The sequence below is a fragment of the Erinaceus europaeus genome, chromosome 17, assembly GCF_950295315.1.
Source record: "Erinaceus europaeus chromosome 17, mEriEur2.1, whole genome shotgun sequence".
NCBI classification, from domain to species: Eukaryota; Metazoa; Chordata; class Mammalia; order Eulipotyphla; family Erinaceidae; genus Erinaceus; species Erinaceus europaeus.
Window position 1 is genome coordinate 82,208,883 of NC_080178.1, and position 72,089 is coordinate 82,280,971.

At 45.3% G+C, this 72,089-nt stretch overlaps 1 protein-coding gene across 8 annotated transcripts; it reads left to right on the forward strand.

Annotated features, from left to right (window-relative positions):
- Positions 1 to 11,074: 11,074 nt before the first annotated feature.
- On the forward strand, positions 11,075 to 53,840 carry RIC3 (RIC3 acetylcholine receptor chaperone). Of its 8 annotated transcripts, XR_009545694.1 has the most exons (7): positions 11,075 to 11,217; positions 37,841 to 38,067; positions 39,758 to 39,833; positions 43,894 to 43,987; positions 46,133 to 46,281; positions 50,778 to 51,288; positions 51,420 to 53,840. XR_009545694.1 is itself a non-coding variant. In XM_007531212.3 (6 exons), exons 1-6 carry the CDS (start codon positions 11,094 to 11,096, stop codon positions 51,203 to 51,205), a joined length of 1,098 nt encoding a protein of 365 aa, XP_007531274.1. In that variant the 5' UTR covers positions 11,075 to 11,093; the 3' UTR covers positions 51,206 to 53,840. The 8 variants fall into 8 exon arrangements, 7 of the variants coding, with proteins under 7 accessions (XP_007531274.1, XP_007531275.1, XP_060033215.1 ...); XM_007531212.3 differs by having other exon boundaries at positions 50,778 to 53,840; XM_007531213.3 differs by having other exon boundaries at positions 46,136 to 46,281; positions 50,778 to 53,840.
- The last annotated feature ends 18,249 nt before the right edge of the window (positions 53,841 to 72,089 follow it).

The following is a 72,089-nucleotide window of genomic DNA, read 5'->3' on the forward strand; positions in this document are numbered from 1 at the left end:
GAGCACAGCTGCAGCCACATATTAGACATTTGACAAGGATCAATTAGAACAAATGACTGAAGCATCCAACCAAAGAAGTTAGGAAAAAAATAACAAAATCATTCTAAGAGAATACACAAGAACTTAACAGTGAAATAAGTATTAGTTCATTAAGAATGATTTATTACTTACTACCTGCCCTACTGATGAAAAGACTAAAATAGATTACTAGGATCACATCAAAAAAGAAGCACAAATACTCCATTAGGGAAATAACCACAAATATGCAAAAGAATAATTTTTTTTTGTAAATTACCATTTAAATTTTTTTTACAAAACCCTTTTTTTTTTTTTTTACAAAAAATGTGCAGAGTGCACATTTTACCATGCACAAGGACCTGGGTTCAAGCCCCCTACTCCCCACCTGCAGGTGAGGGGGTCTTACAAGCAGTTGTGAAGTGCTGCAGTTCTCTCTTCCATCTACCTCTCTCACTAAAAACGGTGGAGTGGTTTTGCTGGCACTGAGCTCCAGAAATAATCTCAACTATATATATGACCTTTTATCAGTGCATTTATAAGAAATTCTTATGTACTTGTAAACATACATACCGATTTAGCAGAGGAATCTGTATTCTCAGTCTTTACTATTTTTGAAACCAGGTAAGCTGACAGTAAGTTACTATATCAAGACTGATTAATATATTCAAAACTTAGTATGCACTACATTTAAGTATGTGCTTTATTTTCAAAATACCTAAGCATATTAAGGTATATATGAATATAAAATTCAGAGCAAGCACTGTGGCTCCTTCTTTTCTATGGAGCACCTTCTTACAGCCACCCGGCAGAGGCACAAGAAGCACCACCTAAGCCCACCCTGAGGGTGTAGATAATCAGTCACTCCTCATAAACCCTCTCCCACTCCGTTTACCCAGCTGCAGGCTCCAGCTGCTATACGGTACATCTGCAAACATTTCAGGTCAGTCTGGGAGCTTTTTTCAAACCTCTTGATTTGTAGAGCCTAGACATTGTCATGTATTTTCATCTATCCAAAGAATGTGCCAAAACCTGTGTCAGGCACTGTTCTAGGTACCAGGGTTGCAGTAGTGAGTGAAGTGGGCCAAACGCCTGCCTGCATTATGCAATTTGTCCTCCGTAAGAGCAGAGGTGGGAGAGAAGCAGCATGCGCTGTAGGAGGTGGTGGCTGCTGCTGCACAGGGAGTGTCGTGTGCTCACCACAAAGTGTGTGCTGAGAGCTGGTCCCCAGTCTGATGGCATTTGGGGAGTGATTTGGTCACGAAGATAATGAGTCTCAGAAGAGGACTGAGAATCCTTACAAAAGACCTCAGGGAGCTCCCTTGCCTCTTTACCTTGAGAGGATCCAGAGACAAATTCTGTGAACCACTCTCCCCATGAAGGGGCCAGCGCCTTGATTTGGGGCTCCCCGCACTCCAGAACTATGAAAAATACATTTATGCTGTTTATAAGCCGGGCTGATTTGGTATCACAGCCTGAGCTGGCTAGTGACTGGGCTGGAGAGGAAGAGTAAGCAGGGCGGCAGGAGGACAAGGAGTATTTGATTGGAAGTAGGTTATCAGGGAAGATCTCAGTGAGAAAGGTGATATTTGAGCAAAGACTTGAAGGAGCTGAAGGGTTGAGCTATGCAGGTGTTTGGGGCTAAGGCATTCTGGGCAGAGCATTCCAAGGGCTCAGCTGGTGCTTCCCACACATAAGCAGTGAGGGCAAGGAGACCAGTGCAGGACACGTGCTGAGAGAAGTGAAATCAAGGAACATCGGTTGCTTGGGGACCTACATTGTAACAGGATCCAATCCCTCTTTCTCTAAGACAGGAGAAAGATTACCATCTTTCAGTTGGGAGGAGGAGTCCTTAAAATTATTTTATTTTATATTATCTTTATTTATTTGTTGGATAGAGGCAGACAGAAATTTAGAGGGAAGAGGGAAACAGAGAGGAAGAGAGACAGAGACCTGCAGCACTGCTTCACCACTTGCAAAGCTTTCCCCCTGCATGTAGGGACCGGGGGCTCAAACCTGGGTCCTTGAACATTGTAATGTGTGCTCAATCAGGTGCACCAGACCCCAGCCCCAGGAAGAGGAGACTTTATGTCAAGTGCTTGTCTCAAGTTATTGATAGGACACACTGGGTCTACCTTTCTGTTTTCACTCACCTTCTTTTTGCTTCCCTCACTGCATTTCTTGTCACCTGAGTATTCTCCCCTGACTTTATGCTGCCACCTTCAGTCCTGGCTTTATGAGGCCAGTGTCCCTTGATCCCAGTGGGCTACAGTCTCGTGAGTCACGGAATTTTCTGAGACGTGTGGAAGCCTAAAGTGGTGGACATCCCCTTACTAATATCACAGCCCCCAGGCATCTCCCAGCACCCAGGGTCTTATTCTAGCTCACTCTGTTAGGCTCTGGCTCCCGAAAATGAGAGTCCTTCAAGCCCCGCCCTCTTATTTCCACTTCTTAGGCTGTCCTAAACAACTTCTGGTTAAAGGAAAACACCACTTTAATGTATCCTGAAAAAACTTCCAGTTCTCATTGTTATGGTGTCTCCTCAGTCTAGATGACCCTTGGGACCGACCCTTTCCTCTATCAGAAGGCTCTTGGGGGTGGGCTACACCTGCCAAGAGGAAGCCAGCTGCTATTCTTAGATTGCAGAAACAGCTGCTGTAACTTTCTGAAAGTGGCAACACGTTCCCTCTGTGGAACCTGACATAATCAAGAATTACAATGTATTATAGGAAACAAGCTAGGAGTCATGTTGCTAAAATGCTTTAATTTATTCTAAAGGGAAAAGAAATTTTTAGGTAGAAAATGCCTACTATGTGATCTTAGCATGTTTATCTCTATAACAGTACAGTCATAGATAAGATCTTTAGATTTGTTTTATGGAAGGTGGAGCCCATTGAGGCAAAAGCACGTGGGGGCCCTGACAGTCCTGTGACCCTGTAGCCAGAAAGAGCCTCTGTGAACTTGAACCTGACTGGGATATTCTCACTGAGCAGTTTGTCTGTGCCACTCAGATATGGTAATACAGTTATAGCAAAGAGGACCCTAAGCAAATATTATAAATATAAATATAAATAATATAAATATAAATAATATAAATATTTATAAAGGTAATATTTCACTGCCCACTGATAGTGATTTTTAAAAATATAGGAAAGCTGTAGTTAGTCATTGCAGAAAAATCCCCATGTGATAAAAGTGTCAGGTTTCGGGGGGTGGGGAAGGCTTAAGATGAGATTAAGTAAAATTTAACTTGAAATGGGAAAGCCAGCAGACGAATAATAGGGAATGGGGAACGGGCCTCCAGACCCAGATTCCTAGAGGCTAAGAGGGGACCGTCCCCATTTGTGGGGCTTCCACCATCACATTCCCAGGCCCTTGATGGTTCCCGCCCACGTCCCAGTTTAAAGTTCCCGCCGCTTTCACTTGCGTCCAATCCGCTTGCACTATGCCTCCTGCACGCCACGCCCCCTTGCAGAGCCAATCAGTCCCCTGAGCGACCCAGCTTTGGTTCAGTCTCCTTACAGCCTGCAAAGCCGCGGCCCGCCAATGAAGCGTGCTCCTTGCTCTCCACATGGTTCCCGGTCTCATTTTTGGCTCAGTGGGAGCTGTAACAAACTGATTTCTCTTTTTCTGAGATCTTTCTTGTGGATTTTATTGTTGTTAGGGTTTTTCCGGTTTTGATTGGGGTGACAGTGTCTTCCAAAACTGTATACTCCTCTTCAAGTTATTGTTAGAGTCTTCAGCCATACCACCCTGAATGTGCCCCCGTCTCCTCTGCTGTTGCCTCATCACGTCCACCACAGCACTGCTGCCACTCAGCCTCCTTCCCACTGTCCCTTTTGTAACGTTAGTTCTACAGAAGCCAACAGTTTTGGTTTTCTCTAATGTGGTGCTGGTGATCCATCCAGGGCCCTAGGGCAGAGACGTACTGCTGGGGTATCCCCAAGCCCTGCCCGATTTCCTTAGTTACCTTTTCATGCCTTTAATATCTTCATCCATAAGTCTTTCCTGGAAGCAGCTCTGATATTGAATAATGACAATTACACTTAATAGTAATAGCAGTAGTGAAAGTAGCATTTATTAATTTATTGATTTCATTATCGTTCTTGTCATTACTGGGCTTTACCACTTCAGGTTGACCTAAAAAACGTATTAGTAATTTAATAGTGATTTACAAAATTATAAAAGGAGTATAATTCCACACTACTCTACCACCAAAGTTATGTAGTTCCCTAGCCCCCTCCAGTGGTAGTTACTATAGTTCTCCCAATGTCAGAGATATGAGTTGACCGTGTGTGTGTGTGTGTGTGTGTGTGTGTGTGTGTGTGTGTGTGTGTAAAACTCAATTCTAAGGCCCTGCCTTTACTTCCTTTCTTTTTCTTCCCCCTTTCTTTAATTGCCACCATGATTAGCACTGGAGATCGGTGGTGGCACTATGAATTTGCTGCTCCTGGTATTATTTTTTCCTCCTCCTCCTCTCTCTCTCTCTCTCTCTCTCTTTTATTGAATAGAATAGAAAGAAGTTGAGGGGAGAGGAAGAGAGAGAGAAAGATAGACACATGCAGACTTGCTTTACCCATGGTGAAGCATTCCTCCTGCTGACGGGGAGCAGGGGCTAAAACACAGATCCTTGTGCATGGTAATGTGTGTGCTTAGCCACTTGTGCCCCTACCTGCCTCCCTTCATTTCATTTCTAAGTCACACCTACACATATTACAAGTTCTGGGTGTCCTGCCTTTTCCCTCTTCCCTCTGCAGATTCTCTTCCTTCTCAGTGATGGTATAAAAACAAAGGTTTGGGGGCTGGCCAGTGGCACAGCGTGCTAAGTGCACATGGCAGGAAGTGCAAGGACCTGCTTAAGGATCCCTGTTTAAGCCCCGGGGCTCCCTACAAGCAGTGAAGCAGTTCTGCAATATCTACCTTTCTTTTCCCCTCTCGGTCTTCCCTCCTCTCTCAATTTCTCTCTGTCTTATTATTGTCCAACAATAATAGCAGTAACAACAACAAAAATAAACAACAAAAAGGGGAAAAGTAGCCTTCAGGAGCAGTGGATTCATAGTGCAGGCACCAAGTCCCAGCAATTACCTTGGAGGCAACAAATAAAATAAAACAAAATGAAAGTTCCTGGTCACAAGTATTCCAGATCCTACTGGAACTGGGGTTCCGGGCTCTCTGATAATCATTCCCTAATATGTCCCTACTCTGGGAGTATTGACCAAAATTCTTTTGAGTCTGCAGAAGGAAGGAGGTCTGGCTTCTGTTATTGCTTCTCCACTGGACATGAGCATTGGCTGGTCAATCCATACCCCCCACCTGTTTCCTAGTGTGGTAGGGCTCTGGAGAGGTGAGGTTCTGGGACACATTGGTGAGGTCATCTGCATAGGAAAGCCAGGATGGAATCATAGTTGCACCTGCAACTTTGTGGCTGAAAGGAAGTGAGATATAAAACAGGATAAAACACTTAATAAACACGAACCAAAGAGTAGGAATACAGCCAATGGGAAAGAGGCCAGGATGTCTATTTTAGGTATGTTCCTAGGAGCCCAGGTCTTTAGTAATCATTGCTTGGCATGTAGGTGTTTTGCAACATCAACACTTGGGCTCCATTTAGGGTTAAACAAATGAGAGGTTTATTCATAAAAATCACCATGAACAGAAGTGAGGGAGAAAGTCAAGTTAAGAGAAATGGTGGAAGTCAAAAGCCCGTAAACTAAGCTGCCCAAGACAACAATGTGAAGGTCAGGTATGTAGTTCACTAGCAGAACACATGATGCAAGTGTGAAGGTCTAGGCTTGTCCCTAGCACCACCCTGCTTTGGGAGTGGCCAGGGAAACTCAGGGAATCCAAGGGTGGATAGAGGGGATAGGGGGTGGGGGTCAGCTGCACCACCCTCTACAACTGCAGTTGGCCGCCATGGTCCAAAACCCCCCTCAGAGCAGCTTCTCCTCTAGTTTCAGTTCCCGCCAAGCGGTAGGGGCTCTGACTGGCCAGATGTGGGCCATGTGCCTTCTGCCAGCCAATCACAGGTCCAGGGGAGCAGAAAGCAAGCTCACAGCAAGAGTGCAGGCAGCTCTTTCTGCCCCAGTCCTTTGCTCATGATGATTAAAACACAGGCTCCATATTTAAGGACTGAGGAACACGGAGAAAGGCTGCCTTGCCTTTGCCTAGCAACCAGGTCACCCGGCAGACACAAACTGCTTGGTTCTCCATTTTTTTTTTTTTTTTACCAACAGAAAGAAAACAGTCATTATCAAAAAGCCAATTGTCATTCTGCCTCTTTAGAAAAATTCCCATTAAAGATAAAGCAAATTTTAATTAGATTAAGTATCCAATTACTGTAATTACATTTTTAAAAAATTCACATCATGCAGATGACCCTTTTAAAAAGGGTTACAGGAATAATTAGTGTATTCATATTAACCAAAATGTATTGGATAATATTTATACCCAGAAGACAAAGTACATTACACACATTTCACCTTTGGGGAAAGCTTGCAAATGTTTTGGCAGTGGCATGAATATTTATAGGCAAGAGTGTGCTTTAGCAAGATTATGTGAGGAAGCATTTAAATACTCACCAATTTGTACCCAGGGGTAAAGTATACAGAAAATGTAGTGCAGAGATTATGGATATGCAAAATGTGACTTAAACAGGGACTTTCTATCAGTTTGCTTAATTAATTGGAGCCAAAGACTATTTCTTCTCATTTAAGGCAGAGAGGCCCAAGGTACCCAACTGTGACTTGGCTCTGCTGTGCTGTCGTCAGGGGCAGGGCTTCGTGGAAAGCTGGCAGGGAAGCAGTAATGCCATTCTCATATGAATTCTCACCTCCAGGAAGCCGGGTTCCCATCAGTTTGCCTTTAGTCTTTTTCACCCACTCACTCTGAGTTGGGAAAAAAGAATGACAGAGAAACAGGGGCCTTTCTAAAGCCTCCCTCGTCGGCACTTCCCTTTTCTGGTGAAGCTTTTGTCTCCCTTTTGATTATCACTGTTTAAGCATCATATTCAATTGCCTTCCATCACATTTGCTAGAGCAGAGAAGGAGGCAAAGTGGCCCCCATTTCACAGATGAGATAACTGGGGGTCCAGAGCTTAGAACCACCCCTCGAACCGCAACATGGGACCGGCCTCATAAGGGAAGGCTGCTGCTGACCCAGAGCAGCACAGCTTCTGCTCTGCCTGCCTGGAAGCTGCTCAGAGCACCATATGGGCTCTGCTGCCCCTGCACTTGCCCACACAGGCAGCCTGGATGGTGCTGTCCCAGGGACAACTCCCAAGCCCTAGGCAGGCATGACACATGTGGCAGGAGTGGGTCTATGTATCTGCACCCCAGTGGCAAGGGGAAAGCATATTTTGTGGAACTGTATATTAAGAATGTGAGGTTCTCTGTGTAGATTACATCAGAAAGAGCTGTGGGTACCCACACATGGCAGGTGTTTATTATACCCCCACCCCAGTCCTGGGTGGGAATCTTAGCTGTGTTCCAAACTCCATGCCAAATGCTTCCTATCCCGTTTCCTGCCTCCCCTTCCCACCTCTTTACTCTAGGCTTTGAAGCTAGAGACCTTGCTCCTTCTACTGAATTTCCTGGGTATTTGGGTCTCACTTTCCTGAACACCACCTAATTTCCTGCCAATAGTAAGGACTGACCAATCTTTCTCTCCCCCCCCCCCCTTTCTCACCTCCTCGCCTTCAGGGTTACTAATCCACTGCTCCTGGCAGCCAATTTTTTTTTCTCTTTTTACTACGCAGCACAAAGAGAAATTGAGAGAGGAAGGAGAAATACAGAGGGAGAGAGAAAGATAGACATCTGCAGACCTGCTTTGCTGCCTGTGAAGCAGCCCCCCTGTAGGTGGGGACCGGGCAGGGAATGGGGGCTGGTGCTCCAACCCTGATCCATGCACAGGTCTGTGTGCTTTTAGTACTATGGGTGCTTAACTTCCCAGCCCCCAGCGTCTGTCTGTCACTGTAGTTTGAGGCTGCATGGTTTCTTCCAGCCTCTTCTTTAAAATCACTTTAGTTGCCTCAGAGGAGGCTCTATGGCAGAGTGCAGGACTTAGAAGTGTGTGTGAGGTGCTCGGTGTGATCCCAGGCACCATGTCAGGGTAATAATAATCTGCTTCACCTGTGAGAAGACTGGAATGTGGATAAATACCCACTTGACAGCCCTACAACGTTCCTTTTTGTGTGGGCCTGACCTCATTCCTATTTATTTATTTATTATTGCTGTTGATCTTCATGTTTGTGTAATTCTGCCACTCCCAGTGGACTCTTTTTTCAAATAGAGAATCAGGTCAGAGAACGTAGAGTTGACACACAGCATCACTCCTCTACTCCCAAAACTTCCCCTTTACATGGTGCTCCCATGTGGTGGACATGGGTTCAGACGGGCTGTTCACTTTGGATACCAGCCAAATCTGAACCTCCCAGACTGGCCATCTTTATGTCACCATGCATCACCATTCCACTCTGTACTTTATCTTTCTTTCTTTCTTTTTAGAATTTATTTATTCATAAGAAAGATAGGAGGAGAGAGAAAGAACCAGATATCACTCTGGTACATGTGCTGCCGGGGATTGAACTCAGGACCTCATGCTTGAGAGCCCAATGCTTTAGCCACTATGCCACTCCTAGACCACACTCTGTACTTTTTCTATTGCCACCACTCCACTGGGAGTTTGGTGCTTGCACTAGTAATCCACCACTTCCAGTGGCTTTTCCTTTTTTCTTTTTTTTTTTCTTTCTTTTTTTTTTTTTTTAAGAGACAGGGAGAGGGAAGGGGGATATAGAGAGGGAGAGACCCACAGCACTGCTTCATCTCTTGCAGGTAGGGACTGTTATGCTTTCTCCTACTCACTTTTTAAAAGTGTCTGTGGAAAGCCAAGATAGTGTGTTCCATATGCCACGTTTAACTGGAAGTCATAGCTTAGCTTTTCACAATCTGGTTCCTGCTTGCATTGGATTTACCACTTTATTTACTGTCACCTGTTCTATCACCTAGCCATAATGAATTTCTAATAGTTTTTGGAACATGGCAAGATGCTCCAAGTTTTAATGTTGTTACCTTTTTGTGTCTTCCCAGAATACCTTTCTGACTACTCCCATTTGCCTAGTCGCTTATTCTTTTAAAAATACATTTTTTTGTTTTAATGAAAGAGATAGAGTAAAAGATACACACACACACACACACACACACACACCATAGCACTGCTCAGCTCTAACTTGTGGCCATGGTGGTGGGGATTGAACCTTGGATATGAGAGCCTCAGGCATAAAAGTGTTTTACCAATTATGCTGTATCTCCAGCCCCCCTAAGTAGCTTATTTTTAAAAATGTTTTATTTACTTGAGTTCACACACACACACACAGCCCCAGAACACTGCTTATCTTGGCTTATGGCTGCGATTGAATTTGGGATCAGAGCCTCAGGCATGAAAGTCATCTGGATACACATTATACTTCATAAATTCACTTCAGTTTCACTTGTCAGGAAATTTTTTTTCTTTTTTATTTATAAAATGGAAATATAGACAAGACTATAGTATAAAAGGGGTACAACTCTACACATTTCCCACCACCAGAACTCCATGTCCCATCCCCTCCCCTGACAGGTTTCCTATTCTCTATTCCTCTGGGAGTATGGACCCAGGGTCATTGTGGGATGCAGAAGGTGGGAGGTCTGGCTTCTGTCATTGCTTCCCCGCTGAACATGGGTGTTGACAGGTAGATCCATACTCCCAGCCTGTCTCTCTCTTTCCCTAGTGGGGAAGCGGAGCTCCAGGACACATTGGTGGGGTCGTCTGTCCAGGGAGGTCTGGTTGGCATCATGGTAGCATCTGGAACCTGGTGGCTGAGAAGAGTTAACATATAAAGCCAAGCAAATTGTTGACTAATCATGGACCTAAAGGCATCTCAGGAAGTTTTGACTCCTTCCAGCTGAGCAGACAGCACCACGACTATTAGCATAACATCCTAGCTTACATACTTAACTCCGCAAGGGAGTCCGTGGTATTCATTGTGCCCTGCAGTGAGTGCCATCTCAGGCTTTGGTACGGAGTAAGATCTGAAAGGTTAACCAAATGGGTGTATAAGGAAAACAAGGAAGAACTGTGGGCAAAAACTGGTGGAGGAGATGTCAGCAATTTTCGAGGCTGAGGGAGCAGGGCAGCGTTTCCCCTGAAGCAGGAATAAGCCAGCAGAGCAACAGGTGGCAGAACACTGTTGGTTCATTGCTTTGGGGACAAGAGCAGTTCTTGCAAGTTAAAAAAAAGCTTTATTGTAAAGGCAGAGAGCTGAGCGGGGAAGAGCGGCATAGGGGCAGCACAGACACCCGCTGCACTGAGGCTGCGAGCCCGGACCCAGGACCTGGAGCGACGTAGCGCGTGGGTGCGGGGTGCGGGATGCGGAGTGCGGGATGCCGGGTGCGGGATGCCGGGTGCGGGTTGCGGGATGCCGGGTGCGGGGTGCCGGGTTGCGGGATGCCGGGTGCGGGATGCCGGGTGCGGGGTGCCGGGTGGGGGGTACCGGGTGCGGGGTGCGGAGTGCGGGATGCCGGGTGCGGGGTGCCTAGTGCGGGATGCCGGGTGCGGGGTACCGGGTGCGGGATGCGGAGTGCGGGGTACCGGGTGCGGGATGCGGAGTGCGGGATGCCGGGTGCGGGGTACCGGGTGCGGGATGCCGGGTGCGGAGTGCGGGATGCCGAGTGCGGGATGCCGAGTGCGGGATGCCGGGTGCGGGGTACCGGGTGCGGGATGCGGAGTGCGGGATGCCGGGTGCGGGGTGCCGGGTGCGGCCGCTTCCGCTGCTGCCCCACGGGATGTGCGCGCGCCCGGCTGCCCGCAGAGGCGGGAACCGGGGGAGGGAGGCCGGGCGCGCGGGTCGCGGGCAGGAGCAGCGCCGCTGGGCTCCGGGACGCAGACCGCACTCGACCTCCTCACCTTGCGTCCACGCAGCCTGCGGTCCTCTCGCAGGCCGCCATTGGCTCGGAGGTCCGGGTTCCGCTTCCGGTTCCGGTTCCGCTTCCGCTTCCGCTTCCGCTCCGGCTGGGAGCCGAGACCCGCAGCGACCGCGCGCGACCATGGCCTACTCGGCGGTGCAGCGGGTGGCCCTGGGCTCGGGGCTCGTCCTGGCCGTGTCGCTGCTGCTGCCCAAGGCCTTTCTGTCCCGCGGGAGGCGGCAGGAGCCCCCGTCGGCGCCGGACGGTGAGCAGGTGCCCCGGCGCGGAGTCCGCGGGGAGGTCGCCCGTGCGGGGCTGGGCTGCGGGGACGGGTGGCGGGTGGGGCCGCGGGTGGGGCCGCCCTCCATCCAGACTGCCACCGCCCACGGAGCGCGCCCTGCCACACCTGTCCACCTGCCACCCTGCCTCACCGCCTCACCTGCCTCACCTGCCTCACCGCCTCACCTGCCTCACCTGCCTCACCTCCTCACCTCCCTCACAGCCTCACCGCCTCACCTGCCTCACCGCCTCACCTGCCTCACCGCCTCACCTGCCTCACCTCCTCACCTCCTCACCTCCTCACCTCCTCACCTGCCTCACCTGCCTCACCTGCCTCACCGCCTCACCGCCTCACCTCCTCACCTCCTCACCTGCCTCACCTCCTCACCTCCTCACCTGCCTCACCTGCCTCACCGCCTCACCTGCCTCACCGCCTCACCTCCTCACCTGCCTCACCTGCCTCACCTGCCTCACCTGCCTCACCGCCTCACCTGCCTCACCGCCTCACCTGCCTCACCGCCTCACCGCCTCACCTCCTCACCTCCTCACCTCCTCACCTGCCTCACCGCCTCACCTCCCTCACAGCCTCACCTGCCTCACCTCCTCACCTCCTCACCTGCCTCACCGCCTCACCTGCCTCACCTGCCTCACCTGCCTCACCGCCTCACCTGCCTCACCGCCTCACCTGCCTCACCTCATCACCTCCTCACCTGCCTCACCGCCTCACCGCCTCACCGCCTCACCGCCTCACCTGCCTCACCGCCTCACCGCCTCACCTGCCTCACCTGCCTCACCGCCTCACCGCCTCACCGCCTCACCGCCTCACCTCCTCACCTGCCTCACCGCCTCACCTGCCTCACAGCCTCACCTGCCTCACCTGCCTCACCTCCTCACCTCCTCACCTCCTCACCTGCCTCACCGCCTCACCTGCCTCACCGCCTCACCTGCCTCACCGCCTCACCTGCCTCACCTGCCTCACCGCCTCACCTGCCTCACCGCCTCACCTGCCTCACCTCCTCACCGCCTCACCTCCCTCACCGCCTCACCTGCCTCACCGCCTCACCTGCCTCACCGCCTCACCTGCCTCACCTCCTCACCTCCTCACCTCCTCACCTGCCTCACCTGCCTCACCGCCTCACCTGCCTCACCGCCTCACCTCCTCACCTGCCTCACCTGCCTCACCTGCCTCACCTGCCTCACCGCCTCACCTGCCTCACCGCCTCACCTGCCTCACCGCCTCACCGCCTCACCTCCTCACCTCCTCACCTCCTCACCTGCCTCACCGCCTCACCTCCCTCACAGCCTCACCTGCCTCACCTCCTCACCTCCTCACCTGCCTCACCGCCTCACCTGCCTCACCTGCCTCACCGCCTCACCTGCCTCACCGCCTCACCTGCCTCACCTCATCACCTCCTCACCTGCCTCACCGCCTCACCGCCTCACCGCCTCACCGCCTCACCTGCCTCACCGCCTCACCGCCTCACCTGCCTCACCTGCCTCACCGCCTCACCTGCCTCACCGCCTCACCTGCCTCACCGCCTCACCGCCTCACCGCCTCACCTCCTCACCTGCCTCACCGCCTCACCTGCCTCACAGCCTCACCTGCCTCACCTGCCTCACCTCCTCACCTCCTCACCTCCTCACCTGCCTCACCGCCTCACCTGCCTCACCGCCTCACCTGCCTCACCGCCTCACCTGCCTCACCTGCCTCACCGCCTCACCTGCCTCACCGCCTCACCTGCCTCACCTCCTCACCGCCTCACCTCCCTCACCGCCTCACCTGCCTCACCGCCTCACCTGCCTCACCGCCTCACCTGCCTCACCTCCTCACCTCCTCACCTGCCTCACCGCCTCACCGCCTCACCGCCTCACCGCCTCACCTGCCTCACCGCCTCACCGCCTCACCTGCCTCACCTGCCTCACCGCCTCACCTGCCTCACCGCCTCACCGCCTCACCTCCTCACCTGCCTCACCGCCTCACCTGCCTCACCGCCTCACCTGCCTCACCGCCTCACCTGCCTCACCTGCCTCACCTCCTCACCTGCCTCACCGCCTCACCGCCTCACCTGCCTCACCGCCTCACCTGCCTCACCGCCTCACCGCCTCACCTGCCTCACCTCCTCACCTGCCTCACCTCCTCACCGCCTCACCTGCCTCACCTGCCTCACCGCCTCACCGCCTCATCTCCTCACCTCCTCACCTGCCTCACCGCCTCACCTGCCTCACCTGCCTCACCGCCTCACCTCCTCACCTGCCTCACCTGCCTCACCTGCCTCACCTGCCTCACCGCCTCACCGCCTACCTGCCTCACCTGCCACACCGCCTCACCTGCCCACCGCCTCACCTGCCTCACCTGCCTCACCGCCTCACCGCCTCACCTGCCTCACCTGCCTCACCGCCTCACCGCCTCACCTGCCTCACCGCCTCACCTACTCACCTGCCTCACCTCCTCACCTGCCTCACCTGCCTCACCTGCCTCACCGCCTCACCTGCCTCACCGCCTCACCTCCTCACCTGCCTCACCGCCTCACCGCCTCACCTCCTCACCTCCTCACCTGCCTCACCTGCCTCACCTGCCTCACCTGCCTCACCGCCTCACCGCCTCACCTGCCTCACCGCCTCACCGCCTCACCTGCCTCACCGCCTCACCTCCTCACCTGCCTCACCGCCTCACCGCCTCACCTGCCTCACCGCCTCACCGCCTCACCTGCCTCACCGCCTCACCTGCCTCACCGCCTCACCTGCCTCACCGCCTCACCGCCTCACCTCCTCACCTCCTCACCTGCCTCACCGCCTCACCTCCCTCACCGCCTCACCTGCCTCACCTGCCTCACCTGCCTCACCTCCTCACCTGCCTCACCGCCTCACCGCCTCACCTGCCTCACCGCCTCACCTGCCTCACCGCCTCACCTGCCTCACCTGCCTCACCGCCTCACCTGCCTCACCGCCTCACCTGCCTCACCGCCTCACCGCCTCACCTCCCTCACCGCCTCACCTGCCTCACCGCCTCACCTGCCTCACCTGCCTCACCGCCTCACCTGCCTCATCTGCCTCACCGCCTCACCTCCCTCACCGCCTCACCTGCCTCACCGCCTCACCTGCCTCACCGCCTCACCGCCTCACCGCCTCACCTGCCTCACCGCCTCACCGCCTCACCTGCCTCACCTGCCTCACCGCCTCACCTGCCTCACCGCCTCACCTGCCTCACCGTCTCACCGCCTCACCTCCTCACCTGCCTCACCGCCTCACCTCCCTCACCGCCTCACCTGCCTCACCGCCTCACCTGCCTCATCTCCTCACCTCCTCACCTGCCTCACCGCCTCACCGCCTCACCTGCCTCACCGCCTCACCTGCCTCACCGCCTCACCGCCTCACCTGCCTCACCTCCTCACCTGCCTCACCGCCTCACCTCCTCATCTGCCTCACCTGCCTCACCTCCCTCACCTCCCTCACCTCCTCTGCCTCACCTGCCTCACCTGCCTCACCTCACCTTCACCTCCCTCACCTCCTCACCTCCCTCACCTCCTCACCTGCCTCACCACCGCCTCATCTGCCTCATCTGCCTCACCTCCCTCACCTGCCTCATCTGCTGAATTCCCCTCCCTCATTGCCTCACCTGCCTCACCACCCTACCGCCTCACCTGGCTCACCACCTCTCCACCTCACCTCCTCGCTAGTCTCACCTCCCTCACCTGCCTCACCTCCTCACCTGCCTCACCTCCTCACTGCCTCACCTGCCTCACCTCTTTACCTCCTTCACCTCCTCACTTCCTCACCTCCTTTACCTCCTCACCTCCTTCACCTCCTCACCGCCTCACCTCCCTCACCGCCTCACCTCCCTCACCTCCTTCACCTCCCTCACCTGCCTCACCTCCTTCACCTCCTCACCTGTCTCAGCTGCCTCATCTGCCTCACCTCCTCACCTGCCTCACCTCCTTCACCTGCCTCACCTCCTCACCTGCCTCACCTCCCTCACCTCACCTACCTCACCTCCTCACCTGCCTCACCTCCTCACCTGCCTCATCTCCTCACCTGCCTCACCTCCTCACCTGCCTCATTTCCTCACCTGCCTCACCTCCTTCACCTGCCTCATCTCCTCATCTGCCTCACCTCCCTTACCTCACCTGCCTCACCTGCCTCACCTGCCCACCTGCCTCACCTCCTCACCTGTAGGGTGGGGCGGGGCTCCAGGCAGCTGCTTACCAGCTCCCACCGTGGGTTAAAGTGCCGGCTGCTCCAGGTTCTCCATGGCGAGGTCGCAGGGCTTCCCTTACTCCCTCCGCTCGTCCTCGCTTGCGCTCTGTGCGCAGTGGAGCCGCCGCCCCAGCTTTGAGCTTTGTTGACCTGGACTGCTGACCTGTACTCAGCTCCGTGTTGCGTTTTGTGTCCACCCGCCCTCCCTTCCTTTTCTTTCTTTTCTTTTTTTCTTTCTCTCTCCCTTTCTTCCTTCTTTCCTTTCCTTTCCTTTCCTTGCCTCCAGGGTTATCACTGCTCCTGGAGGCCATTTTTCCCCTTTTGTTGCCCTAGTTGTTATTGATGTCATTGTTGGATAGGACAGAGAGAAATGGAGAGAGGAGGGGAAGACGGGGAGAGAAAGACAGACACCTGCAGACCTGCTTCACCACCTGTGAAGTGACTCCCCTGCAGGTGGGGAGCCGGGGGCTCGAACCAGGATCCTTATGCCGGTCCTTGTGCTTTGTGCCACCTGCGCTTAACCTGCTACACTAGTATCTGGCCGCATTTTGTGCTTTTTGTCAACTGTCTAACGTACACGTTTTAATAATCCATATTTCAGTAGTTGAGGTGAACAAATCGTTGTGTTCTCCTAACTCGAAACAAGTATGCGTTTGCTAACCCTCTGTTACTGAGAGAATAGATGTGGTGTTTAACAGTTTGTTTAGTTGCGTTTGGATCTTTGATTAATTAGTGTGAAGGCTTGGGTACCAAAGACTGGGAGAAGGAACTGGAATGTTTGTCTGTGTGTCACGAAGTTCTGCAGGTGACTTTGTCCTGTATGTCTGTAACATCCTTGAGGTGTGGTTTTATGGTCTTAAAACACTTGCCCTGATGTTTAATTGGTTACTGTGCAGCTCCTTCTGAACTGAAGGAAATCTCTCTAACTTGTGTACAGTCTGTAGCTTCAACTTCTTACAAAGTCTAGATGGTAGGTACAAATGCAGTGCACCAGGCTCTAGGTGTGGCGAGAAGATTGAACCAGATTTGTTTACTAAATTTGCTTTTAAACTTTGTTCGTAAAAACTGTCTAGGTGGAATAGACCTGTCTGGTTTTATCTTTAATACAAAACCCCAAAGGTTCTGTGTGCTTTGTTTACTTGGTTTTGTTCTGAAAGACAAGTTCTCCATGGTCTTAAGCAGTGAAAAATGTTTTCCGAGACAATATTTTAGTGAATTGAGTCAGACATGATGACCAAACTCTGTTGGGTGTGAGTGGGGAAGACTCTTCTGGATGTTAGAGTGGAGATTGGAAGTGGCTTCCACCCCCCTTTAACTCAGGTTCACATCTTTTCCGACCCTTCCCCTTTTTCTAGAGCTTCTCTGATCTTCTCATCCTTTTAAGTTCCGGCTCAAATGTAACATCCTCAGATAGACTTTCCTGACGACCTTAGCTAAATCTCTTCATTCCCACCACTCCCTATTTTATTATTCTGTTTTATATATTCTGTAGTTAGAGACTACCAAGTGATGGTTGACTCATTCCAGTTTGGTCTCTGCTTGCTAAATGTGAGCTCTATGAGGGCAGAGACTTTGCCTTTACCACTTTTTCTTTTTTTTTTTTTTAATTTTTTTAAATTAATTTATTCCCTTTTGTTGCCCTTGTTGTTTATTGTTGTTCTTATTGATGTCATCGTTGTTGGATAGGACAGAGAGAAATGGAGAGAGGAGGGGGAGACAGAGAGGGGGAGAGAAAGACAGACACCTGCAGACCTGCTTCACTGCCTGTGAAGCGACTCCCCTGCAGGTGGGGAGCCGGGGGCTCGAACTGGGATCCTTACGCCGGTCCTTGTGCTTTGCGCCACCTGCGCTTAACCCGCTGCGCTACCACCCGACTCCCGCCTTTACCACTTTTTCTTTAGAAATGTTTATAGTTGGCATTCAACAAAATGTGTGTGTGTTTGTGTGTGTGTGTGTGTTGTGCCTTGCACATGTACAATTTTACTACAATCAAAACTTTTTTATTGGCACCAGGAGCTGAAGCTCAGTGCCTACACAAATTGATCGCTCTTGGTGGCCATTTTTAGTTTTTTTTATTTGTTTTGTTTTAAATTATATAGAATGGATAGAAATTAGAGTGCAGGATGAGATTGGGAGAGAGACACCTAGAGCACTGCTTCAGCCCTCATGAAACCTACCCTCTGTAGGTGGGGACCAGGGGGCTTGAACCCAGGTTCTTGCACACAGTAATGAGTGTGCACAATGGTATGTGCCGCCACTCAGCCCCTTATCACAAATGATTTTAAATGAGTGACTTAACAAGACTGTCAAGCTGTCAGTATTGTGGATTCTCTTTTGCATTTGGTTACTGAGTAATGTAGTCAAAAGACCTGTCTAGGTTTCAGTAATAGAATTTTGTTTACCCAGATACCTTCCCTGCACACTGACATTTTAAAAACATGTAACCGCTGAGTTATCACAGTGAATTTTAACCATTTTCAGGCTTTGCTTGTTTGAGAATGTAATGAAAATTAGGGGTATTTTTCTCCCTAGAAAAATTTACATACTGCTTTTAGATACATTGAGAATTTGAGTAACAGTTCATAGAATTTATAGAACCCAGAAATTCCTGCTTTGAAGAAACAGCCATTTGTTGTTTGAAAAGTTTTAGGGGAAAAAAAGTGTCATCTTTTATATGAAACAAATAAACAAATGTGGTCCCTTTTTACATGGTAGCAAGATGGTCCTTTAGCAAATGTTTATCATACACCCTTCCCATAGTATACAAACTGGATTACCAAAAATAAATAAATAAATAAATAAAATTAAAAAAAAGGAAAAGAAAGAAAAAGAGAAAAGCCAACTCCCTGTCTTGAGGAAGCCATGGTTTTGTAGAGGAAAACCCCCAAACTCTATAAATAAGTGCAAAAAGAGTATCACTTGCAGATACTTAAGTCCTTGAAGGAGATGGAAGAATGATCAGTTTTATTGGGGCTCAAGAATATTTTCATGGTGGGGGGATGGCAGTAGCTCACATGGTAGAGGGCACATATTACTGTGTGTGAGGACCTGGGTTCAAGACCCCAGTCCCCACCTAGGGTGGGTGGGGGGGGCTTCAGGTTCAATGGAGCAGTGTTACAGGTGTCTCTCCTCTTTCCCCTCTCTTCCTCTCCCTGTCTCACCCTCTAGCAAAAGAAAAGACAATGACTGCCAGGTGTGGTAGAGTTGTCTTGCAGGCACTGAGCTCCAATGATCCTGGTGGTAAAACAAAACAACCGAATAGCATCATAGAGGAGACATTCTTTCATTCCTTTTTTTTTAAATATTTATTTTATTTATTCCCTTTTGTTGCCCTTGTTGTTTTATTGTTGTAGTTATTGTTGTTGTCGTTGTTGGATAGGACAGAGAGAAATGGAGAGAGGAGGGAAGACAGAGAGGAGGAGAGAAAGATAGACACCTGCAGACCTGCTTCACCGCCTGTGAAGTGACTCCCCTGCAGGTGGGGAGCCGGGGTTCGAACCGGGATCCTTATGCCGGTCCTTGTGCTTTGCGCCACCTGTGCTTAACCCGTTGCACTACAGCCCGACTCCCTCTTTCATTCCTTTTTATAATAGTTTTCTTCTGATATACCATACAATTAACCCATTTAAATTATGTAGTTCAGTGGTCTTTAGTATTTCACAGTTGTACAAATACCACTACAGTCAGTTTTATAGCATTTTGTTAAATGCCCCCCCCCACCCCCCTGCCAAAAAACTCTTTAGCTAATACCCCTCCAAACCCACCTTCAAGGCCTCCCTTTAACCCCAGGGAATCAGTAATCCAGTCTCTGTCTCTACAAATTTGCCTATTCTGGACACTTTATGGAAAAAGAAGCATACAGTTTATGATATTTTGTGATTGGTACCTTTGTCTTAGTATAATATTTTCAGATTTCATCTATATTGTAGCTAACGTGTAGATATAACAGTTTATCATATCATCAGCTGATAGAAGTTAGGTCGTTTGCATACTGCTCCTGTTATCAGTTGTATAACTGTGTTATGTGGTGGCTTTAGTTCTCTTGGGCATGTAGACATTTTAGTGTGGTTGGAACAAAGTATGATTTCTGGGTCCTGTCTGCTCTGTGTGGTTAGTGTTTTGAGAAATATTGCTAGACTGTTTCCAAAGTGAATGAACCATCTTGCATTCCCACCACCAGTGCATGAGTTTTCTGATTTCTCCACATACCCCTAGTGTCAATTCTGCCTTTGGTTTTAGCCATCCACATGGGTGTGAAGTGGGGTATGGTTGTGGCTTTGTTGGGCCTGATGAATAATGATACTGAACATGTTCGTGTATTTACTGGGTATTTGTATGTCTTTGAAAAATGTCTATTCAGATTCTTAGCCCATTTAAAATTGTTACTGGAATTTTTGTTTTGCTTTGTTTTTAAATATATATTTTTTAAATATTTAGGAGAGAGATAAGTAGAGAGGAGGGAACACCAGAGAATCACTCTGTCACAGGTGATGCTGAGGATTCAGATTGGGACCTCATGCTTCATAATCTTAACAGTTTATCTGATGCATCACCTCACAGGCACTACTGTTTTTTGTTTTTTTTTTTTTTTTTTTCCCTTCAGGGTTATTGCTGGGGCTCGGGGAATCCACTGCTCCTGGAGGCGGCTGTTTTTTTTTTTTTTTTTTCCTGTTGTTGCTGTTATTGTTATTGCTGCTGCTGTTGTTGTTATTGCTGTACAGGACAGAGAGAAATTGGGGGAGGAGGGGAAGACAGAAAGGGAGAGAAAGATAGACAGCTGCAGACCTGCTTCACCGCCTGTGAAACAACCTCCCTGCAGGTGGGGAGCCAGGGGCTGGAACCAGGATCCTACATCAATCCATTCACTCTGCACTATGTAAGCTTAACCTGCTGTTCTACCACCTGCCTCCCCCCCACTGTCTTTTTAAGCTGTAAGACTTATTTATATATTTTACATTTAAGCCCATTATTAAATAAATGATTTGCAAATATTTCTCCCATTTAGCGAGTTGTCTTTTCCTTCTTGATAGCATCCTTGTAAGAAGAAACTTTATAATACTGTTTTTAAAAAATATTTTTATTTATTACTAAACAGAGAAGTTGAGAGGGGAAGAAGAAAGAGAGAGAAAGAGACAGACACCTGCAGGTGGGGACCAATGGCTTGAACCTAGGTCTTCACACAACCATGTGCATCACTGTCCAACCTAGAATCAATTTGTAAGTTGTATGTGGCCTAACATTTATATACAAATTTTAGGGTCAGCTTGTCAGTTTCTTCAAAAGAAGAGCCAGGCAGAATTATCTTGTATCTGAGAGTCTTTCCCCTCTCTCTCTCTCTCTCTCTCTCTCTCTCTCTCTCACACACACACACACACACACACAGCCCTTCCTCATTCCCACATCTCTTCTTCATTTTCTCTACATCAATTCTTCTTTTCCTCCCTCCACAACTATCACTGCAGGCACTATAAATCCACTGCTCCCAGGGGCTATTTTTCCCATTTTCCTTACTTTCTTTCTCTTTTTCTTATTTGGACTGGGCATAGAAATTGAAATGTGAGGAGATAGGGAGAGAGAGAGAGAGAGAGAGAGAGAGAGACCTGCAGACCTGCTTCACTGCTCACGAAGCTACCGCCTACAGGTGGGGACTGGGGGCTAGTACCTGGGTCCTTGCACATAGTGGTATGTGCCCTTAACTGGTTGTGACACATACAGGCCCCTTCTTTTCTTCACCTCTAGGCTTATCACTGGGATTTGGTGCCAGCATTATGAATCCACTGCTCCTGACAACCTTTTTTTTTTTTTTTCCCCCTTTTCTCTATTTTTTTATTAGATAGGACAGAGAGAAATTGGGAGAAGACAGGGGAGGTAGAGAGGGAGAATAAAAGATACAACACTTGGCCCAAATAGAAATGGAAGAAAAGTAAATTACAAATACACAAATGGTGAGTTTAGGATTGTGAAAACTAGCATCTTATCTTTCCTTCAGTCTTGTTGCTATGTTGGTATCCCTCACTTCACGTCTGTTCCCCATCTGACAGAGTTGCAGGTGTATGAACACAGCTCCCTGAGATGATGAATAGCAATAGCACAAGCCAAGTAGCTCACGAAGGAATATCCCCTTGAAGTCCCCACCATCTTTTTAAATTAAATTTGCTTATAAAATAAAGAAAAATAGAAAATAATGACAAAACCATAGGATGAGAGGGGTAACATTCCACACATTTCCCACCACCAGGGTTCCATATCCCATCCCCTCCCTTGAAAACTTTCTTATTTTTATCCCTCTGGGAGCATGGACTCAGGATCATTATGGGGTGCAGAAGGTGGAAGGACTGGCTTCTCCACTGGACATGGGTGTTGGCAGGTTGATCCATACCCCCAGCATGTTTCTGTCTTTCCCTAGTGGGGCAGGCAGGGCTCAGGAAAGGTGGAGTATGAACAGAATATTCACTACAGTAGAGATCCAAAAGGCCAACACACATGAAGAAGTGCTCCAGGTCACTGACTGTCAGAGAAATACAAATAAAGACAACATTGAAATACCACCTAACCCCTGTGAGAATGTCGTACATCGAAAATGACAGTAGCAACAAAAACTGGAGAGGTTGTGGGGACAATGGAACCTCCTGCACTGCTGGTGGGAATGTAAATTGGTCCAACCTCTGTGGAGAGCAGTCTGGAGAACCTTCACAGGGTTAGACATGGACCTTCCATATGACCCAGTAATTCCTCTCCTGGGGATATATCTTAAGGACTCCATCACACCCATCCAAAAAGATCAATGTTTACCTGTTTTTAAAAAATATTTTTATTTATTACTAAACAGAGAAGTTGAGAGGGGAAGAAGAAAGAGAGAGAAAGAGACAGACACCTGCAGGTGGGGACCAAGGGCTTGAACCTAGGTCTTCACACAACCCACGTAGCACAATTCGTGACAACCCACCCTCCTTTTTAACCCTATAATTCTTTTAACTCCAACGCTCTAGCCACTGAGCTACCTCCCTAGTTACTAACCCTATAGTTCTCTACTACATCCTTGGTATTGCTTCAATTTTTTTTAAAACAGAAGCTGTTCACTAAATTTTACCCATTTAAAAAAAATTTTTTTAACCACATACAGGATATCACAGTCTTTCCTATTGCATTTTATCTGCTTAAAAGTTTGGTCCAGAATTCTAGGCCCTTGGGGAAAAAAATCCAGATCATTCTTTGTTTTATTTGCTGTATTTACCACCTCTCTTAGTTATATCCCATTGATGTAGCTTGATTTTTAAAAAATCTTTAAAGGGAGTCGGACGGTAGCGCAGTGGGTTTAAGCGCAGGTGGCACAAAGCTCAAGGACCGTCATTAAGATCCTGGTTCGAGCCCCTGGCTCCCCACCTGCAGGGGAGTCTCTTCACAAGCGGTGAAGCAGGTCTGCAGGTATCTGTCTTTCTCTCCCCCTCTGTCTCCCCTCAAGAACAACAATAATGACAACAATAAAAAACAAACAAAAAAACAAGGGCAACAACAAAAAAATCTTTTAAAGACATTTTCAAGAATAAACACGTAGAGAGTAGTACAAGAGTCTATATCACATTGTGTCAACAATGATCATCTTGTGTTAAGAATATTCTCTCCTGGGAGTCGGGTGGTAACGCAGCGGGTTAAGTGCAGGTGGCGCAAAGCTTAAGGACCGGCGTAAGGATCCCAGTTCGAGCCCCCAGCAAAGGCAACAAAAGGGAATAAATAAATGAAAGAATATTCTCCTATTTTTCTTCTATACAAACTGTCCCAGACGTTGGATCTTTTCATACTTAAATACTTGAGTGCATAGTTCTAAAAAAAATAGCAGTTCTTAAAACAGCGACAATACCATCATTACAGCTGGTGTTAATTTAAATTTTAATGTTTAAATTAATAATTTCTCATTTATTCTTTTATTTGATAAAGCAGAGAAAATTGGGGGGGGGAGAAATAGAGGAAGATGCCTGCATCTCTGCTTCACCATTCTTGAAGCTTCTCCCCTGCAAGTGGGGAGAACCCAGGTCCTTGCACATGGTAACATGTGAGCTCTACCAGGTGTGTCATTGCCTTTTCTCACTCTATTTTTTTTTAAATTGCCACCAGGGTTGTTGCAAGGACTTGGTGCTGGTGCTATGAATCCACTGCTCCCAGTGGTCATCCCCCGACCCTTTTTTGGTTTTCTTTTTGTTTTATTTGATAGGACAGAGAGAAATTGAGAGTGGGCAGGGCAAGGGAGATAGGCAGAGAAAAAGACACCTACAGACCTTCTTCACTGTTTACAGAACTCTCTTCTTACAGGTAGGGACCAAGGGATTGAACCAGGATCCTTGCAGATGGCAGCCTGTGAACTCAGCCGAATGTGCCCCTAGCCCCCCTGTATGTTTTTAGTGTAGAACAGAATAACACGATATAGAGAAGCCAGTTTGTTTAATCATTTACTCACATATGGATAGCTCTGCAGTTTCCTGTCTGCATATTAGGAATAAAGTTGTAGGTTTTATGTGAACGTAAGATTTTGCTGTCTTTTTCCCTTGATATTGTAGTGATTCTTTTTTTTCTTCAACTCAGTATCACTTTATTTTTTTAATTATATATATATGGAGAGAGAGAGAGAGCCAGAAATCAAGAAGGAAGGGGGAGATAGGGAAAGAGGCACCTGAAGACCTGTTTTACCACTCATAAAGCTTTTCCCCCTGCAGGTGGGGACCAGGGGCTTGAACTCGGGTCCTTGCACTTTATAACACGTGCACTCAACCAGGCGTGCCACCACCCAGCCCCCTCAGTATCACTTTATGGAGAAAATATGAATTGTTGTGGCAAGGGTAGGCTTCCACATTTCCCCAAGATAGGTGTCAGAATATCTCACCTCGTCTTCCCAGCCACCCTTCGCACTCCTCCCTTCTCTGAGTCCCCAGGTCTGCTGGAATAGACCAGAGTCCACTGAGACTCTACCCCTAATGTCACTTTGTCCCATCTATCAGTCAAGTCACCTGGTATTCTTTCTTCTCCTTCTGGCCTATTTTGCTCAACATGGTCATCTCCAGTTGCATCCTGTTGTAGAAAATATATATACCATAGCTGCTGATGCTGCTGCTTGTTTTTTTTTTTTTTTTTTTTTTTTCCAGAGCACTGTTCAGCTCTGTTTTATAGTGGTGTGGGGTATTGAACCGGGGACCTGGGAGCTCCAAGCATGAGAATTGGTTTGCATTAACCATTATGCTATCTCCTCCACTCTACCATGGCATCTTTAAACACTCATCTGTTTGCTGGACACTTGGGTTGCTTCAGTATTACAAAACAGCACTACTTTGAACATAGGTTCATACATCTCTCCAGTTAAGCGCTTTTATTTTCTTTAGATATATGCCTATGAGAGGAATTGCTGAATTATATGGTAGGTTTTTTTTTAATGTTATGAGGAACCACCAAATTATTTTCCACAGGGGCTGAAATCAATTTACATTCTCACCAGCAGTGAAGTTTCTTTCTCCACATCCTCACTAGCCCTTGTTTCTGTCACTTTGGATGTAGGCCGTTCTCACCAGGTGAGGTGTATCTCTTTGTTGTTTTGATTTTCATTTTTATAATAATCAGTGACTTTGAGCACTTTTTCTTTTATTAATTTCTAACTTTTCTCTTTTTTTCTTTCTGTTTCTTTTCTTTCTTTTTTTTGCCTCCAGGGTTATCACTGGGGCTCGGTGCCTGCACTATGAATCCACTACTCCTGGAGGCCATTTTCTCCATTTTGTTACCTTGTTGCTGCTGCTGTTGTTATTGCTGCTGTTGTTGGATAGGAAATCTAGAGGAGAGGGGTTAGACAGGGGAGAGAGGGGGTCGGGCGGTGGGTTAAGCGCATGTGGCTCAAAGCGCAGGGACCGGCGTAAGGATCCTGGTTCGAGCCCCGGCTCCCCACCTGCAGGGGAGTCGCTTCACAGGTGGTGAAGCAGGTCTGCAGGTGTCTATCTTTCTCTCCCCTTCTCTGTCTTCCCCTCCTCTCTCCATTTCTCTCTGTCCTATCCAACAACTAATTGCGTCAACAAGGGCAATAATAATAACCACAACGAAGCTACAACAAGGGCAACAAAAGGGGGAAAAATGGCCTCCAGGAGCGGTGGATTCATGGTGCAGGCACTGAGCCCAGCAATAACCCTGGAGGAGGAAAAGGGAAAAAAAAAAAAAAAAGAGAGAGACGGGAGAGAAAGACACCTGAAGACCTGCTTCACCACTTGCAAAGCGTCCTCCTGCAGGTGGGGATCCTGGGGCTCCAACTGGGATCCTTAGGCCAGTCCTTGCACTTTGTGCCATGTATGCTTAACCCACTGCACTAATGTCCCGCCCCTGTTCAGTTCTATTTTTTAACTTACTGTTTTTGTGAGTTCTTTATTTTGGCTTTAGCCCTGTGTCTGATGTAAAAAGAAAAAAGAACTCTGGGGATATATCCTATGGAACCCAGCACCCATACAAAAAGATTTGTGTATATTCCTATGTTCATAGCAGCACAGTTGTAACAGCCAAAACCTGGAAGCGACCCAGGTGTCCAACAACAGATGAGTGTCTGAGCAAGTTGTGGTCTGTGTGCACAATGGAATACTACTCAGCTATTAAAAATAGTGATTTCACCTTTTCCAGCCCATCTTGAATGGAGCTTGAAGAAATCATGTTAACTGAAATAAGTCAGAAACAGAAGGATGAAGATGGGATGATCTCACTCTCAGGCAGAAGTTGAAAAACAAGATCAGAAGAGAAAACACTAAGCAGAACCTGGACTGGAATTGGTGTGTTGCACCAAAGTAAAAAGCCTCTGGGGTTTGTCGGGGTGGGGGAGAGTACAGGTCCTGGAAAAGGATGACAGAGGACCTAGTGGGGGTTGTATTGTTATGTGGAAAACTGAGATATGTTCTGCATGTACAAACTATTGTATTTACTGTCGACTGTAAAACATTAAGTCCCCAATTAAGGGAATAAAATTCAAATAATAATGATAAATAAAAAAAGAAAAGAAAAAGGAAAGCACTGCAAACGGGCTGGAGAGAGAGCTCAGCCTATTAGAGCACCAACCTGCATGACTGAGCTCACTCCCTGGCACCACTATGCTAGAGCTGAACTGTGCTTGTCCTCTCTCCCTCTTCCTCTGTCTGTTGATGAGCTTTCTTTTGCATTCTCTCATTCTCTAGTACATATTCAGAATGTCTTACTGATTTATGCGAGAGAGAGAAGCAGAGCATCACCCTGGCACATGTAATGTCAAAGAATGAACTCACGGCTTCAGACTTGAGAGTCCAGCACCATGTCTCTGGCACCACCTCCTCGGCTGCCCCCATAAGTCCCCAAAAACCTGGAATTGAAAATATCCAAGATGGTTAAGCCAAACAATGAGAGCGACACAGTTCTCAACCCTGCAAGTGACTGGGCTGAATCTGGAGGGTCATGTCTGGGTGAGCAGACCCAGTGAGTCCTCAGGCACTGCCAAGTATACAGCATGCAGGACCCAGGGCTTGTCCTGTAGGGAAGCCAGCCACAAAGCAGACACTGTTTCTTGTTTTGCTTTAAGGCAGTAAGTCCTTAGGTTGTCCTTCAGCTGCAGACCACCAGGAACACAGTTGACAGGTTAGTAAGTTGGGTTTGTTCCAGCACAAGAGCATGTGGCCTCTCAGTAAGAGTATTAGAAAAGCCTTGTGGGAGTGGGGCCAGGTGGTGGCACACCAGGGGCAAGCACACATTACCACGAGGACTCTGGTTCAAACCCTCTGTGCCCACCTGCAGTGGGAAAGAAGTACTGTGGGTGTCTGTCTCTCTCCTCTTCTCTACCCTCTCAACTTCTCTCTGTCTCTATCCAATAAATGAATAAATTTTATATATGTGCCTTGCAGCATTTGGGCTTCTATTAGGTGATTTTTTTTTTTTTTTTGCCTCCAGGGTTCTTGCTGGGGCTCAGTGCCTGCACCATGAATCCACTGCTCCTGGAGGCCATTTTCCCCCCTTTTGTTGCCCTTGTTGTTGTAGCCTTGTTGTGGTTATTGTTGTTGATGACATTCATTGTTGGATAGGACAGAGAGAAGAGGGGGAGAGAAAGACAGACACCTGCAGACCTGCTTCACCACCTGTGGAGCGACTCCCCTGCAGGTGGGGAGCCGGGGGCTCAAACTGGGATCCTTACACAGGTCCTTGAGCTTTGCACCATGTGCGCTTAACCCGCTGCTCTACTGCCCGGCCTCCTATTAGTTGACTTTGAAGAAGTTTAATCACATGGGGCTTTGTTCTGGGTTGGATGTTGTCAGGAGGCAAAGCAGATTCCACGACAGGGTGTTTTAATGCAGTTTATCTAGAGGGAGAGCAAACCAGAGCTACCAAGTCTAGTTTGTCTAGATCAGAGTAGTCTAATGGAAAGGAAGTGTTAACTGGGATAGAGTTTTCCTTGCTTAGGAACTCAGTTTGTTGAGAGGGAATTTCAGAATTTAATAACCAGTCTAGATGCATGTGCTGTTTATGCTCTAGTCCTAACAAGACCTAGTAGATTTTAGCTGTTACATTCATCTTACAGATGATGAAGTGAGCTCCTTTTTATAAATAAATTAACCTGCATTGAAATAGTTGTGGTCACACAGCAAGGGCTGAATTGCTAAGTGTCTTGGAATCCCAAGGTAGTACTCTCACTCTGAAGGCTTCTGAGTGACACAGCCTCTTGTTACTAATAGGACCATTCAAAGTCTTTGATCAGAGAAATGGGAAGATTGCTTAGAATTCTGTTTTAGAAAGATGACTGATAACAAAAGTGATAACATGTATTGAGTACATGAGGTAGGCCCAGTGCTAAGCTATTTGGACACACACACACACGTTTTAAGTGGGATGACTTGTAAAAGGTATAGAAAAGACTAGTTAGACTAGCAGAGGACATCATAGTGTAGTGGGTTAGCAAAATAGGTGGGAGAAAATTTTCACTTGGTGGAGAAGACTGGTGATGAAAAGAGCATAGCTCTCGTCCTAGCTTCCACTGTAAATACTGTTGATTTAAACATGGCCTCTCAAGCATCTATAAATACTTAGCGTTCATACTCCCAGAGGGATAAAGAGTGGGAAAGCTATCAGGGGAGGGGATAGGATACAGAGTTCTGGTGGTGGGAATCGTCTGGAGTTGTGCCCCTCTTTTGTCAGTGTTTCCTTTTTATAAATAAAAATTAAAAAATAAATTACTAATGAGCAGTTAAAAATATTTAGGGAGAAACTAACACCAATCTTGAACTGTGGTAGTTAGAAATATACATAGATCCACTTTTTAAATGATCTATTTGCCCTAAAAATGAATAGTGCAGATGGCTTAATGTTGCTTCCAGAAAGCTCTTTTGTTAATGGTGTTAGTTTTTATTTTTGTTTTTAGCTATAGGAATGGTTATTAAGTTCAAGTAGAGCTTCACTCTGTAAAATGCATTAAGTTTTTAGTCAAGCTTAAACAGTATGCTAAGTGAAATTTTAATAATTAAATAAACCTAAGCACGGGGGAAGCTTTCAATAAACAATTAGGGTTTAGACATATTTTACATTACAGAATACCCAAGTACACATAGCAGGAGAATATAGCCATTTGCTATTTTGGAAAGCCTGCAATTTTAATGTTCAAATACCTTTAATGTTCCAATCTCTTTAGCTGTTTCTTTTTTAAGCAAAAATTTAAAACCACGAATCCTCTGTGTAATGTGGCTGTAAAGTTCAAAGTCTGGAATAGTGAGAAGTAGAAAATGACCTTAAATGCTCATCAGTCTGAGGATGGCAAAATAAATTGTGCTGATGGATATTGACAAAGAGCAATTTGAGTCAGTGAACTAAAGCTAAGAATGTCAACACGGATACATGTCAAGGCCAAAATATGAATCTCCATCCTGGAAAAAGGCGAGAGAGAGGGCACGAGTGAGCAAGTTGCAGAAACATGTATATATCATGAAACCATGATGTAGAGGGATCTTGTGAAGATCAGAGCATACAGTCGATCTCCTCCTCCTCCCCTGATGAGTGACTGGGTGGCACACCTTATACACATTCACATTGTTAAACAGATTCCACCACCATTCCCCCATAAAAGGGCATTTCAGAATAACTGTGTGTATTGTTTATGAATACATTCTAAATAGTCAAAATCTAAAAGTACTAACTTCACAGAATCAAGAGGGCAAGTTTAAGAGTGCATAAGGGCTTCCTGTGGCAGAAGTGCTACAGGTCTGCATACACCTGTTCATGTCCGTCTCTCTCTACGTTTACACTTGGTGTACTTAAAGATGTTCAGTGATTTCAACTCCACATCATGTAATGTTTTACAATAATTTATTTTTTTTACCAGAGCACTGCTTAGCTCTGGCTTATGGTGGTGCGGGGGACTGAACCAGGGACTTTGGAACCTCAGGCATGAAAGTCTTTTTTCATAGCCATTATGCTATCTCCCTGTCCCAGTCATTGACTTTTTTTTTTTTTTTATATTCTAGACTGTTCAATTCTAAGACATATAGTGGTGCCAATATCCAAAAAATAACAATCTCATCCTAATTTAGCATTGTCCTTGTAGTCTGCTGTCACATATGGACCTTTGATTCCAGGTGGTAGAGATCAAAGTACTTAACCCTAAATGTCTGGGTGAATACCTCTCTAAGGAAAAACAGGAGATCATGTTCTGGAAGGAGAATTTGAGTTTTAGATTTGAGATGATTGATGTACGGAAGGATGTGTATACTAGGGGGATTGAGAGTTAAGAAGCTGAGGGAAAGGTCAGAGCTAGACTGTTAAACTTTGGAAGGAAGCCTGGGAAATGGCTGTTTGCTAGAGGAAGAAGTGTGATGAATAGAGTGAGATCCCATCTTGGGAGGGCATCAGTGAAGAGCCATCCGATGGAGACTGAGAAGGGTCAGTCTGGGAAGAGTTGAGGAGAGTGGGGCGCCATAGACATTAAGGCAGGAGAGTCAGACAACACATTCAGATGAATTCAGTATTTACTGAATGCCTAGTGTGTGCTGCAGACAAGTTTTAAAGAGAACTGGGCAAAAAAGCTGTTGGAATTGATGGTCAGACTAGTCATCTGTTGCTGTAACCACACTTCTTGCCTATAACCTCTGAGGACAGGAGCTCTTTCCTTTTTCCTTTCTTTTCTTCTTCGTAAACAATATTTGTCATTTTAATCTCAGTCTGGCACATTGTGTTCAGTAGGAAGCTTGAGAACTACTGTACTGAATATAAAAATGCTCAACTCTCTCCTAGGCTACAGAGCATTTTTAACATCTAGCCCTCGTTTATTGCTCTCGAGTTGTCTCTCACTACCTTTGAAAATAGAACTCTGTTTTCTAGCACCTGAGTCTAGTCTCCTTTTCAATCAGTTTTAATGTCTTATCTCTTACACACCTAGATTCACTTACTGTTATGTTTTGAAACCCTGGTGCACTTTCCTTTTCACTTCTGTTACTCACTCATTGAGTCAATAGAAAGACAATAGACTGAACAGTCAGAGCTGTATCAAGGCAGAATGAACTTCCTGAGGTAAGCCCTCAGCTTTCTGTTTGATGACATGCAGCACGGTCAGGACCAGGTAGTGGCTTTTAATACAGTCACAGAGCTATGCAGTTATCGCCACAATCAATTTTAGAATATTTCTGCCACTCCCCTCCCGTCCAAGAGATTCCTATTCCTGTTAGAGCAGTCATTCTCCCTCCCTAGTTCTAAACAACCATTAATCTACTTTCTGGGGGGTTGTATTGCTATATGGAATACTGGTAAATGTTACGCATGTACAAACTATTGTATTTACTGTCGAATGTAAAGCATTAATTTCTCAATAAAGAAATTTAAAATAAAAAAAAAGAAAAAAATCTACTTTCTGACTCTGGACTTGCCTATTCTGGACTCATATAAATGAAATTAGATAATACTGGCTCTTTTTATATACCAGAATGTTTTTAAAAAATGCATTTTGAGTCATGTTTATCCCTTTTTAATTTTTTTAAAAATATTTATTCATTCCCTTTTGTTGCCCTTGTTGTTTTATTGTTGTAGTTATTATATGTCATCGTTGTTAGATAGGACAGAGAGAAAAGGAGAAAGGAGGGGGGAAGACAGAGAGGGGAAGAGAAAGACACCTGCAGACCTGCTTCACGGCTTGTGAAGAGACTCCCCTGCAGGTGGGGAGCCAGGGGCTCAAACCAGAATCTTAATGCTGGTCCTTGCGCTTTGCGCCACCTGCGCTTAACCCACTGCACTACCGCCCGACTCCCTATGTTTATCCCTCTTTATGGCCAAAGAAAACCTAAACATTATTCATTTGTGGGCTGATGGACATTGGGCCATTATGAACATCTGTGTGGCATATTGTTCTTGGCCATATAATTAAGAGTAGAATTTCCATGTTTCACAAAGACATTGTTGACCATTTTGAAGTACTGCCAGGAGGTTTTTCAAAGTTGTGCTATTTTTCATTCTCACCAGCAGAGTGTGTGGGCTCCGTTTTCTTCATACACCTGCTATTGCCTTTTATCAGCTCTGCTCATAGCATGCTCGTGTATGTGAAACAGAGCCTCAATGTGGGTTTATTTGCATCTTCTTGCTGGTTCATGGTGTTGAACCTATTTTCATATGCTTTGAGCTATTTATGTATCTTTGGAGAAGTGCCTGCTAGTATCCTGTGTCTGTTTTTAATTGTGTTACTTAATTTTATTGAGTGGTGAGAGGTTCTTTATATATATTGGATATTATGACACATATCTGATAGATAAGTTGCAAAGATCATTTTATCCTATCCAGTGGGGTGTCTTCATTTGGGGAGAGTATGAGGAATGAATGGTGTACAGAAAATACAGTTGTTGATACACAGATAAAATTTCTCAGTTTTTTGTAAAACACTCTCACTGCCAACCTAGGTCTCTTCCACCATCATGCATCGGAATCTGGACACCCCCCCCCCTCCGCCATAGGTCCTTTACTTTGGTGCAGTACACCAAACCCACCCCAAGTTGTACTTCTCTGTTTTCCCTTCTGTTCTTATTTCTCAACTTCTTTTTATGAGTGAGACCATCCCATATTCATCCCTTTCTTTCTGGCTTATCTCATTTTATATGATTCCTTCAAGCTCATCCAAGATGAAGTGAAAAAGATGACTTCATCATCCTTTAATATTATTTTTTATTTATAAAATCAAAATAACAAGAAGACCATAGTATAAGAGGGGTACAATTCTGCAAGTTACCACCACCAGAACTCCGTATCCTACCCCCTCCCCTGAAAGCTTTCCTGTTCTTTATCCCTCTGGGAGCATGGACCCAGGGTCACTGTGGGGAACAGAAGATGGAAAGTTTGGCTTCTGTCATTGCTTCTCTGCTGGACATGGGTGTTGACAAGTTGATCCACACCCCCAGCCTGTCCTTATCTTTCCCTAGTGGGGCAGGGCTCTGGGGAGGTGAGGTTCCAGGACTCATGGGTGAGGTCGCCTGCCCAGGGAAGTCAGGTTGGCATCATGGTAGCATCTGCAGCTTGGCGGCTGAAAAAACATAAAGATATAAAGCAGTACAAATTGTTAAATAATCAGGAACCAGGGAGTCGGGCTGTAGCGCAGCGGGTTAAGCGCAGGTGGCGCAAAGCACGAGGACCGTCATAAGGATCCCGGTTCGAACCCCGGCTCCCCACCTGCAGGGGAGTCACTTCACAGGCGGTGAAGCAGGTCTGCAGGTGTCTGTCTTTCTCTCCTCCTCTCTGTCTTCCCCTCCCCTCTCCATTTCTCTCTGTCCTATTTAACAATGACAACAACAATGATAACTACAACAATAAAACGGGCAACAAAAGGGAATAAATAAATAAAATAAATATTTAAAAAAAATCAGGAACCTAAAAGCAAGAATATAGCAGATAAGATTTGGGGTCTCTGTTTTGGAAAAAGCTAGTAGGTCTATTTTAGGTATATTCCAAGGGGCTCATGACTTTATTAATTTTTGCCTGAGCCCAACAGCTAACATGCAGGTGGACCCAAGTTATTGTCTGGGGAGATGGTGTCAGAGTTGGAAATAGCAGTAGAAAGCTGGATCAGGGAAGAGAGTAGCTCCCAAATAATGGGAAAAGTATATAAATATTGTTAACTGTAAGCCCCGTCGATTTGATCTAGGGCCCATATTCAGCACAGGAGCCGGTGTAACCTCTGCATAGCTATGGCCACAAAATTTGAGCTCAGACCTACAGGGACTTCATCATTATTAACAGCTGAGTAGTATTCCTTTGTGTATATGAACCACAACTTTCTTAGCCACTCATCTGGTGTTAGACACATAGGTTGCTTCCAGGTTTTAGCTATTACAAATTGTGCTGCTGTGAACATAGCTGTACACAGATCTTTTTGGATGGGTGTGTTTGATTCCTTAGGATATATCCCCAGTGGAGGAATTGCCAGGTCATGGGGCAGGTCCATTAATGGGTGTCCTCGTAGCACAAGAGTTTTTTTTTTTAATATTTATTTATTGCCTCCAGGGTTATTGCTGGGGCTCAGTGCCTGCACTATGACTCAGTTCTTGCATCCACTGCTCCTGGAGGCTATTTTTTCCCTTTTGTTGGCCTTGTTGTTTATCTTTGTTGTTGTTATTATTGTTGTTATTGCTGTTGTTGTTGGATAGGACAGAGAAATTGAGAGATGGGAAAGACAGGGCAGACCTGCTTCACTGCTTGTGAAGCGACCCCCCTACAGGTGGGGAGCTGGGGGCTCGAACCAAGATCCTTGCGCCTGTCCTTGCACTTTACACCATGTACACTTAACCCACTGAGCTACTGCCTAGCCCCCTAGCACAAAAGTTTTAACATTTATATTTTTCTTTTGTTGCTAGTGCTTGGGTGTCCCGTGTAAAATCTTTGTGTAGGGCAGGGGAGACAGCATAATGGTTATGTGAAAGACTTTCATGCCTGAGGCTCCCAGGTCCCTGGTTCAATTCTCAACGCCAACATAAGCCAGAGCTGATAAGTGCTCTGATCTTTCTCTGTATCTCTCTTTCATTAAAATAAAATAAAACTACTTTTAAAAAGAAAGATACCATTGTGTAAGGTAACTGCCAGGACAACTCTCCTGGGAGAGTGCCTGCTTTATGCTGCAGCTGATGAGGTCCCTCCTGGCCCCCATACTCTGGGGGAGCTTTGTTTCTCTTCACTCTGCTCTCTGTCTGGGAGAAAAAAGATGGTCTGGAGCAGTGGGCCCTGGTGAGGTGACACAGAGAGAAACCGCTGTATAGTTCAGTGCCATAAGGACTTAGGCTCCTTTATAGTTCAGTGCCATAAGGACTTAGGTTCCTTTCTTCTCCAGGGCTTGTTAACCAGAGCTCTGCTCAGCTCTGGCTCATGATACCTCCTTGACTGAACCTGGCAACTCCCCGCCTTAGATGTGAAACTCTCTGGCTCATGATACCTTCTTGACTGAACCTGGGAACTCCCCGCCTCAGAAGTGAAAGTCTGTCGTGTAACTGTGTTAGCTCCCCAGCTCCTCCTAAGAGTTTTACAGTTATACTTTCACATTTTGGTCTTTAATCCATTTTGAGTCTTTATTTTCCCCCAAATCTAATATGATGTAAGGTAGAGCACCAATACCAGAATCTTTGGTTTGGAATATCTAGTGGTCCCCATGTCAACAGTTGTAAGACAAGATGCACCTGTTTGATCAGAGCATTGTTCAGCTCATGATGATGCTAGGGATTGGGCCTAGGATAGTGGAGCCTCAAGCACTAGTGTATTTTGTGTGACCACCATGCTATCTCCCTAGCAGTTTGTTTTTATTTTTATTTTTATTCACATTATTGTGAAAAGGATGATCTACAGGACTACTGTTACTCCATGTGTATAGTTTCTTCTCTCCCCATGATGGATGTAGGCACCCCAGACCCTCCACCAAATTGTCGTCTTCCTCTGTCTTTTCCCCCTACTGGGGGTATGGACCAAAATTCTTTATGGGGTGTAGAAGGTGGGAGTTCTGGCTTCTGTAATTGTTTCTCCACTGGACATGGGTGTTGGCAGGTGGATGCACACACCCAGCCTGTTTGTGTCTTTCCCTAGTGAGAAAGACACCCTAGGCTCTGGGGAGGTGGGGCTCCAGGACACATTGGTGTCTGCCCAGGAACGTCAGGATGGAATCATGGTAGCACTGCAACTTGGTGGATGAAATGCAGTAAGATAGAAAGCAGGATGAATGTTTACTAAATAAGAACCAAAGAGTAAGAATAGAGTAGATGAGAATAAAAGACCCTAGGGTGGAAAAAAGCTCAGAAATCTATTTTAGGTGTGTTCTTAGGGGCCCATGACTTTTGTAATTTTTGCTTGAGCTTGATAGCTAACATGGAGGTGGGCTAGAAATACTGTCTGGGAGGATGGCGTCGGAGTTTAGAACAGATCTTGAAAGATGGATTAGGGCAGAGAGTAGCTCCCAAGCTTGAAAAAATATATAAATACAAATTCAATGAACTGTTAACCGCAAGGATCTGTTCTGGAGCCCATGTCTGCTCATATTTAGCACAGGGGCCTGTGTGACCCCTGAGTCCCTGTCAGTCTGAGCTCTCAGTCCATGGTCACAGCTGGCAGTGTTCTAGGCTGTGCTCATTCCAGGGTGAGTCTTCGAGTGGCAGAGCAAGATGAGCCTCCCTTCAGAGAGTGGGGAGTCCCTGCCATTGCTGGTTTATAGTGAGGGCACAGACCTGGAGAAGCCCACAGAAGGGCTGATGATGCCATTTCCGATGGAAATGATCAGTGATATAAGAGGAATCTATTAGAGGTCTAGACCCATAGTCTCTACAGGGAATCCAAAGATCCTCTGATTAGGCCCCCAGGTGAAGTGTTGGCTTGACATTATAACCTTAAAGCTAGTACTCTCCATTTAATACATTAAGATCTTAACAATCTAATGTCAACACAGTCACCTTCAATAAGGGGTGACCAGGGGCAAAGTGTAGCTAACATGGTTATGCAAAGAGACTCTCCTGCCTGAGGCTCGGGCTTCAATCCCCTGCACCTTGAGAGTTCTGGCTTCAGTCCCCTGCACTACCACTAGCCAGAGCTGAGCAGTTCTCTGGTTAAAAAAAAAAAAAAAAAGTGGTAACCAGGTTTCCTGCACCATGTAAAGCTGTGCTTCTTTTACCATCCTACTCTTAAAAAGAAGCATTTCTTACCATAATTCACATGTTACCCAAAGCCAGTCTAAGCATGAGAACAGAAAGTTGACTTTGAGCTAGTCCTCAGTTCATAGTACATTATGAACTCCTTTAACAAGTTTCCTTTGTGGTAGTCTCATATTTTTAAACATGTATTTTCAGTGTCCACCTGTATCTCCTCCATTTATTTATACTACTCTAATGCGTATGTTCTGTGTCTTTCTACCTTATGTATTTGCTTGAAAGATGTGTAGAAAAATTATGGTATATTTTCAGCTTACATAATGGTATTCACTTTTTTTTTTTTTTTTTACTGTGTTGTACTTTTTTTCAAAAGATATTTATGTAGCTTCAGGTATATCTAATGTGTAATTTCATGTATAGAAGGGAAGGTGGGTTTGGTAAACAGCTTGAGATTACCACATCATGTTCATTAAATAGTTTTTTTGTTTATCGGTGGAGCTTAGTGCCTGCACAGCTCCACTGCTCCTGGAGGCCTTTCCCCCCCCCCCTTTCCTCTAGATCAGGTGTGGAGCATGTCAAGCCTGTGGGCCATATACATAGCCCAGGGAATCATTTGGACTGGCTCTGCCAAGGCAACCAGAGTTTTCTTCATAGCAACATTAAGTGCTGACTTTTAAGTTGACACTTCCTCATGGCCCACAAATGAGGGTCTAAATATCCAAATGGCTCTTGGCAGAAAAAATTCCCTACACCTGCTCTAGATAGAGGGAGACAGAGATACCATGAGATCACTCCACCACTCACGAACATGCCACCCTAACAGGTACCCTGGTGATGACCTGGGGCTTGAATACATAGGAACTTGGGTGCTCTACTGGGTGAACCACTTGTTGGTCACCCATATTATTTAGATTTTTTTTTCCATTTTTTGGATAGGGCAGAGAGAAATTGAGAGGGGAGGGGGAGATAGAGATGGAGAGAGACACCTGCAGACCTGCTTTACCTTTTGTGAAGCTGCCACCTGTGTGTGGGGAAGTGGGGCTCAAACCAGGATCCTTGCACAGTCCTTGAGCTTAGTACTATGTGCACCTAGCTGGGTGTGCCACCTCCCAGCCCCCTTATTTAGATCTTTGTAATGCCCCTCTATTCTAACAGCAGTGTCCTGGTGTGTGTGTGTGTGTGTGTGTGTGTGTGTGTTATGTTTCCCTTGTTTGAATTGGCTTCTGTTATTTATACCTCAATGCATGAGATACTTTCATAATAGTCATTTAAAACAGCAGAAGGAATAAATATGATTTTTTCCCCCAGGAAAGTTGGGTCGATTTCCACCTATGATGCATCATCACCAAGCACCCTCAGATGGCCAGACCCCTGGGGCCCGTTTCCAGAGGTCTCACATTGCAGAAGCCTTTACAAAGGCCAAGGGATCCGCTGGCAGCACTGGAGGAGGAGGTAGTGGAAGAGGCCTGATGGGACAGATTATTCCAATCTATGGCTTTGGGATTTTTTTATATATACTTTACATCCTATTTAAGGTAAGTGACTTAGCTTAGTAATTATCAGTGACATTCTAATAAAAAGTCATTGTTAGCATTAAAACCTTTCAATTCATAAATAACCCTTTTCATAACTATTATCTCTCTAAGCCTTGCTTCCTCTTTATACGGTACTTAAGATAACTGTTGTCTCAAGTTTTTTTTTTTTATGTTTTAATTCGGTAGACCCAGGGCTCCCACATGTGCTTTTTTCATTCTGATAGTGATGTTGAGGTCAGGAAAAGAACAGGAAGAGACTGGGAGCACAGACACTTTGCTGCACTGTGTTTGCACACATCGGACTGCGAATTGGAAAACAAGGCACAAGCACATGCAAAACAGGAACTTGGGGACTTGAACACAAAAGCAGCACACTGTGGGAGGAGTTTGGGGAAGGTCACTTCCAGCGTGCCAACAGGAGGCTGGCCCAGCTGTTGCTGGTATGAGACTTAGGAGCCGGTTGTCACAGGGAGAGGCCTTTCATTTTGAGAATCTACTCAGGCCCTCAGGTCCTATTCCTGAGCTGAACTAATTCCCTAACTTCACTTTGGGATAATTTCTACCCCCTAACTTAATAAAGGAAGACTAGGAATTTTATCCCTATCACAGGTGTCCCTTGTAATTCTTCCAAGAGATGCCACGACAAACTTACAGGAAGAGTGAGCTGGGAAGAGCCTGGTGAGCCTTTCAGCTCCCTCAGCAGTGGATAGTCAGCAAGGGAGACGACACCGTGACACGACTCTTCCGCTGTTGCTGCAACACCTCTCAGAACTAGGTCCTACACACGGCAGTTGCAGACACCCTACTTGGGGTGAGCTCTTGTTCCAGCCCTGTTACGTCAGGGTTCACAGATGGCAAACATGTTTTCAATAAGTTTAAATGATTTGTCCCAGAATTCACAACAGAAATGCAGAACCAGAACTTGAACCTGGAGCATCTAGTTAATTATATAATTGAACAACATTCAAAGCCCACCCTCTGTACCTGATTCATATATTCATGTCCATATATTTATGTGTACACACACAGGTATACGTTTGACTGGATATTTTTGCAAACTAAAAAGGCATAAGGATGTTCTCAGAAGAGGTTTATTAGGATTGGCACAGAGACTTCCACCTAGCTACTGTGAATCCAAACGGTGAAGATACCAAAACTACTTGATCCTTCAGTTGCCTCTAGAAGTATGAGGTGCTGTTTCTAACATCTTCACCAGTAATTCTCCTGGAAAAACAATGTACTGAATTTATTCAGCCTGGATTTTCTGTTCTAGGGAGACATGGTGTGAGTCCCCTGTTAAGTTCCCCCGAAGGCAGACTGTGGAGCCCTGAGCATAGGCCACTGTGAGGGTCAGGCTGAAGCTCCTCTTTACCCTCCTCGCAAGGATTCTGCAGACCACCAGCAGAGTCTGAGGATGCTCTTTGGACTACATGCTGCCTCTTGGATGAGCATGGGCAAAGCAGATGACCAATAGAGAAGTGTTTTTTTATTGTGTCTTGGTAGTTTTTCCACTTAGAAACCTTCCATTGGCTTTTCTCCCCCTTAATTGAGATGTTTCTTTAATGTTGGTATTTGATATCCTCTTGAGTTTTGTTTCCCAAACTTCTTTCTTTTCCACTTAATGTGAGGGGTTCCATGACTTTGAGGTTCTGAGCTGCTGTTGACGTGCTGTACCTCCTTAACTTCTCAGCTTTCAAAGGGGAAAAGTGCTACGGAGGACCGGAAGTGCTCGACTGCCACTCCTGGAAACAGCCGCAGGAAAATCAGTGAGTGCCCTGCTGCAGCACAGCCTGCAGCTCTTCACCAGGCAGCCCAGAGCCGTAGCTCAGCGTCAGAGCACAGGGCTTCCATGCCGAGGCCCCAGGTTTAGTCACTGACACTACCGTGTACCGAGTTCTGCATGCTCTCTCAAAAGCAAATCTTTAAAAAAAAAAAAAAAAAGATATGATGCAGGCAGAGGGACTATCTCTGGGTATGTTGTAAAAGCATTTCTCAAAAGTTGCCCTAGATGAAACTAATGGTATATTTACTTCAGTGCTGGGAACTCTAAAAAAAAAGGTCCATGTTGATGCTGGCCTTTTAATACAAAAAATAATTTGAAAAAAGTGTAAAATCATGAGTTGATGTTTTTCTCTATTACCAAAATAATATTTCACATTTGAAATTGGTTCTCATGTCTACACCTCAGGATATTGAACAACAAAGTTTTTTTTTTTTTTTTTGCCTCCAGGGTTATCACTGGGGCTCAGTGCCAGCACTATGAATCCACTGCTCCTGGAGGCTATTTTTTCCCATTTTTGTTGCCCTTGTTGTTGTTATAACTGTTGTTATTGTTGTTATAGCTGTTGTTATTGTTGGATAGGACAGAGAGAAATAGAGAGAGGAGGGGAAGACAGAGAGGAGAGAAAGATAGACACCTGCAGACCTGCTTCACTGCTTGTGAACCAACCCCCCTGCAGGTGGTGAGCTGGTGGGATCCTTACCCTGGTCCTTGCACTTTGCACTATGTTCACTTAACCCGCTGTGCTACCACCCAGCCCCCTTGAACAATAAAGATATATATATATATATATATATATATATATATATATATATATATATATAGTCTTAAGGGTTATTCTGGGGCTCAGTGCTTACACTACAGATCCACTCCTGGAGGCTATTTTCTCCCTTCTGTCACCCATGCTTGTTGTTATTGGATAGGACAGAGAGAAGTTGAGAGAGGACAGGAAGACGGAGAGAGGAGAGAAAGACACCTGCAGACCTGCTTCACCGTTTGTGAAGCGACCCCCCTGCAGGTGGGGAGCCAGGGGCTCGAACCAGGATCTTTGCATCGGTCCTTGAGTTTTGCGCCATGTGTGCTTAACATGCTGTGCTACCGCCTGGTCCCCAAACAACAAAGATTAAAAAATATATATATATATATATATTAGGAGGTCGGGCAGTAGTGCAGCAGGTTAAGCACACATGATTGAAGCAGCAGAGACTGGTAGGGATCCTGGTTTGAGCCCCCGGCTCCCCACCTGTAAGGGCGTCGCTTCAGAAGTGGTGAAGCCAGTCTTCAGGTGTCTGTCTTGCTCTCCCCCCTCTGCCTTCCCCTTCTCTCTCAATTTCTCTCTGTCCTATCCAACAACAATAGCAGTGACAACAAGAACAAGAACAACAATAATCACAAGGGCAACAAAGTGAAAAAAATGGCCTCCAGGAGTAGTGGATTGGTAATGCAGGCACCAAGCCCCAGCAATAACCCTGGAGGTAGAAGAAATTTTTTTTTTAATTTTGGATAGAGACAGAAATTGAGAGGGAGGTAGAGGTGCTGTTGTGCTGCTTCCCTGCTTGGGAAGTTTGCCCTGCCAGTGGGCACATTGTAATGTGTGGCTTCTGCCAGCTGTGCCACAGCCCACCCCCAGGAGCAAAGGTTTTTATTTCACAAGTGAAAGAGGCAGAAAGATAAATTATTGCCACTGACATAGTTTAGCACTTCTAACACTGAAGCAAAATTATCCGGTGCCAACACATGGTTCACATAGTACAGCTCACGAAGTACCATGTGCTGGGACCTGGGTTTGAGCCTTGGACCACCACAGGGGAATGCCTGCAGAGTGCATGGTTCATGGGCAGTAGAATGGTGCTTTGGTGTCTCCCCATCTCTCTCTTTCTATCTCTAACTTTACCTAGAGGAAAGAAAATATGGCCATCAGGGACTGTGGAATTGTCGGGCTGAGCTTCATTGACGGGAGACAGACGACCCGGGACTCATGGCTGAGCAGTAGGCAGTATCTCTTTATTCATGCTGGACGCAGCACAATCTCAGCTGAGCTAGACTAAACTAACACTAAAACGAACAATGTTGTCTTTATATATACTTCCCAAGTAGGGTGTGAACAGGATGTGACATAGAGAGGGTGGAGAGAAAAGTGACTGGTGAAAATCAGGGTGTGACAAGGAGAGGGGGCGGAGCAGGCGAGAATTCGACCACTGAATCACCAATGCCCTGGAGGGAGGGTGGTGCTTTATGTAAATATAAAAGTGATTTATGTAAATAGACCGCAGCAGCTTTGAATGGGATCAAACCAATCCCTATACAGGCATACTGGTTAAGCAGAAGCCAGGGGGAGCTGGCATACTACCCAACATGGAATCATGAAGGCACTGAGCCTCAGCAATAAGCATGGAGACAGAGGGAAAAAAAAGACAAAAGTAATCAAATACATATTGACCAGAATATATTGTGCTTTCTTTGTGGGGAAATTAAATTAAATATGTTAATTAATTTAATTGTTATGACCTGTCCTTGTAAGAGTTTGTAATCTAGGACAGATCTTAGTAAAAACAAGTTGTGAAAAGTACTTCCTAAAAAAAAAAAGGAGTTGTCAAACTTTATGGGAAATCATCTGGTAGCTGTGTAAGAGCGTCTGGCAGATAGACAAGATGGTTTAAGTGTGACCCAGTTAGAGACAGGTAAGCTACAGGACAGAAGGCCAGCAGAGTAGGTCGGTTATAAGGACCTTGGAAGCCAAACTACTTGTCCTGTGAATATTGAGGCCTTATCAGGGTTTTTGTTTTTGTTTAATTTTTTAAGACTGACACCAGCAAAATGAAGTGAGACTGGTTACTGAACTGTCTTCCTGACAATGAAGTGAGACTGGTTACTGAACTGTCTTCCTGACAATGAAGTGAGACTGGTTTCTGAACTATCTTCCTGACCAATAACCGCTTTCTGGATTTACCATTAGATTCTCTTTGTAAATGAATACCCCAGTCATATATTATATTTTATCCTTTTGAAAAAGAAATACTCAAGTAATCCATTAAGAATACCCCTGTCCTCTTAGTAGAAATAATACCTAGTCAACAGATGGTAAATGTATTGATAAAATCATTGTTAAATATATGTGAATTTATTAAAGAGTGGTAAGTTCTGTGTCCTCTTACCTTATACGTTTAAAATAGGCAGAAGAGATAAAATGAAGAACAGCTGTTTCATAATGTCGTAGCTCTTCTGACAGCTTCTTATCCTTTAATGGTGAGTCATGCAGAGAATGAAGATGATGCAGCACTGGAGTCTCCTGTCTGCTGTCCACTGCAGCTGCACACATGAGAATCTGTTCTAGAAACAGTAGCAGGCCTTTGAAGTATTTCAGAGTGCAGTGGCCCTTTAAATATAGATGAGTAGCAGACTATATACATAGTGAACATTTTATTTTTCTACTGCATTAGGTTCATCTCGAGAACGGATTGATTTTTTCCTTCTACTTTTAGGGTTCTGTTGGGTGCTAAGAGGCACTCCCTACTGAGAGAACTACCTCTGGAAGGTAGCTCTGTCACTTCCGTGTGGATGAGTTGAAGATTGCAGCCCTAAGTCAAGACTTCCTCTGCTGAAGCCTAACATTTAAACTATTCTCTAGCAGATACGCTTTCAGCCCAAAGTGCAGGCAAATGCTGCTGGTTTCAGGGTTGTAACTTCCTAAGTACCTTAGAGGTCTAGTGCTTTACTCTCAAAAGCCACTTGGATTTGAAAGGGATGTTCTTTTTCTTGCTTTCTTCATTTGGTAACTGCATAGTTAGGTATATTTCATGCCTGTATTCATGCCTATATATTTTATTTGGCCCTGCTATCGCTCTGTGTGTCAGAGAGATACATGTCTCCTTTCAGTCTCCGTGCCGACCTCACTTCCCTTTTTGTCCTGATTAGATTAGCTGACAGACTATCAGTCTCTTCTCTGAATCAGCCTGGATTCATGTAAATGTCACCGCTGGCTCTGTTTCAGAAAATAGCTTAGGGGGTTGTGTGTGGTGGTTCTGAGACTGATGCTTATTTTTCAGCCAATTTTGAACTTGTTCAACTACAAGAAAAACTGAAGGAGACAGAGGAAGCCATGGAAAAATTAATCAACGGAGTAGGACCTAATGGTGAAAGGTAAGTTTTCACATAATAGGATTCAAACTATTTTTTAAAGATCTTACTTATTTTTTATTTTATTAATTAATTGTTGGACAGATAGAGATTGAGAGGGGAGATAAGAGAGGGAGAGAGATAGACACCTACAGCCCTGCTTTACGATTTGTGAAGCTTTCCCCCTGCAGGTGTGGACCAGGGGCTTGAACTCAGGTCCTTATGCACTGTAATGTGTGTTCTTAACCAAGTGCACCACTGCCTGCCCCTGATTCAAACTATTTTCCATTTGAAAAAACAACAAAAAATTGCTTTCATTTGATTGAGTCACTTACTTTCATTTTAAATTAATATCAACTTAACTATTTATACATTTCTTATTTAGTATTTTCGCTTTCATATCAGAAATCCTCTTTTCAGGAGCATATGTTTAGTGTTGAGCACATTATTGTGAGTAGATGTATGAGCAAGTTCCGCAGGGTGAAACAGCTGTTTTAATTGAATGAAGGCAACTTTCTGTCTAAAAAAGGCATAATGACTAAATATTGTGCCCTGCATTTGAGACAACATGAGAGAGCGGTTGTGAGAAAATTATATGCTTGTGTTTTGTGTGGACTGTGCCAGCACAGAATCAGACATGTGAAGTAGGTGACAAGAGCCAGGCTAGCCCTGGAAAACAGTGTTGGAGGGCTGGAAGAAGGAAAGTGACTTAGGACCAGAGGTAGGAGGAGTGGTTAGGTGGGAACAAACAGACATCTCAGTAGTTGGGGGGTATGAGGAAGAAGAGTGTCCAGACACTGAAAAGAAAAAGAAATATGAGGGACAGACATTTGAATTTGAGTATACAGTGCTCACTGCTTATTTTGATAGTATGGTGGTGTGGAAATCACTAGTTCCTTTATTGAGTACTTACAGTTTTCATGACATTGGACCTGTCACTGCCCTCCAGGATTATCAAACCAAGTTGAGACAATACAGAATCTATGTAAAATATTTAGAAGCCATTCGGTAATACTCACAGTGACATGAGTACATTTGTTGTTCAGGTGAAAGAGGTCTCTTAAGAATTATTTGAGACATCTTCTCATCTTTTCTGCTTCTTCTAATCGCTTTTAGTTAAGGGTTTTGATTTTCCTTGAGTTACAAGATTCAAGACTTTTTTTTTAAATAAATACACTACATGTGTATAGTCCACAGAAATTGTAAGTGTAGCCCAAGGGCACAAACTTAGGATAAGCATATAGACTCTTCTAGTTGGGGTGACCTGGTTTCTACAGTGGGTTTCTGTTGGCCCAGGTTCTCTGGGCTAGATGATGGGTCAGGGTGACCCTGCTTTGAAATTTTGATGTCTTTATTCTGCACATGTAGATGAAGTCTGGTGATTCTATGGCTGGCCTAGTAGCACATTCTCCTGAGTGGAGACTAATGCCCCAGCACACTGTCTTTTGATAGCTTGGCTTCAGAGTAAAGTGACTTGTAGTAAATGGAGTCATGTGAGTGAGTAATGGATCTGAGAACCTGGGCAGTGATGCCTGTTGACAGAAAGCTGAACTGAGAGTGTAGACATTCAGATTCTGATCCTTGTATTGGCATTACTCATTGTGAGAAATCACTTGATCTGTTGTGGGCCTTAGTTTTCCCATTTATAAGATTTAGAAATATTGAACAGTATATCTAGTCACCACTTACACAGATTCACACCAATTCTTAAAATAATCATCAGCTATGCCAACCAGACTTCCCTGGACAGACAACCCCACCAGTGTGTCCTGGAGCTCCGATTCCCCAGAGCCCTGCCCCACTAGGGAAAGAGAGAGACAGACTGGGAGTATGGATCGACCTGCCAATGCCCATGTTCAGCGGGGAAGCAATTACAGAAGCCAGACCTTCCACTTTCTGCATCCCACAATGACCTTGGGTCCATACTCCCAGAGGGATAAAGAATAAGGAACCTATCAGGGGAGGGGATGGGATATAGAGTTCTGGTGGTGGGAATTGTATGGAGTTGTACCCTTCTTATCCTATGGTTTTGTCAGTGTTTCCTTTTTATAAATAAAATAAAATAATAATCATTAGCTGCTCGACTTCTAGAATCTATAGACTGCAGTGATGCTTATGTCTGTTTCCAAGGTTATTACCACTAAATGACTGTTGTATGATATTTCTAAGCAGAGCACAGACTGTCACTTCTGACCAAGAGAAACAGCTGCTTCATCAGCTCCGAGAAATAACCAGGGCCATGAAAGAAGGGAAATTCATTGACAGATCCACTCCCGAGAAAGAAGCTGAGGAGGCCCCCTACATGGAGGATTGGGAAGGTAAAATAGTGTCCTTTCATGTGTTAGTTATTAGAAAAGAGAACCAAGGCATTTTTAAGAAATTAGCTTTATTATCAAGACATATTGTATATTACTGATATGTTGAATATAAAGTATGTACAATGTGCTCAATTTTGCTTTTTCAAAAGATTTTCATAAGAAAAAGGACAGACACCAGAGCACTGCTCAACTGTAGCTTATGGTGGTAGCAGAGATTGAACTTGGGCATTCAGGGATACAAGTCCTGTGCTCAAATGCTGTTTCCTTGGCCCAAAACTTACCGCTTTAAAATGTACATTGAGGGGCTGGTACAGTGGGTTAAGCGCATGAGCAAGGATCCTGGTTCAAGCCCCCGGCTCCCCACCTGCAGGGGTGCGCTTCACAAGCAGTGAAGCAGGTTTGCAGGTGTCCATCTTTCTCTCTGCCTCTCTGTCTTCCCCTCCTCTCTCCACTTTTCTCTGTCCTGTCCAACAACAACAACAATAAGGGCAACAAAAATGGGAAAAATGGCCTCCAGGAGCAGTGGATTCATAGTGCAGGCATTGAGCCCCAGCAATAACCCTGGAGGCAAGAAAAAAAGTACATTGAATGAATTTTGACTACTAGAGCTGTTACCATACCATAACTGTAATGGAGAAGACTATTTCCATTACCTCAGAGTTCCCTCCTCCGCCACCTAGCAGCAAATGAGCAACATCCTGAATGAGTCCCTCTAGCTTTGCCTTTTCTGTATAAATGGATCATACTGCACGTGCTTCTGTGAGTCACGAACCAAAGCAACTCTTTGTTGAGTAGTATTTCGTTGTGTGTATAGACCATACTTTGCTTCTTCATTTACAACTTGACAGCTTTTTCGCTAGTATGAGTCAAGCTGCTGTGATCGTACGTAAAAAGTCTTCGAACTGTACTTACATTTGTTTGGAGTGTATACTATATAAAAATGAGTTTTATGGTAAATCCATATAGAACTTTTTATTATTAGACACTGTTAACCTGCTTTGCAGGTAGTTCTGCCATGTTGGCTTTCCACCAGCAATGTTTGAGAATTGCAGTCACTCTGTGTCCTTGTAGTAGTACTGTCTATTGTGACTTTAATTTGCATTTCCCCAGTGGCTAATGATGAATCCTTTTTCATTATTCATGTGCTAATTTGGCATCTTTATCTTTGAAGTATCTGTCCAGATCATTTTAAAAACTGGTTTGGTTTACTTGCCCTTATGTATGCTAGATAGAAGTTTCTTTATATTGTAGATTTTTTTTTCCTAATCTGTGCATCTTACAGTGAAAATTTTTTTTAATTTTGATGAAATCTAATTTACCTTATTACTTCTATGATTTCACATTTTTAGATGTTTAAGAAATCTTTGCTTAGCGCAAGTCTTGTGTAAGATGTATGATTTATTAGGGTTTGAACTCTTATGTATGATCTACTTGCAGTTAGTTTTTATATATGGTATAAGGTGTCAGGACTGAGATTATTTTTTGCCATATTACCCAGTTGTTAGAGCTTATTGTGAAATTCAGTTACTGGTATTGCTTATTGTGAAATTCAGTTACTGGTATTGTTGACTGAAAGTCCAGTTGACCCCGAGAGAGTCTGATCCAGACTTACCTCACTTCACTGATCCATATGACTGTAAGTTCACCAACAGCACCGTGTTCTTATCATTTGTCTTTATAAATCTTGAAATCCACTTAAAACATTTTTAGCATTTCCAGGTTTATTTCTACATTCCTATTTTAGTAGTTTCATTGATTACCACTTTTCTCATATACTTTCTTAAATTCAGTTTTTGTTAGAATACTTAAATGCAATACCAGTGTAGTGTGCTATATTTTCTGAATACTTGAACACTTAAACATATCATGTTCACCTTGGGCGGGGTAGATAGCATAATAGCCACGCAAAGAGACTTTGATGCCTGAGGCTCTGAGGTCCCAGGTTCAATCCCCACGCCACCATAAACCAGAGCTGAGTGGTACTCTGGTAAAAACAAAACAAAGGGGCCGGGTGGTGGCGCACCTGGTTAAGCACACGTATTACAATGTGCAAGGACCGGGGTTTGAGCCCCCGGTCCCCACCTGCAGGGGCAAAGCTTTGCAAGTGGTGAAGCGGTGCTGCAGGTGACTCTCTGTCCCTCCTCCTCTCTGTCACCCTCTTGATTTCTGGCTGTCTCTATCCAATAAATAAAGATAATTAAAAAATTTTAAAAACATAGCATGTTGATCTTTATACTGATCATTGTTTTGGTATAAAATTATATAATGATGCCATTTTCCCTGTAAGTATGAAAAATGCTTCATTCTCCACTTTCATTCTGTACTGAAAAATCTGACTCCAGCCTGTTTTTTTTTTTTTCCCCCCAGTGGGCAACCTGCTTTTAGCTGGCTGGCTAGTTTGTGCTTCTGGAGATTTGCTGAGTAGGTCACTGATTTTTTTTTTTTTTTTTTGCTTGTACTCTTGCCTAGCATTCAGTGTGTCTTTTCCATCTTAAAGGGCCTAGTCTATGCCTATTTTCTTTTATGGTCTAATTGATTATCACTTTCACTCACTCTGTCTACAACTCCAATTGGATGTCCTAGCTCAGTCTATGGCCAAACCACCCTGAACACGCCTGATCTTATCTGGATAGCCTAGCTCAGTCTGCCATGACAGTTTTCTTCTTTTTTTACTTGCATGATTTCTCAGTTTGGATTTATGTAATGTGGCCCTCACATATTCAAACTATGCTGCTGTGTGCTCATTTTTTTTTCTGTATAGTTTCATTAATTTAGCACGATATATTTTTTATTGATTGATTTAATAATGATCAACAAGACCATAGGATAAGACGGGTACAATTCCTACCATCAGAGTTCCATATCCCATCCCTTCCATGGGAAGTTTTCCTGTTCTTTATCCCTCTGGGAGCATGGACCCAGGATCATTATGGGGAGCAGAAGGGGGGAGTAAATATTAAGTATTGGTGGCTGGAGGTGTAGTTAACAAGTAGGCTTCTCCAGCTCCTGATGTGAGAACTTCAGCTAGATATTACCTAGCATTCCACTTGCAGTAAGTTAGGCCTGGGAATTTTGGCTCTTACCTATTGCCATTGCTGGTGAGGATGTGATAAGGGACAGTCTTTTCAGTGATGGGTAGGACTAAAAATGCATACCGCTATTCTGGAAAGTGATTTGGCAGAGTATGAAAAAGGCTTTTAAGTAAATGTCTTTGGTCTAGTTTCATAATTTTATCTTAAAGAAATTGGAATATATACATGGATTTTTATTCAGAGATCTTAATTGCTGTATTACTTATAATAAGGGGAAAATTGGGAAGAGTTGTGGTAAATCATGCCAGTCACGTAGCTGAATGAGGAGACATTTTACTAACAGCTTTAAAATATTTAATGACATGGAAAAAATGTTCATGGTAGAGGAACAAAGAAATTGAAGCATAACATTTTACGTATATATTCTATGGTCTTATGATAAGAAGGTCAGAAGTAATTCAGAAACTTGTCAGTGCTGGGATTCTAGGTGATTTGTGTTTTCTTTTAAAAACTTGTTATGCTTCAGATGTTCTACAGTGAGTCTGTATGATCTAATAAGAAAAAAAGTCTCTTTACTGCACCCCAAAAGACCCCTGCTTTTCAGAATTTATAGGCAACAGTGGTTTCCATCAGGGTTAAATCTGCCAATTATCAGAATGTACAAATGGGCTTTGGATGCTGCAGCTTTTTGCATTGTGCTGTGAGTGCTGGCCATGTGACCTGCAGCACGGCCCATCTGCTGCTCAGCTTGGCTGACGTAGATTTATTTCCTTTCCTTCTTTAATTTGGCAACATTTTCTCTTTCCTTATTATCATAGCTGGGATTCAGAACCAGCTTTGCTCATTTTGTTTACCAGTTTGTTGTTTTCTTTTGTTCCGTTTTGTGGAGACAGAGAAGCAAACAATAGGAATTCTGTCTTCTGCAAATGCAGTGCTTGTCCTTTGGGATCTTGGACATGTCTCACCAAAGCTCTCTCTATTTCTGACACTTGCAAGCCATTTCAATTGTTTTGATAAGTAGAAGGCTTGTGTGGTGTGTTTTTCAAAGAGCTTAGCCTTTCTCTTCTCCACCCCCAAGAAAATTTAGAAATGGTTCCAACTAGAAATTATAAACATTAGCCTTGAGCTACGTTCTCACCATCTGGTGTTTGGTGCTTTTTTTTTTTAACTGAGGCTCATGTTGTTTATTTAATTGTCATCACTAATGCAGAAGCACAGGGTGTAGAGCTTTTACTCTGCCCTCTGCTCTTAACTTGTGAAGGGGTTTTCATCAGAATTAATTTTTCCAAGAGCACAGGCATCGTTAGCCAGATCTTTAAGAATTTACTCAAGTGAAAATTTAAAACTGTTGGAGATTTCTTGAATGGATTTATTGGGATAGGATGGCTCATGCCTGAGAGATCTGTTTGAACCTGATATTTGGGAAAGACATCCTTTGTAAGACTCTGCTACTTTTCTCTCTAGGTTACCCTGAAGAGACTTACCCACTTTATGACATTTCAGATTGCATTAAGCACAGGCAAGAAACAATCCTGGTGGATTACCCCAACCCAAAGGAGCCCTCTGCGGAAGAAATAGCTGAAGGAGTGGGTGTGCTAGAAGAGCCTGAACATTTGGGTTGGCAAACGCCCACTGATACCAGACCCCAGGAAGATAATTCTGTTGTTGCCTCTTATGACCCAAAGTCAGAAACATGCTCCTGCTGTCTTCACGAAGAGGAGGATCCTGCTGTCTTGGCAGAGAATTGCGGATTCAGTGCAGACAGCGAGCAGGAGGAAGCCACCAAAGAAGTCTGGCCCCGAGACATCAGAGAGGAAGGACTGGGCACGAGCTCTGATGAAGCATATACAGGAAGCATGCTGAGGAAGCGGAACCTCCAGGCTTTAGAATGAGAAGCTTGCTGGGATTCACTACTGCAGTCCCAGATTCCATGCTCAGCCCACACTGCCTTCCCTGTGTTCACATAGCCAGTCAGGTATCCTGTCTCCTTCTGGTGTGCACACTGTCACCTTGTGAAACATCATGGAGATTGATGTGAACACAAGACAGCTTCACTCCTGTCTTTGCTCCATCAGAGTAATTATGTTTGATTTGTTGTAATTACAGTTGTCTCCCACTGAGGAGCAGAGGTCTGACCCTTCCTGCTTGGAATGACAGATGATATACCTGTGAACGAACATCAACTTACATACTAGGCCTTGAGAGTGAAGATTTCAGAGTCCAAGATGCCTTAAGCAGGTTGGTGGTCTCGTGGGTTCCAGAAGAGAATATTTTGTCTGTGGAGATGATGGAGTGAGCAGGCTAAGACCCTGCCATGACCTAAGATGCCCCCTCTTTTCACTGAAGTAGCAGATTTCCTATTGCTTGGGTCTCTACCTTCCCTTAGCCTGTTCTACTAAAGCAGCACTTTTGATCTTACCCAGTGAAGCAGAGGTTTGAGACTGTAGGAAAACCCGTCCCAAGGTTCTACAAGAGGAGGGACCAAGGCATTACTGGGCAGTGCTTGCCACCGAGGACATTTGCACTCAGCACCATGTGGATTTAAACAGAAATGAGCACTGAGCTCATAGATAAGGTGCCAGCCCAGCAGAGAAGTTAGAAGGTATGAGGATAGCAGTGCCCGGGACCACGAAGGGATCTGGAGAAATTTTGATCATACTAAATTGCTCATTGTGTCTAAATTTAGGCAAGATAGCAGTGTTGGATTCTGTCAGACTAAATTGCTCACTGTGTCTAAATTTAGACAAGATAGCAGTGTTGGATTCTGTCAGTTAAGGACAAGTATGGTTGTAGTTTTATATGTAAGACCTGAGAGTTTAAAGAAAGGGCATTCCCAGCTAGGGAAAGCTAAGAACTTATGGAATTTAGAGTTCCTCTGTGCTTGGCATAAACAAGATGCTAGGAAAATAGCTTAGAAAAGCATTGTTGAAGAATGAAATATATTCCAGCTGTATGTGAACCTTTGATTTGCAGAGTGTGGTAGAGTGGGAGACTACTGTCTCCTAGAGTGACAAGGTCTTTTCAGGATGTTTTATTTAGGTTAAGGACACAAGTTGAGAGGAAAGGGGATAACAGACACTGTCTTCACTGCTCATGAGTCTGATGCCCGGGTCCTTGCACACTTGTAGCGTGTGTGTACTACTTCCAGTCCCAAGAATGTAGATGCTCTTTACTTCTGAGAAATTGTTTTTCACGTTATTCCCCTCCACTGTGATCATGCTCTTATTGGAAGAGGGTCCTGGTTTAAATTCCCACTAGAGATAAATGTTTCCTTAGAAACAGAAGGCTAGGGGGCCATGTGATGGCGCACCTGGTTAAGTAGAGCTGTAGGTCTCTTTCCCTCTCAACTTCTCTGTCTCTATCCAGTAATAAAACAGAAGGCTAAATGCCTAACTTAAATTGTCAAGTTTAATGGCCCATAAAATGTCATGATGAATACATGTTAGCCTTGAAAATATGACGTCCACAGTTTGATTCACATATGCCAGAATGATGTTCTGGGCTCTCTCAATAAATGTTCTTTTTACTGGATAGAGAGATTCCTGCAGCAGTGCTCATGAAGCTTTCTCCTTGCAGGTGGAGACGGAGGCTTGAACCTGGGTCCACCACCACCCCATTATAAAATCCCATTTTAACAAACTCGGTTTAACATGGGAACTTTAGTCAACCCAAGGCTTATGCTCTAGTTAAGGAAGAGCTTGTTTATTATTTTACTCTCATACTTTAACAGTCATTACTATTATGCTGTAACCAAAATCTGTAGGGGAATTTTTTAAAAAAATTATTTTTATTTTTATTTTATTCACTGAATAGAGACATCCAGAAATCAAGAGGGAAGGGGGTGATAGAGAGGGAGAGACAGAGAGACACCTGCAACACTGCTTCACCACTTGCAGAGCATTCCCCCTGCAGGTGGGGACTGGGGACTCAAACCTGGGTCCTTGTGCACTGTAACATGAGTGCTCAACCTGGTGTGCCACCACCCGGCCCCAGGGGAAATTTTTTCAGTGGGGCTCAGTGCCTGCACACAAATCCTTGGCTCCCAGAAACCATTTTTCCTTGAGGAGAAAGACTGGCACCTGCTTTACCACTCATGGAGCTCGAACCCACGTCTTTGTGCACTTACCCAGGCGTGCCACTGTCCAGCTCCAGGAAAGATCTTAGTTTGCCAAAGTTTTTCTTTTGCTGCTGGGGTTCTGTGTTGGCACTGTGAATCTACCACTCCCAATGGCCTTTTTTTTTTTTTTTTTTTTGAAGGACAGAAATTGAGAGGTGGAAGAGAAAGTACATTCTTGTCAGATATGTAATATAAAAGTAATATAAAGGTGTTAGAGGTAGCTTGAGGAGACTGAGGTGTCTGCTGGCATATGGCCCTTTTATTCTGAATGCTACTGTCAGAATTTAAGATTTCCAGTTGGCTCTTATCGCCCTAGCTATTGCTCTGTACAGCTATGATACATTTATGTATATGATGATGTGTAAATATAAACTAGCATAGTCAAAGCAATAGATTGGTTCTTATTGTCATACCTGCTGTCCTTTCCCTTATGGTCTTCATGTCTGAGAACTGGTTGGAGCTGTGGTCTGTCCTTTTACACTAGGTCTGCAGAGCAGCCACCGCCTGGGGTCATGCTTAAGAGAGGTGTACGCACACTTAGTTCCAGCACACGTGAGCCCAAGGAGGTGCATTGAGCAGAGATAGTTTATGAGTGCCACACTTTTTAGGACTTTTAGGAAGGTAGTGGGGAAACACTTTATGGCCCCCACTGCAAACTTTAATAATAACACCAGGGTTATGCTGGGCATATAGTCACCCTGTCTGATTAAAAGATTTGTGGGGAGGGTGATTGAGGATGGCATCATGGGAAAAGCTACCTAGGGCACCCAGCAAGCATCACTACAGTAAGCAGAAAGAAAACATGTCAGAAAAAGACTTCCGTGCCTGTGGCTCCCTGGTTTGAGCCCCAGCACCACAAGTATAAGAGTGGTTGCTCGCTTGTGTGGAATTCTTTCTCTCACTCTGTTAAAAAAAGGGTTAGGAAAAGACATGTCTCATGTCCACAAGCATGGAGCTGCTTCAGTGAAGATTTATGCCCTACAATCAAGTACCACAAACTTTGGGTGGGATGGGTGTCTTACATCCTAAAGGACCATAGGGCCGGCTGTGGGGAACAAAGTTTTGGCCCAGAACAAAAGTAGCAGTGGAAGAGATGCGTCTCTGCATTTATTCTGGTTAAGTTCTTTGTTTTGATATTTAAGTGTGAACCTCTGCCAAGACGTACTGTTACTTAGGGCATTTTGTTTATAGACAAACTCTTTTTTGCCTCTAGGGTTATTGCTGGGGCTTGGTGCTGACACTACAAATCCACTGCTCCTGAAGGCCATTTTGCTGGATAGGAAGGGGAGAGAGAGACAGACACCTGCTTCACTGCTTGTGAAGCAGACCCCCCCCCTGCAGGTGGGGACCCTTGTGCTTTGTGCTGTGTGCACTACTGCCCAGCCCCTCTGCAGGTGCCATACCTGCACCAGCCCCAGAGGGCGAACTGCCACAGCCACCCAGATCTTGGCAGCACAGATTTGAAACTACTGCGTTTTTTTTCTGATCCTTAAGAACGGAGACCTAATGAGAGGATAATCATTGAGGTTCATCTGTGAAAGGCTTGTCCTTCAAGATAGCTGGCTCTTTTATTTATTGATTGAACAATGATAAACAAGACAGGGATAAGAGGGGCACAGTTCTACCACCAGAGTTCCATATCCCGTCCCATCCATTGGAAGCTTCCCTGTTTTTTATCCCTCCTGGAACATGGAAAGACAAGGTCATGTGCCAGATAAAAGAATCGTAGTGAAACAGGTTGGAAATTTATTGCTGAAGACTTGAAGTTATTAAGATGTGCATGTTTTCCTTCAGGAAAACAAAGTTCCCCCCAGTGACATTGTAAGGGCTGGGAGGAACAGGACTCTTGCCCACAAGTCTGCTGCAGGCCCAACAGTGTGTGAAAACACTGTCTCAAGGGCGTGGGGTGGGGGGGGTCTGATCCCGGGACCTGGTAGGTGCCCACAAATCTGCAGGCCAGAGGGGCCCTTAAGGCCCCAATAAGCATGAAAAACACTCTCCTGGGGTTTTGGACAAAGGGCAAAACATGTCCAATAGGATTATTATTACTATTTGAGTATGACTGAGATACCACTGCAGCCTTGGCTGTGGCTGGGATCAAACTCTGGACCCCTCACATGCCAGTCCTGCGCTCTGCCTGTGGGACCATCTCCCTGCTGCAGGGTTCTCTCAGGCCAGGGGGAGCGCTGGGAGAGCTCAGGTCCTGTGTGTCAAGCCCCTGCCAGGCCCAGTGATTGCTACCTGGAGGCCATTCAGGAGGGGGGAGGAGAGCAGCCTCTGGTGCTAGCTAGACGGAGACGGCAGGCTGGGGGCCGGCAGCGGTGCACCCGGTTAAGCTGTGCTACACACACCAAAACCTGAGTTCAAAGCCCCTGGCCCACCGGTGGGGGAGATGCTGCTGGCCCTCTCTGCCCCCTCCCTCCCCAGCCCCTATTTATGTCCTGTCCAAAGGTAGTGTCCACAGCCTGCGCCACCTCCTGTAAAACTTCCTCCCCGAGGTGGAGGGCTTGAACCTGGGTCCTCGCAAATGCCAATGTGTGCACTCTACCAGGTGCACCACCACTTGCCCCGCCCTGCCCAGGGTGCCAACCATTCCCGCCCCAGCCAGAGACGCCAGCTTAGGGGCAGGCAGCAGAGCCCCTGTGCAGGGGTGTGGGGGACACGCCGGCCGAGGGGCTCCCGGTGCTGCCGCCCTGGGTCTGCCTCACCCGGCCGGGCCGAGCTGGCCTTCACCGCAGCAGGCCGCAGCCCAGGGCAGTGACCCTGGGCCCTCCATCTCGGGAAGCCCCTTCCTCCCCCGGAGCACAGCCGAGACGCCTGTCCTGGGGCCGCGTGGACCACTGACAGGATCCGGGGCCCAGCCCCTCAGTGCAGGGCTGCAGGCGCCTGTCTCTCCCCTCTCCACGTCTCTGCCTCTCTCCAGAAGTGAAGTCTAAGAAAGGAATGTCAAGGAGCCTCACGACTCCATCTCGGGGTGGGGCAGTTGGGAGGAGCAGGAGCAGGACGGTGGAGCTGGGCTGCAGACACCGTCCCCCTGGCTTGGGGCACAGAGGACCCGGGCTGCACCCCTGCTTCCTCCCTCCGTGCCTGACTTTTGGCCCAGACGGTGACCGCCCACCCACGTCAGGCCCCCCAGCCCTTAGCACAAGGACTCACCAACTTCTGGATGTGGGGGCTGCCCTGGGCCGGGGTGACCCCCACTGGACAAGGCTGCCCCCCAGGGCAGACTGCACAGCCTGCGTCCACGCCCCACAGCATCTGCGCCGGCGCGGGCCACGCCCACACCGGGCCACGCCCACACGCCTTGGAGTCCTCCCCTCTAAGCTCGCCGGCTCCGCCCCAGCCCCGCCCACCAGGGTCTGACCCCGCCCCTCGGGGGCCTGGCGGATGGGCTGATCCTGGCAGCTCCCAGATGACAGGCAGCCGGTGGAGGTTGTGGAGCCTGCCCCCACCCGGGAGATTAGCCACACCTGAGGTGGTGGCCATGGCCCTGCCAATCAGCATGTCCCCAGGAAAGTGACATTGGCATGGCCATAAGTCCAGCAAAGGTTCAAGCCCCAAGTCTGCATGGGCAAGATTTAGGAACAGTGTTGCAGCTCTCCTCTCCATCTCCACCCCCCTCTCTATACACACACACATATAAATATCACTTGATTTTTAAAAAGTCTTTAAAAATACACTGGGGGCCGGTGGTGGTGGGCACACCTGGTTGAGCAATGAGCAAGGACCCAGGTTCCCACGTGCAGGGGGAAAGTTTCACGAGTGGTGAAGCAGGGCTGTGTTGGTATGCATGAGACCCCTTCTGTTTCATTTGGTTTAAATCCCCCCTGCTTAACACTATTCTATTTACATAACCACTTCATTCTATTTACATAACCACTGTTAACAAGTTCCACCCTCCCTCCAGGGCATTTGTGGTTCAGTGATAGGATTCTCGCCTAATCTGCCCCCTCTTTGTCACACTCTGATTTTCACCAGTCACTTTTCTCTCCACCCTCTCTATGTCACATCCTGTTTCCACCTTACTTGGCAAGTATATATAAAGACAGCATTGTGAGTTTTACTGTACAGTACCTTGAGTTTAGCTTAGCTCGTCTTAGATTGTGCTGCGTCCTGCATGAATAAAGAGATACTGCCTACAGCTCAACCATGAGTCCCTGGTCGTCTGTTACCCGCCCATGAAACTAACCCGCCGAAAACAACATAACCCGTCGAAAACAACATATGGCGCCTACAACGTGGGACCGGACCTGCGCAACTCCCAGATAAGTGAAGACTTTGCCTACCTATGTACTATGGTCTTCTCTTCTACTTATGAAGAGGTTTGCCAAAGCCTCTACTGTTTCATTATGAGACAGTTTCTCTGTCTCTGGAACATTTTACTCTGGGCCACACTTCGGTTCCCTGACCAGGAACTTTGGTTTCTTATGACCGGGATCATAGAGCTTGGGAGATGCACGGAGATTTCTCCTTGGACTTTCTGGATTCCCTCTCCCATGTTTCCTGAGGAAAAGGACTACATTTTGCTCCAGGCCACAATTTGGTTCTTTATGACCGTGATCGTAGACCTTGGGATATGCATGGGGATTTCCCCTGGGACTTTCTGGACTTCTCGAATATTTCCCATGGAGAAGGACTACTCTAATTTGAAGAACATTCTCAAGTACCCTGGCAGTTCCCAAGTATGGAGACACGTGGTTAGTTCTACTCTCCTGATTGGATTCTTTCTTCGATGAGAAGACACTTTTAAAAATGGGTGCCTGAAGCAATCCAGCAGGAACAGTCAGAAGCACCCTAAATGGAATTTCGAGGACCTTTTTGGACTAGGACGCCCTCCGGGGATTCTTAATCCTACATGGTGAGATCTTGATAATCTGGTTCAAGTTGTGTTTCATAAGAGAATGATTTGAATGACTGAATTTTTGTTTGACATTGACTTAAAAAAAAAAAAATGCTGGACGCAGCCATGATTTCTAGAGACATCCAGAAACAATCCAAAAATTATTTTTTCACTCCTTTGATTTCTCTTTTATGTCTTGACATGAATCTGAAATGTTTAATCCTGAAAACTGTATGAGTTATGGGTGGGGCAGATAGTGCAATGATTATGTTAATTATTCTCATGCCTTAGGCTTTTAACCGTGGTTCTTCTGTTTACCTTTCCACATTTTATTGAGTTTAAACTGTTTAAACAACCTTAAAATCATACTAGAAAGGACTTCCAATTATAATGGAGTTATCAATTATAGTAAACTTCTAATCTGCTACAAGTTTTGTTTGACAAGTAAGTGAATTTCAGCTGTCAAAGTCTTCACATGAAAAAGCATCTACTCAAATGGAATTTCTGGAAATCCATTTGGACCCCTGTTCTCTGACATCGCCCCCGGAAACCAATGATGAGACCTGGCACGACCTGAAGAAACAGATTCACAGACTCCAAAGCTCACTCTCTACAGAAAAGCAGAATTCTGGTGGCCGACATTCCCCATCGAGACAGACGTGCAGCGTTTCATCCTCTGGCATTTTCTTCTGTGGTCAGCTACTTTGAACTGACACCTCCATTGGACTTACTGGTACACGCTGCTGTGTTTCTCAAAGACTAACTTCAGCCAATTGCCTTGAGACTTTATAGACCATGTCCCCTCGCCTGCAGGATCTTCCCCAGAGGCAGAAAGCTCCCCCTCCTTATTAGGTTATGCCCACAGAGGCATGAAGCTCCCCAAGAGGCAAGAGATGCCCACAGAGGCAGGAAACGCCCTTTGAGGCAAGAGATGCCCCCAGAGGCACGAAGCGTTCCCAGAGGCAAGAAATGCCCTTTCACCTGCTAGGCCTTGCCCTTTGAGGCAAGAAACGTTCCCCTTGGCATCACACTGGTTATTGCTGCTCGCCTATTTTGTTTTCCATGTCTTATGCCAGTTCTTTTGAAAACGCCTGTACGATATACGTTTCTGTTCACCCCACAATGGCCATTAGTTAAAGGGGGAATTGTTGGTATGCATGAGACCCCTTCTGTTTCATTTGGTTTAAATCCCCCCTGCTTAACACTATCCTATTTACATAACCACTTCATTCTATTTACATAACCACTGTTAACAAGTTCCACCCTCCCTCCAGGGCATTTGTGGTTCAGTGATAGGATTCTCGCCTAATCTGCCCCCTCTTTGTCACACTCTGATTTTCACCAGTCACTTTTCTCTCCACCCTCTCTATGTCACATCCTGTTTCCACCTTACTTGGCAAGTATATATAAAGACAGCATTGTGAGTTTTACTGTACAGTACCTTGAGTTTAGCTTAGCTCGTCTTAGATTGTGCTGCGTCCTGCATGAATAAAGAGATACTGCCTACAGCTCAGCCATGAGTCCCTGGTCGTCTGTTACCCGCCCATGAAACTAACCCACCAAAAACAACATAACCCGTCGAAAACAACAGGGCTGCAGGTGTCTCTGTCTCTCTCCCTCTCTATCTCCCCCTCCCCTCTCAATTTCTACTGTCTCTATCCAATAGGTAAATAAATATAATTTTAAAAAGAAAAAAGAAATGTGTACAAAACCTGAGCTCTCCTTCCCACAAAAATACTTAGGAACAACCTGGATTGTGGTGTTTTGCTGTCACCTTGTGGACACACTGTAGAATGCATCTGAATAGTTGAATTCATCCACTCCCAGTGTGAACTGTATGTATTCAAAGATGCATGTGTGTCATTGCACTTAAAAATAACAGAGGACAGCCTTTAGGTTCATGAGTAGTCAACAGTTTATTCTGCTTTCTATCTTAACTCCTCTTCTTTCAGCCACCAGGTTCCAGATGCTACAGTGATGCCAACCTGACTTCCCTGGGCAGATAACCCCGCTTCCCCAGAGCCCCACCCCACTAGGGAAAGAGAGAGGCAGGCTGGGAGTATGGATCCACCTGTCAACACCCATGTTCAGGGGGGAAGCAATTACAGAAGCCAGACCTTCCACCTTCTGCATCCCACAATGACCCTGGAGGGTCATACTTCCAGAGGGATAAAGAACAGGAAAGCTATTGGGAGGGGATTCAGAGTTCTGGTGGTGGAAATTGTGTGGAGTTGTACCCCTCTTATCCTGTGGTTTTGTCAGTGTTTCCTTTTTATAAATAAAAATTATATAAAAAATAATGGAAGACAAGGGAGATAGCATAATGGTGATGGAAGCAGACTCCTCTGCCTGAGGTTCTAAGGTCCCAGGTTCAATCCCTTGAACCACCATCAGTCAGCTGAGCAGTGCTCTGGTATAATAATAATAATTAATAATAATATATAAAATCTGGGAAGGTAACTCAGTGGTGGAGTGAATGTCTTGAATGTATGACTCCCAGTTCATTCTCTGCTCCTTCTAGGCCTGGTTGTTTCTCTGGAACCCTTTAACTCATTACATGGATAGAAAGAGTTTTTAAATGAACGAACACAGACCACAGGCTTCTCATAAGAGGGAAAGAACTCTGAGCCCACAGGGAGGCAGATAAACACACCAGAGAGCAGTAGCCTCAGGAGGAGGACAGCTTCCCTCTGGGGACAAGACTCCAATGACCATATCTGTCCGAAGTCATTCCAGTTATTTCAAGGTCTGCTCTCTTCCGTTCTGTGTCTGAGGAACAATCATTTATACCTCAGCACTCTAGATCCAGGGATGGCCTCAGTCAACAGGGAGAGCTGATGTGGTGTCTGTGGGGAACCATGGCTCAATCACAGAGGCCTCTCCACTGCTGGGCTTCAGTCAGATGGGGCCAGGGAGCACCCCACCCTCTCTTTCCCTTTTATTTGTGAGGACAGAGAGAAACTGAAAGGGAAAGGGCAGATAGAGAGAGAGAGAGAAAGAGAGACACCTGTAGCCCTGCTTCACTACTCTTGAAGCTCCCCCCTGCAAGAGGGGAGGCAAGAGCTTGAACCCTGTTCCTTGAGCATGGTAGTGTGTGCACTCAACCAGGTGCACCACTGCCTGGCTGCAGTTTTCTCTTTCTCTGCATGCTCCCCTAGAACTGTGTTTTCGCTAGTAGGATTGTAATCCCTTACTTTCTCTCAAGCCACTTTCATTTTAATTTAATTATTTGATAAGACAGAGAAAATGATGGAAAAGTTATATAGTATGGGACACAGAGACACCCACAGCCCTGCTTCACTGTTACTGAAGCTTTCCCCCTGCAGATGGGGACTGGGGGCTTGAACTTGGGTCCTCATGCATCTAATGTCTGTTCAACCAGGTGTGGCACTACCTAGTCCCCAGCCACGTTATTTATTAAAGATCACTATTAACTGGATCCTGCTTGGATAGTGAGTTTTGTTTTGAGTTGTTTTCTGTGACAGTGCTTACACAGATGATTCAGTCTTACTGGATAGTTGAGACAGGGACAATCAAAGCCCACTCAGGATGCCCGGCTTTGCTGCAAGCACCTTGGCCTCAGAGGTGAACATTTGGACACTGTAGCACTATCAGATCTCTAGATCCATGTCTAGATCAGTCACACATCATGTTGATGTGTGAACAGGATATTTTTTAGCTAGAGCACTGCATAGCTCTGAATTTAGGTGGTAATGAATTTAGGTGGGATTGACCTGGCCCTTCTGAGTCACTGGCATGAGAGACATCTTAGAGAGCCATGATTATTTGTTGTTAAGTTCGGGCTGGCTTCAGCAGGCCAGGCTAGCTTCGCGGCGGTGAACAGAAACGACCAGAGACACACGGCTGGGCAGAGAAGCTGCAGTTTAATCTTTATTCACAAACAGGCAAATCACCACACCATGTGCTTCCCCATCATTTTTCCTGCGCGCCTGCTGCTGGGACTCTGGGCATCCTTAGCATATGGGGCGGGGAGAAAGAGGGGCACGAAACTAGCAAGGGCCAAACCAATTCTCTCAGAGTTAGGGGGAAGGGGAACAAACCAATATGAAACATACCAACAATTATTCCTCTTTACACTCTGAGAAACTGTCTTATACAAACCACCTGTCATATAGAATCTCATCATCTCTCTCACTCTCTCGCCTTTTTCCCCCCTCTGAGTCAATTGGAAAAAAAACTTAAATAATAGAAGAGAAAGACATAGTACAGGTACCTGCACAGGAGAAGCTGAGGATGGAACAGGGAGATGAAGTCAATCATCCTGGATGTTTTGGCTGGAGCGTTACTAAGACTGTTTCAAATTTTGCCAGGTGAGGGCAGTTTACAAGGGCCTGTATTATAAGTGTTGCTTTTCAGAGGGCCTAGGTCCTAGAGATTCTAAATGTTATCCTTTCTCAAAAGAAAAAGAAAACAATGGGATTCTTACTAAACATGCATGGGCACAGAATGTCCATGTTCTGTGCTCTAGCCTGATCAATACAGGGCCAGCATCTTTGTATCTCTCCCTCCCTATTTGTTTTTCTTTATAGCTATCAGGCTACTACCAGAGGCCAGTACCTGCATCATAAACTCAGTCTTCCAGGTGTTGAAATTTTCTTTTCTTTGTTTTTCATTATTCACTGGGTATTTGGAGGGGAAGACCCTTTTCCCCCCTGAAAGTTCCAGGCATGAGTCCCCAGGTGCTGCTGCTCAGGCCCCTTGTGCTGGCCAACCCCTTTCCAAGGCCCCGGGGTTGGCATTCAGCTTCAAACCAGCCTTCCTGTCTTTCCTGCACAGCGTCTTTATCCCATTAGAGGACAGGCAAGGAGACATGAAACGCTATCCCATGTAAGCATCGTATTTGCCTTATGTCTGTTGAGCTTGAAGATTTTGTAGCAGCGATCACCACACCAGTGTCAAGATTTCCATGCAGAAGGTGAAGTGCCCAAGGTTCAGAAATAGAGTGATTTTATTGTTGTGGCTTCTGATAGGAAACATTTTATTCCAAGTGCACCATGAGGTCAAATAGCTTGTGAAATGTGAAGGTCCTGCTTCCCAGGCAACATTCCAGTCTGTGGACAGCAGGCCCCCAAAACTAGGAGCACAACTCTGGGCCAAACACATGGGGTCAGGAGGTCATCCAGCCTGCAGGCTCCTGGAGGGTTTCCTGAGTAGCTCCTCAGGGCAGGCTGGCCCAAGCAGTAACAGGTTTTTCAAATCACCTTTTGTATGCAGGAGCCAGGCAATCAGGGGAGGGTGGGGCTGGGATTCCCACTGGAAGCTCCTGGCTCAGCCAATGGAGGCACCCATCTTCCTGTGTCTTTCAGTGGCACAGAGCTTCTGGGTCCTGCAGATAGCCCCTTCCCATCTGAGACTCTTCCATGACACTCTCAGAGAGAGAGAGAGTGTGGTGTGTGCATGCCTGGACACCCTCTGTCTGCTGTGAGAGGCCACAGGAGCCATTTCCTTAGCAGAACCCAGAAGGTAGGTGAATGGGGACAGGGTCACCCTCTATGATGTGGGCAAACAGAGTTTCCATCAATCTAGAAAACGCAGCTCTGCTTGGGTGCTTGGCGGTCTTGCAGTCTGGAGTCCAGAGAAGTGGACTGAGAGTCTGGAGGCTCAGCTGGCAGCAAAATGGGAGTGGCCTGGCTCATGCCCCTGAGTTGGGAGGGGTGCAGACAAGATTCCCGGGGGACAGTGTCTGAGCAGCCCTACGTCGGCTCCCCTAAGCCAGCACTGTGTGGAGATTCCATCTGGGTGGGACTCCCACAGCCAGGCTGAGGGGCTGGGATGTGAACAGTCCTCAGGCACTTTCCTGCTGCTCTCCTTGGCCACGTGGAGCTCTGAAAACACAGACTCCTGGCACCTTCCCTGAAACACACAGACTGGGCAGTCCCACAGCACAGCCCCCAGACCTCTGCCATGGGGGAGTTGTCCCAGATGGGCTAAGTCTCTTCTGCTGTGTTTGACTTGTTTTCTTTGCCTGTCTTGCTTTGGCATTCTTTTCTTTCATTTTATCAGAGCTCTGCTCAGTGCTGGATGAGTGAGGCAGGGGATTGAATCTGGGTCTCTGGAGACTCAGACATGAGTGTCTCTCTGCGTATCCATTCATGCTTTGCCAGAGTCTGGGCTTCCTAACTAGCTCCTGACCACCTGGGGGTGTGTGTGTAGGTGAATGTGTCTGCCTAGCAGCTGTCCTGTGCGATTAGAGGAGGTGAGCTCTGCGCATCCACACACACACATCTGACATGCCCTGCTGGTCCATCAGGTGGCCAGTGCTGGGGCAGAGCTCAGGGGCTGTGGGGACCAGAGCCACTGCTTTACCATCTCTACACATGTGAACTTGTTATTAATGACAGCTTTGCGGGAGGTTTTGGTGCTGTGGTCTTTCCCAGCCTCAACTTCTGCTTCTGTGTCCTTCTCTGCCCCCCCCCCTCTCTTCTCATTAATATTTGACTTATATTTACTGATTTTACTTGCACACTCAGACACACACAGAGTGTTACCAGAGCACTGCTGAGCTCTAGCTTGTGCTGGTGACTGCACCTGGGGTTCTGGAGCCTCAGCCTTGTAAGACATTGGCACAAGAATTATGCTTTCTCCCCATATCCATGCCTGAATCGCTCTCAGAATTTTTATTAAAGATTATATATATATATATATATATATATATATATATACACACACACATTGATATCTCAGAGAGAAAAATAGCACCCAGAGCAGCAGTCATGCCTAGAGGGGCTGGCAATCCAACCTGCAACTTCAGAGACAAGTTTCTTGCTGACCATCACAGAGCCTTTAAAAGAATATATACTGCAGGGAGTCGGGCTGTAGCGCAGCGGGTTAAACGCAGGTGGCGCAAAGCACAAGGACCAGCATAAGAATCCCGGTTCGAACCCTGGCTCCCCACCTGCAGGGGAGTCGCTTCACAGGTGGTGAAGCAGGTCTGCAGGTGTCTGTCTTTCTCTCCCCCCTCTCTGTCTTCCCCTCCTCTCTCCATTTCTCTCTGTCCTATCCAACACGACGACAACAACAATAATAACTACAACAATAAAACAAGGGCAACAAAAGGGAATAAATAAATAAAATATTTAAAAATAATAATAATAATATATACTGCAACTTAAGAACTGTTGGAAAATGTATTTGATTTTAGTTCAGAATTATCACATATTTACCGGGCTCCCTTTTCATAAGCACTTGGCCACACACATGGATCAGTATTCACTACATTTGAAAAAAAAAAAAAAAGAATAATTTTCTGGATTCAGTGTTTCAATTATCACCCTAATTGTATCCATCATTGCACAGATCTTACCTCTTTCTTTGCAAATCTAATGTTCTATAGACATGCATTTGCTTTATTCTCCAGAAACCCTAATTTCCATGAGCACTCAAGTGTCAGGGAATTTCTGAAGTGGTCTTCACTTTGTCAGCCACCAGTCTAGTTGATTCTGCAGTAATTTGGTCTCCCTGTACTTTCATTTTTTTAGTACAAATCCTTGTTAGATCCTGGACATTTTTTGGTCAGATATCCCATGTGAAGCATTTTTTTTTCTGCTAGAATGATTTGATTGTTAATTGACAGTGCCTTTGTGTACACAACACATTTCCTGTTAGGAATACTGGACATTGTCTTAGATTGTTCATGCTATTGACATCTAGTGCACAATGGATTTTAATTTTGAGGTCCTAAAGCATCATCTCTAATGATATGTTACTGAAAGATGTTTTTAAACTCAATAATTTATTTTTTCTTTATTGAGGGATTAATGGCTTACAGTCAACAGTTAATTCCAGTAGTTGGCACATGGGTAACATTTCTCAGGTTTCCTTCTTATGTTACATTATTTTTAATTGTATTTACTGGATAGAGACAGACACTGAGAAGGAAGGAGGAAATCTAGAAGAGAGAGGTAGAGAGACACTTGCAGCACTGCTTTGCCCCAGCCAAACATTCCAAGCAAAGTGAGGCAAGGGGCTCAACACAGGCCCCTTGTGCATTGTTGCCTGAGTGGTCAAACAGGTGCACCTCCACCCAGGAGCCCTTAGGTTTCCATGTAACTGTCTAACCCCACAAGACCCTCATCTTCCTTTATGTTCTATGATGTAAACATCCCCCACTCCAGCCCAGTCACTTTGACCGTTCCTTTTGGTGAAACACACCAACTCCAGTTCAAGTTGTTTCTGCAGCCAGTGTGTGTGTGTGTTGTTGTTGTTATTACTATTACTACTACTGGTGTTTCTTTATTGCAGGTTGAATTTTTTCAGTAGATTATACCCATTAGAGTCCCAGTGCTAGGGGTGAATACAGGTCCAAGAAGGGTGACAGAGAACCTAGTGTGGGTTGTATTGTTATATGGAAAACTGGGAAATGTTATGCATGTACAAACTATTGTATTTACTGTTGAATGTAAAACATTAATTCCCCAATAAAGAAATTAAAAAAAAAAACAAGGGCAACGACAACAAAAAAATACTCCTGGTGCTGGGATTTGACTTCCGCAGGCAGAGCTACGAGCAGCAGATCGTTTTCTCTCCTCTCCTCTCCCGGATCAACTAGGAATACCAAAGGAGACCACCTGGGACTAAAACAAGACAGGACTAGAATGACCACAGGAACCCAGTAAATCACCCGTGAGTACAAACACGTGTGGCTGGTGACAGAGAGGAGAGAGGAGCCTAGGGAGAGATTAAGTGACTGCTAACAGTTCAGCAGTTTATCAGTTGAGACACCACCTCCAGTCTGCTCCACCAAGGGGACAGCTTAAGGGAAGAGAGGACTCCCCAGAGACTCACCAAGTGCAACTCTGAGTCTCCATTGCTACTACCCTCAGAATCTGGAGTAGTGGCAGGGAAGGACACCAGGGGACAGAGATATAACCAGGAAACTCAGGAGAAGACCTATACCTCGGTGGCATAGCTGAGGGGCTGTGAAAGTCTTTGCATAACCACTGGATTATCTCTGCCACACCCTGCTTTATCTCTTGGTCAGGAGTCAGTGATTAAGCTAAGAAGCCTATCGATAGTTTAAAAGCCCTCAGGCTCCCATAGCCTACAGGGAAGAAAAAAAAAGAGGCTTTTAAACCACTGAGCTCCAACTCAGGGATTGAAAAAACTGTTAACTTCCACCACTGCAAACCCTTTAATTAACTTACTTAGACACAAGTCAATCCAGGTAATAGTGATCAATAATTTGAAAAGTACTGATAAAGGGAACTCATAATATATAAAATGGTTAAAACAACAAGAAAAAATATTGGACACTCGAACCAGGACAAGAGTCCAGCTAAAAGTCCTCCAGAGGGTGAAGCACAAAACGAGTTCAACATCTAAACATTAGCTAAGGAAATCATAACAGGAGTGAGTAAAGAATTTGAAAAAATTGTAATCAGAAATGCAGGAACAACAAATGAGAATATGGAAGAAAATTCTAATAATCTCATGGTTATTAGAGAGCTGAAAGCTGAAATTACTGAGCTAAGAATGCAACTAGCTGAACAAGCTAAAATAGTATCAGAGCAGGGCAACAAAATAGATGAACTCCAGAAAGCAGTAGAGGGCAGAGAGAATAGAATCTATGAGGCTGAAGACAGAATTAGCAAGATTGAGGATGAATTAGAGACAACTAAAAAAGAAGTAAGAGATCTCAAAAAGAGATTAAGAGATGCTGAAAACAACAACAGAGACCTATGGGATGACTTCAAAAGAAACAATATACGCATTATTGGCTTACCAGAGGAAGAAAGAGAAGGAGAGGAAGAAAGCATTCTCCAGGCCATAATAGCTGAAAATTTCTCTAGTCTAGACAACATCAAAGACATAAAGATCTAAGAAGCCCAGAGGGTCCCAAACAGAATTAACCCAGACCTAAAGACACCAAGTCATGTCATACTTAGAATGGAAAGGAATAAGGATAAAGAAAATATCCTCAAGGCTGCAAGAGAAAAACAAAGAGTCACCTACAAAGGAGAACCCATAAGATCAGCAGCAGACTTCTCCATACAGACACTACAGGCCAGAAGAGAATGGCAAGATATCTGTCGAGTGCTCAATGAGAAAGGCTTTCAGCCAAGAATACTATATCCTGCTAGACTGTCATTCAGACTAGATGGAAGCATCAAAACCTCAGACAAGCAACAATTGAAGGAAGCAACCATCACCAAGCCTGCCCTGAAAGAAGTTCTGAAAGGTCTCCTATAAACAATCAGACCACCACAAATAGGCCATATATCAAAACACTCTAAAACTCTACAAGAATGGCGTTAAAATATCTTCAATCTTTGATATCAATAAATGTCAGTGGCCTGAATTCACCTATTAAAAGACACACAGTAGGAAGATGGATCAGAAAACACAACCCAACAATATGTTGTCTACAGGAAACTCACCTAACTCAACAAGACAAACACAGACTTAAAGTGAAAGGATGGAAAATTATCATACAAGCCAATGGCCCACAAAAAAGGGCAGGAACAGCTATTCTCATATCTGACATGATAGACTTTAAAATAGGTAAGATTAAAAAAGATAGGAATGGACACTACTTAATGCTCAGAGGATCAGTCAATCAAGAGGACTTAACAATTATTAACATCTATGCACCCAATGAGAAGCCATCGAAATACATCAAACTTCTACTGAAAGAGCTACAGCAATATATTAAGAGTAACACAATCATAGTAGGGGACTTCAACACCCCACTCTCTCAACTTGGCAGATCATCCAGGAAGAAAATCAGTAAAGACATAAGGGAGCTAAATGAAGAGATAGATAAACTAGAACTATTGGACATTTTCAGAGTCATTCATCCCAAGAAGCTGGAATACACATTTTACTCAAATCCACATGGGTCATTCTCAAGGATAGACCATATGTTAGGCCACAAAGACAGCATCAGCCAATTCAAGAGAATTGAAATCATCCCAAGCATCTTCTCAGACCACAGTGGAATTAAACTAACACTTAACAACCAACAAAAGATTAGTAACAATCCCAATATGTGAAAGCTCAACAGTACACTTCTTAACAACATCTGGGTCAAAGAGGAAATCAAGGAAGAAATCAAAATGTTTCGAGAGTTCAATGAAAATGAAGACACAAGCTATCAAAATATTTGGGACACAGCTAAAGCAGTCCTAAGAGGGAAGTTCATAGCTATGCAAGCACACATTAGGACACAAGAAAAAGCACAAATAAACAGCCTGATTGCACATCTTAAAGACCTAGAAGAAGAACAACAAAGGAATCCTAAAGCTACCAGAAGGACAGAAATCACTAAAGTTAGGGCAGAAATAAATAACATTGAGAATAGGAAAACCATACAAAAGATCAATGAAAGTAAATGTTGGTTCTTCGAAAGAGTAAACAAAATCGACAAACCTTTAGCCAGACTCACAAAACAAAAAAGAGAGAGGACCCAAATAAATAGGATAGTAAATGAAAGAGGAGATATCACAACAGACACTGCAGAAATTCAACATATCATGCGAGGCTTCTATGAACAACTGTATGCCACCAAGCTAGAGAACCGGGAAGAAATAGACGATTTCCTAGATACCTACCAACTTCCAAAACTAAGTAAAGAGGAAGTGGATAGCATGAACAGGCCCATCACAGCTAATGAAATTGAAACAGTTATCAAAAATCTCCCCAAAAATAAAAGTCCTGGACCAGATGGTTTTACAAATGAATTCTACACAACCTTCAAAGAAGAACTAATACCTCTACTTTTAAAAGTCTTTCAGAAGATTGAAGACACTGGAATACTCCCTGCCAGCTTCTATGAAGCCAACATCACCCTGATACCAAAAGCAGACAGGGACACAACCAAAAAAGAAAACTACAGACCAATGTCTCTGATGAACATAGATGCGAAAATAGTGAACAAAATTCTAGCCAACCGGATACAGCAGTATATCAAAAAGATTGTTCATCATGACCAAGTGGGGTTTATCCCAGGCATGCAAGGTTGTTTTAATATACGTAAATCAATCAATGTGATCCACCACATCAACAAAAGCAAGACCAAAAACCACATGGTCATATCAATAGATGCAGAGAAACCCTTTGACAAAATACAACATCCCTTTATGATCAAAACACTACAAAAAATGGGAATAGATGGAAAATTCCTGAAGATAGTGGAGTCTATATATAGCAAACCTACAGCCAACATCATACTCAATGGTGAAAAACTGGAAGCATTTCCCCTCAGATCAGGTACTAGATAGGGCTGCCCACTATCACCATTACTATTCAACATAGTGTTGGATGTTCTTGCCATAGCAATCAGGCAGGAGCAAGGAATTAAAGGCATACAGATTGGAAGAGAAGAAGTCAAACTCTTTTGCAGATGACGTGATAGTATACATGGAAAAACCTAAGGAATCCAGCAAGAAGCTTTTGGAAATCATCAGGCAATACAGTAAGGTGTCAGGCTATAAAATTAACATTCAAAAGTCAGTGGCATTCCTCTATGCAAACACTAAGAAGAAATTGAAATCCAGAAATCAGTTCCTTTTACTATAGCAACAAAAACAATAAAATATCTAGGAATAAACCTAGCCAAAGAAGTGAAAGACTTGTATACTGAAAATTATGAGTCACTACTCAAAAGAAATTGAAAAAGACACAAAGAAGTGGAAAGATATTCCATGTTCATGGGTTGGAAGAATTAACATCATCAAAATGAATATATTACCCAGAGCCATCTACAAATTTAATGCTATCTCCATTAAGATCCCAAGCACATTTTTTAGGAGAATAGAAAAAATGCTACAAATGTTTATCTGGAACCAAAAAAGACCTAGAATTGCCAAACCAATCTTGAGAAAAAAGGACAGAACCAGAGGCATCACACTCCCAGATCTCAAACTGTATTATAGGGCCATTGTCATCAAAACTGCTTGGTACTGGAACATGAATAGACACACTGACCGGTGGAATAGAATTGAGATCCCAGAAGTGAGGCCCCATACCTATGGACATCTAATCTTTGACAAAGGGCCCCAGACTATTAAATGGGGAAAGCAGAGTCTCTTCAACAAATGGTGTTGGAAACAATGGGTTGAAACATGCAGAAGAATGAAACTGAATCACTGTGTTTCACCAAATACAAAAGTAAATTCCAAGTGGATCAAGGACTTGGATGTTAGACCACAAACTATCAAATACTTAGAGGAAAATATTGGCAGAACTCTTTTCCGCATAAATTTTAAAGACATTTTCAATGAAATGAATCCAATTACAAAGCAGACTAAGGCAAGTATAAACCTATGTGACTACATCAAATTAAAAAGCTTCACAGCAAAAGAAACCACTACCCAAACCAAGAGACCCCTCACAGAATGGGAGAAGATCTTTACATGCCATACATCAGATAAGAGTTTAATAACCAACATATATAAAGAGCTTGCCAGACTCAACAACAAGACAACAAATAACCCCATCCAAAAATGGGGGGAGGACTTGGATAGAATATTCACCACAGAAAAGATCCAAAAGGCTGAGAAACACATGAAAAAATGTTCCAAGTCTCTGATTTTCAGAGAAATGCAAATCAAGACAACAATGAGATACCACTTCACTCCTGTGAGAATGTCATACATCAGAAAAAGTAACAGCAGCAAATGCTGGAGAGGTTGTGGGGTCAAAGGAACCCTCCTGCACTGCCGGTGGGAATGTCAATTGGTCCAACCTCTGTGGAGAACAGTCTGGAGAACTCTCAGAAGGCTAGAAATGGACCTACCCTAGGATCCTGCAATTCCTCTCCTGGGGATATATCCTAAGGAACCCAACACATCCATCCAAA

Excerpts from the sequence above, each read along its gene's own strand:
- RIC3 (XM_007531212.3), top strand. The coding sequence starts at position 11,094 with ATGGCCTACTCGGCGGTGCAGCGGGTGGCCCTGGGCTCGGGGCTCGTC. Across the intron at positions 39,834-43,893 it reads AAACAGCCGCAGGAAAATCA|CCAATTTTGAACTTGTTCAA; the intron begins GTGAGTGCCCTG and ends CTTATTTTTCAG. Across the intron at positions 46,282-50,777 it reads CTACATGGAGGATTGGGAAG|GTTACCCTGAAGAGACTTAC; the intron begins GTAAAATAGTGT and ends TTTTCTCTCTAG.